The sequence below is a fragment of the Gossypium hirsutum genome, chromosome A07 (assembly GCF_007990345.1).
Source record: "Gossypium hirsutum isolate 1008001.06 chromosome A07, Gossypium_hirsutum_v2.1, whole genome shotgun sequence".
Taxonomy (NCBI): Eukaryota; Viridiplantae; Streptophyta; class Magnoliopsida; order Malvales; family Malvaceae; genus Gossypium; species Gossypium hirsutum.
This window is the reverse complement of record NC_053430.1, coordinates 22,053,841-22,125,929: the sequence shown is the minus strand read 5'-3', so window position 1 is coordinate 22,125,929 and position 72,089 is coordinate 22,053,841. Positions and strand designations below refer to the sequence as shown.

The 72,089-nt window shown below is 34.5% G+C and overlaps 1 protein-coding gene and 1 long non-coding RNA gene across 2 annotated transcripts; both read right to left on the bottom strand.

Annotated features, from left to right (window-relative positions):
- Positions 1-49,218: 49,218 nt before the first annotated feature.
- On the bottom strand, positions 49,219-50,923 carry LOC107956508 (uncharacterized). Its single transcript, XR_001700136.2, has 3 exons — positions 50,804-50,923; positions 50,226-50,312; positions 49,219-49,418 (listed from the first exon to the last, which is right to left on the bottom strand). It is a non-coding gene; the product is annotated as an uncharacterized lncRNA (long non-coding RNA).
- A 376-nt stretch (positions 50,924-51,299) lies between these two features.
- Positions 51,300-60,693, bottom strand: LOC107953134 (serine/threonine-protein kinase TOUSLED). Its single transcript, XM_016888365.2, has 16 exons — positions 60,123-60,693; positions 59,536-59,625; positions 59,117-59,323; positions 58,389-58,439; positions 58,051-58,158; positions 57,901-57,945; positions 56,930-57,042; positions 55,996-56,062; positions 55,754-55,820; positions 54,275-54,372; positions 53,978-54,157; positions 53,602-53,812; positions 53,202-53,466; positions 52,575-52,629; positions 52,148-52,309; positions 51,300-51,719 (listed from the first exon to the last, which is right to left on the bottom strand). Exons 1-16 carry the CDS (start codon positions 60,369-60,371, stop codon positions 51,624-51,626), a joined length of 2,064 nt encoding a protein of 687 aa, XP_016743854.1. The 5' UTR covers positions 60,372-60,693; the 3' UTR covers positions 51,300-51,623.
- Between the last annotated feature and the right edge of the window lie 11,396 nt (positions 60,694-72,089).

Below are 72,089 nucleotides of genomic sequence, written 5' to 3'. Positions count from 1 at the left end.
TAGCCTATACATGCCATTGTATCAAAATGAGTTTATCATTTATACTAATATTAAGGAGTTGATAATGTGATGATATTCCGACCTGATCCAACCTTCACGAGTTTCGAGCATTATAAAACAGGGAAAAATAAACCTAGTAAGCATTATATGCTTAGTAAGTTCATATAACCAAACTACACTTACCACTCATATATAACAAATAAATCACACATAAAACAATTTATCCATCAATTTAGCAAACTAGCAAATATGACCTATACATAATCATTCAACCAAAATTGGTTAGTACAAAAACAGTATTATGTATAGATGAGCTCATCATGTCATTTCTTCTTATTTCACTTGTTAATACATTTCTGTTGAATTTTTGAATTTCCGATGGACTTTTCCTTTTCTAGTTGTACACTCGAGGTGTACATTCCCTTTTCAAGTGGTACACACGAAGTGTACATACCCTTTTCAATTTGTACACTCAAAGTGCATATAACATTTTCAAGTGTACACATATAGTGTACCTTTCCTTTTCAAGTGGTATACACAAAGTATACCTTTCCTTTTCATATGGTATACACAAAGTATACCTTTCCTTTTCAAGTGTACACACAAAGTGTACATAACCTTTTCAAGTTGTACCATTTGGGTACATAAATCCTTTTCAAGTATCACCCTTTCGGGTTACATTCCTTTCATAATGAGATCAAAATATTATCTCTTTCGGAACAACCTTTACTATAACATATGCAGGATCTCATATACACGGTAATCACCTGTCCAGTCGGAAATTAATATTAAACGAATTCATGTAATATTTCATCATTTACATGTAAATCACAAATCAAGATTGATCTATTACATGTACATACTAATTAAAAATCATAATGCACAATATTCAACAATCAATTCAACACATTTACATGCTTAATTTAGTTGTACGAACTTACCTCGATAATTGATTGTATCTACTAATCCGAAACTTTTTCTTTCCCTCGATCTTTTTCTTTGTTTGACACTTCCAAATCTATAGAAATAAATTCAATCATCAATTCTATGATTTTTTTTTTACATTCAATCAAGCCCACTTCACATTTTAGGAAAAAGTACCATTTTGCCCTAAACTTTTGATTAATTCCAATTTCGTCTCTAGGCTCGGAAATTGAAATTCATGCAATTTAATCCTTATTCCAAGCTTATTCAAACTTTCAATATAACTTTTACAGCACATGTATTTCATAATTTTCAGAATTTTTCCAAGAATTTCACTACTTTACAATTTAGTCCCTACACTTGTTTTCACTAAAAATCACCTTGTAAAAGTGATTTATCTATCAACAATCTTTTATTTTCTATCAAAAACTTTCAATTTACAGCATATTCATCCATGGTAATTTTATAAACTTTGATTTTCTTTCAATTTAATCACCCAAATAAAGAAATTAAGCTTTCCCGATCTCAAAAATATAAAAATCTTTAAAAACGGGATATAGAACTTACCAAACCAAGCTTGAGAAATTTCGTTTCTCTTTCCTAGGGTTTCCATGTATTTTATGAAGAAGAAGGTGATATAAAATGGATTTAATTCTATTTAATCATTTATCATACTTTATTTAATTCAATTTCCAATTTAGTCCTTAACCTTTTTCAATTTTTCCATGGATGACTCATTAAAAATATCTACATGTTTTTCATCAATGGTCTAATTTCCATATAAGGACTTCTCATTTTTGATTTTATAGCTATTTAATCCTTATAACTACTAGAATTCAACTTTGACATTTTATTCAATTTAGTCCTTTTTGCAATTAGACACATAATTGATAAAATTTTTCGATAAAAATTTTCATGCAATATTCCTTTCATAATACCTATCATTTTATGAAATTTAAATAATTTCATTTTTCAGACTCGAATTTGTGGTCCCGAAACCACTATTTCGATTTCACTGAAATTGGGCTGTTACAACTCTCCCCCGTCAAGGATTTTCATCCTCGAAAATCTTACCAGCGAAGAGATTTGGGTACTGCCTTTTTATGATATCTTCAGGTTCCCAAGTAGCTTCTTCAATTCCATGTTTCTGCCAAAGAATATTTACCAGTGCTATCTTTTTATTTCTTAATTCTTTTGTTTCCCGTGACAAGATCTTAATTGGTTCCTCACTATACTTCATGTTGGGCTAAATTTCTACTTCTGTTAGAGAGATAACATGTGATGGATCCGATCGATACCGTCTTAACATTGCCATATGAAAAACATTGTGAATTCTTTCAAGTTCTGGCGGTAATGCTAATCGATAAGCTACCGGTCCAATTCTTTCAATGATCTCATATGGTCCAATAAACCAAGGACTTAATTTCCCTTTACGGCCAAAACAGAGAATTTCTTCCAGGGTGACACTTTCAAGAATACCTTATCATCAATCTTAAACTCAATTTCCTTTCTTTTAAGATCAGCATAAGACTTTTGTCTGTCTAAAGCTACTTTCAGGCTATCTTGTATCACCTTTACCTTTTCTTCAGTTTCTTGAATTAAATCAATGCCGTGAATTTCTTTTCACTGAGCTCTGCCCAGTACAATGGTTTTTTCATTTTCGACCATATAAAGCTTCATACGGTGCTATTTTAATACTAGATTGGTAGCTATTATTATAGGAAAATTCAATTAGAGGCAAATACCTTTCCCAGTTACCTTCAAATTCAAGCACACAACACCGTAACATGTCTTCTAAGATCTGGATCACCCGTTCTGATTAACCATCAGTTTGAAGATGGAATGCAGTACTAAAATGCAACTGTGTTCCCAGTACTTCTTACAATTTATACCAAAATCGAGATGCAAACCGAGGATCTCTATCAGATACAATAGAAATCGGTACACTATGCAATCTAACAATTTCAGAGACATGCAATTCGGCTAATTTATCCAATGAAAAGTCCATACGTACAGGTATAAAATGTGCCGGTTTTGTTAACCTGTCAATAACTACCCAAATGGCATCTTTCTTTCTTGGTGACATAGGCAATCCCGTTACAAAGTCCATGGTAATCATTTCCCATTTCCACTCCGGTATATTGATTGGCTGTAAGAAACCTGAAGGCACTTGATGCTCAGCTTTCATTTGTTGATATATTAAACATTTGGCTACGAATTTAGAAATATCTCTTTTCATTCCCGGCCACCAATACATCTTTTTCAAATCATTATACATTTTATTACTACCGGGATAAACTGACATTGTACCATTATGAGCTTCATACAAAATCTTTTGTACTAGTTCTGAGTTCTTCGGAACACATATTCTGTTTTTGAACAACAAGCAATCATCAGACCCAATTTGAAACTCTGAATCAGAATTCTTTTGACATTGTTCCCGTTTAACTTGCAACTCATTGTCACTCTTCTGTGCTTCATAAATTTGTTGTATAAATGTCGGTCTAGCTTTCAATTCTGCTACAACCGAACCATTATCTGACAAAGATAACCAGGTGTTCATTGTTCACAAAGTAAACAAATATTTCCTGCTCAGTGCATCCGCCACAACATTAGCCTTTCCCGAATGATAGTCAATAATCAAATCATAATCCTTTATTAACTCGAGCCAACCGCGTTGTCTCAAATTCAAGTCTTTCTGTGTCATTAAATACTTCAGACTTTTATAGTCAGTGTAAATATGACATTTTTCACCATATAAATAATGCAACCATATTTTCAATGCAAACACTATGGCTGCCAGCTCAAGATCATGTATCGGGTAATTTCTTTCTTGTGGTTTAAGTTGTCTTGAAGCATAGGCAACCACTTTACCTTCTTGCATCAAAATACAACCTAAACCATTTAAAGATGCATCATTATAAATTACAAATTCCTTTCCCGATTCAAGTTGTCCCAACACAGGTGCTTTAGTCAACAAAGTTTCAGTCTATCAAAACTCTGCTGACATTTATCATTCCACTCAAATTTTACATATTTCTGCAACAAACGAGTTATCAGAGAAGCAATCATTGAAAATCCTTTAACAAACCTTCGATAATATTCGGCTAGACCCAGAAAACTTCTAACCTCTGACACGTTTTTTGGTGGAATCCAATTAATAATTGCTGAAATTTTATTTGGATCAACCCTGATGCCTTCAACAAATACAATATGACCAAGAAAGCAAACTTCTCGTAGCCAAAATTCACATTTACTAAACTTTGCATACAATTGTTTTTCCCGTAAAGTTTTCAACACAATCCTCAAATGTTCAACATGTTCATCTTCACTTTGAGAATAAACTAAAATATCATCTATGAATACCATGACAAACCTGTCTAGGTACGATTTGAAAATCCTGTCCATTAAATCCATAAACACTACTAGTGCATTTGTTAATCCAAATGGCATCACTAAGAATTCGTAATGACCATATCTAGTTCTGAAACCTGTCTTTGGAACATTTGAATCCTTCACCCAGAGTTGGTAATAACCCGAACGAAAATCAATATTTAAAAATACAGTAGCTCCCTTCAACTGATCAAATAAGTCATCAATTCGAGGTAGTGGATATTTATTCTTTATAGTGACTTTGTTGAGTTGTTGGTAATCAATACACAACCTCAAAGATCCATCTTTCTTCTTTACAAATAACACCGGAGCACCCCATGGTGAGAAACTAGGTCAAGCAAAACCCCTGTCAATTAATTCTTGTGACTGCGCCTTCAACTCTTTTAATTCAGTAGGAGCCATTCGATAAGATGCTATCAATATTGGTGTTGTTCCCGGAATTAAATCTATAGAGAATTCCACTTCTCTAACAGGTGGTAAGCCAGACAATTCTTCCGGAAACACGCTTAGAAACTCACATACGACTGGCACAAATTGAATCTTTGACTCGGTTACCTTAGTATCCTACATATAAGAAAGATAAGCATCATACTCCTTCCTCATACATTTCTGTGCTGCTGTTGCTGAAATCATATTAAATAATCCATCTAGCTTATCAGATTCAACATGAAGTAACTCACCGTCTTGATTTTTCAACACAATATACTTCTGTGTACAATTAACCACTACATCATGTTGGGTTAACCAATCCATTCCCAATATCACATCGAATTCATCAAAGGGCAGTAGCATTAAATTAGCCAAGAAACATTTACCCTTTACCATAAGTGGACAGTTTTTTCAAACTTTATCCACCTTTACACATTGACCCAAATGATTTGAAACTTCCACAAAAAATTTAGCGAATTCAACAGGTAAATTTTTAACATCTATTAAATTTGTGCATATATACGAGTGTGTGGAACCAGGATCAATTAATGTAATAATATCAGTATCTAATAAAGAAAAAGTACCAGTAATGACATCTGGCGCTGAAGCATCTTCTCGGGCTCGTATGACATATGTTCTTACAGGAGCTCGGGCCTCAAATTTAGCATTTGAATCTTTTGTAGCGCTTCGGCTACCACTAACATTTTCGGGGTGTCTAAGTGGTCAACCCCTTGAAGCAGTGCTACCTAGTTTTGAAGTCTGTTCAGCATCTCTTTCTACTATTTCTGGACAATCTTTCAAGAAATGATCAAATGAACCAGATTTGTAACATGCACCGGTTTTCATTCGACATTCCCTATGATGAAATTTGTTACAATGTTTACATTTTAGCTTCACGTTTCCCACACTTCCAACACTAGTCACTGACGGTTATGAAGACTTGGGATTAAAGCGTTGAAAACCACGCTCTTTATCGGAATACCCAACTAAAGTAGTAGATCCTTCTTGATACCTCTTTGATTTCTTTGAAGTAAATGATTGAGATCTACTAATAGGTCTTTTCCCAGAGAATCGGGCTTCTCTGTTTGCCTTCTTCTTTTCTTTACTTAGCTCCTCAGCTTTCTTTACACGATCAACAAGTGCTGCAAACTCTCTTATTTCCAAAATACCAATCAATAATTTTATATTTTCATTTAATCCTTCCTCGAAACATTTACACATTTCTATCTCTATTTGGACCCATTCACTAGCATATTGGCTTAATTGAACAAACTCCTTTTCATATGTCGCAACGGACCTGTTCCCTTGCTTTAATTCTAGAAATTCTTTCCTTTTCTGATATAAGAATCTTTGACTAATATATTTCTTTTTAAACTCAGATTGAAAGAATTCCTAAGTAATATTTTCTTTTGGAACCACTGAACTTACTGTTTTCCACCAGTGATAAGCCGTGTCCTTTAATAAAGATACAGCATATTTCAAGTATTCAGCTAGAGTACATGATAATTCGTCTAACACTCGGGTAGTATTTTCCAGTTAGAATTCAGCTTTTTCGGATCATTTTTTATTGTAGCTCTAAATTCCTCAGCTCCATATTTTCTGAGTTTATCTACTGGAGCCTTACTAATTCTAACAGTTTCAGTACCCGGTGGTCTCTCAAGAACAGTCTGAGTAGTTGGTGGGGGAGGTTGTAATTGAAAAGTAGTTGAATTTCTTCTCAAATATTCAGGAAACCATTTATCTAATATTTCAAAGAAAGCCTCTTTAGCATATTCACTTAGGCCTTCTGATTCGGACCTTCTACTACTACTACCATTTATTGCTCGTCGTACGAAAGCTTGAGAAGCACTCTCAGCTTCCTCAGATTCTGCTCTTGCTAGGTTGGAAGACATTTACTATATGACAAACATATTTAAAATGGTCAGGAGATATCACACTATCATCAATTATATAATGACATGTATTGCGAAATTCACACTTGCTACGTTAGTCCAAGAATCGGCTAAATCGTAGCTCTGATACAAAAAAATATAACACTCCTAACCCGTATCCGTCACTGAAATAGGGTTACGAGGCATTATCAGATTTATACACTAACATTTATACAAAACCGAGTTATAAATATGCATTTCAAATCAATTCTTTTCAAATATTCAACTTAAAGACCATAATATGGGCCTATGGGGCCCAATACATGCTTTGGAAATTGTTCGGGACTAAACCAACAACTTTAAAAATTTTTCTTTGAAGATAGGGGCACAAGCCCGTGTTGCCTGGGACATGGCCGTGTGGCCAGCCCGTGTGGAATTCCGACTTGCAATTTCTTAAGTATCAAATGGGCACACGGCCTAGGTACACGCCCATGTGGCTAGGCCGTATGGTACACTGATTTTCACCAGTTTTAGGCCATTTTTACATGGTTTTGACACACGACCATGCTTGAAACTCGTGTCCTTCACACGACCAAGACACACGACCGTGTCTTCTGCCCGTGTACTATCCTGACTTCATATTTAAATATGCAGGGGACACACGGTCATTTCACATGCCCGTGGGCTGTCCGTGTGTCACGCACGGTCTAGACACACGCCCGGGTGTCTTACCCGTGTGGATGAAATAAGGCTATTTCCTAGCCCTATTTCTCACCCAAGCTTAACCATTTTCCTGCGTGAAAACTTATAAATATATACCACCCATTTCAACCAATTTCCATCATTCAATCTAACATTTCCAACTTTTAAACATACTTTAAAGCTTACCTTTACATTGGTTTGTAAATCAAGTTTTATGACAGGTGATTTGTATCTTGTTGAACATGAACATACCACAGTACCACAAAATACATATTACAGGCCATTCCAATGGCTAAGTTGTAAACAAACATATTACATCATCATTTGGCCTCATTAGCCTATACATGCCATTATATCAAAATGAGTTTATCATTTATACCAATGTTAAGGAGTTGATAGTGTGATGATACTCTGACCTGATCCAACCTTCACGAGCTTCAAGCACTATAAAATAGGGAAAAATAAACCTAGTAAGCATTATATGCTTAGTAATTTCATATAACCAAACTACACTTACCACTCATATATAACAAGTAAATCACACATAAAGCAATTTATCCATCAATTTAGCAAACTAGCAAATATGACCTATACATAATCATTCAACCAAAATTGGTTAGTACAAAAACATTATTATGCATAGATGAGCTGATCATGTCATTTCTTCTTATTTCACTTGTTAATACATTTCCGTTGAATTTTTTAATTTCCGATGGACTTTTCCTTTTCTAGTTGTACACTCGAGGTGCACATTCCCTTTTTCAAGTGGTACACACGAAGTGTACATACCCTTTTCAATTTGTACACTCAAAGTGCATATAACCTTTTCAAGTATAGTGTACCTTTCCTTTTCAAGTGGTATACACAAAGTATACCTTTCATTTTCATATGGTATACACAAAGTATACCTTTCCTTTTCAAGTGTACACACAAAGTGTACATAACCTTTTCAAGTTGTACCATTTGGGTACATAAATCCTTTTCATGTATCTCCCTTTCAGGTTACATTCCTTTTCATATTGAGATCAAAAGATTATCCCTGTCGGAACAACATTTACTGCAACATATGCAGGATCTCATATACACAGTAATCACCTGTCCAATCGGAAATCAATATTCACATGGATTCATGTAATATTTCATCATTTACATGTAAATCACAAATAAAGATTGATCTATTACATGTACATACCAATTACAAATCATAATTCACAATATTCAACAATCAATTCAATATATTTACATGCTTAATTTAGTTATGCGAACTTACCTCGACAATTGATCGTATCTACTAATCTGAAACTTTTTCTTTCCCTCGATCTTTTTCTTTGTTCGACACTTCCGGATCTATATAAATAAATTTAATCATCAATTCTACGATTTTTTTACATTCAATCAAGCCCACTTCACATTTTAGGTAAAAGTACCATTTTGCCCCTAAACTTTTGATTAATTCCAATTTCATCTCTAGGCTCAGAAATTGAAATTCATGCAATTTACTCCTTATTTCAATCTTATTCAAAATTTCAATATAACTTTTACAGCACATGTATTTCATAATTTTCAGAATTTTTCCAAGAATTTCACTACTTTGCAATCTAGTCCCTACACTTGTTTTCACCAAAAATCACCTTGTAAAAGTGATTTATCTATCAATAATCTTTCATTTTCTATCAAAAACTTTCAATTTACAGCATATCCATCCATGGGTAATTTTCTAAACTTTGATTTTCTTTCAATTTAATCACCCAAATAAAGAAATTAAGCTTTCCCGATCTCAAAAATATAAAAATCATTAAAAACGAGACATAGAACTTACCAAATCAAGCTTGAGAGTTTTATTCTCTCTCCTAGGGTTTCTATGTATTTTATGAAGAAGAAGATGATATAAAATGGATTTAATTCTATTTAATCATTTATCATACTTTATTTAATTCAATTTCTAATTTAGTCCTTAACCTTTTTCAATTTTTCCATGGATGACTCATTAAAAATATCTACATGTTTTTCATCAATGGTCTAATTTCCATATAAGGACTTCTCATTTTTAATTATATAGATATTTAATCCTTATAACTACTAGAATTCAACTTTGACATTTTATTCAATTTAGTCCTTTTTACAATTAGACACATAATTGATAAAATTTTTCGATAAAAATTTTCATGAAATATTCCGATCATAATACCTATCATTTTATGAAATTTAAATAATTTCATTTTTTAGACTCGAATTTGTGGTCCTGAAACTACTATTCTGATTTCACTGAAATTAGGCTGTTACAATATCGGCCACATAAGAAAGAAAGGATTTGATTTCATGATAATCTGTTATATTAAGGAAAATTTTGTGATAATTGATAAAGAGTAAGTATGGAATGAGTATTCGCCAAAAAGTATAGTACGTTTGGTTTGTTTAGAGTATTGTGCTATCCAAATTATAAGTAATCTGGTTAGAACACAATTGTTCAGTCTAATTTGATAATTGTGAATGCAATGAACTTGTTTATATTTTCTCAGAGACTATAGGCCATTAAGAAGGCAAATTATGAAACGTATGACACTTGTTAAACTGCACTAAGTAAATTGAGTCATATTTATATGTGTGAGATGAGTTTTGAAAGGGGTTCTTCTTTTCTTTTCTTCTTTAAATGGAATTCACTGATTTCTTCCTTAACTTTGATTGTATCTTTTCCAAAATAAACTAGAATCTGATATTATAAGGTCAATCAGTGGTTATTCCATCTCAGGGTAAGTGTTTCAGCTCTACATGTTAAGTTATGAATGAATAAGTCTGCATGTGGAATTTAAATCGTAAATTGTAAGTGCAAGGTTTTGCATGAAATTGTTAGCAATTCATATGACAAGTAAATTGGATGTATTGGAGATTTAATAGTGAAATTATGTTTCTAAGCAATGGTTGCTACTGGTTTGAAAAGAATGTTAAGTTTGGAGCTTAGAACTACAGTAGGTGAGAACTAAGTGAGTCTTTACACTGACTCTCTCTTGTGCAAACTTTTCAAGTAGAATTATTTATATATAAAAGATAATGAAATCTATAGAAAATAGTAAATGTATGATCATAATAAAGATGAGGTAGGTGTTAAGATGATCTATGTAAGATTCTATTGAGAAGAATACTGATTGGTAAGAATGTAGGTATAGTGGTGATATAAAAAGAATGCCAGTCATAAATATGTTCAAATCTGGGTAAGTAAGTAATGAGAAACATTCTATTGTGAAGCCTCTAGTAGGCCAATAATAATGCTAACCAGATTGGCTTATCACTGATTGAAAACGAGTGTAAGACCATGAGATAGAGGCCCATTGCAGATTGGTATGACTTGGAACCATTCATGGTGTAGGCTCTAGTAGGATGAGACTGGAAAGAAAAAACACGATACATGAATGTGTGTAGGACCATGTGGTTAAGGCCCATGGCATGATATGATATGTCTGTAAATGTGTTCATGGTGTAGCCTTTGATAATGTGTAAATCAGAATGGTAGATCATAATACATGAAACTCTGTATAAGTCCATAAGAGAGAGACACATGGCATTTTTCGTGAAGCCCGTAGGGACAGTACACATAATATTTTTGTATAAAACTTGCATGGCGTGATTTTTCAAGAAAGTTTGGTAAGATTTGAATGTTTGTATTTATGGTAAGATATGAATAAGTCTTTTAGTTCTATAATAAGTATGGTTAAGAGAAGGTTTTGATATGCTCAGAGTTAAGAGTTGAATAAGTATGCTTGTGATTGGGTAATTAATTGATTTTTATTACTTTTCATTGAGAAAACTATAAGAATGCCCTCGAGAATGAAAAAACAATTTCGTTCCCAAATTGCCTCGGTTCCAATGCCGGAATTCAATGGCGTCAAATTTGCCTAAAATGAGCCTGTAGAATTCTATCAAACCATTCAGGGATGTACGTTCATCCTTGAACATGGTTTAGGTTCGGCTTTATCTTTTAGCGATGAAATCTGAGATGATGTTCGTTTTCACCGATAGGATAACTTTTGCTTGCTTCCAAAGCAACCTGCTGTTATACCCGTAGTATTGAAATTATAATCCAATTTAAAAATTATTACACATAATAGGGTATATGTCAGATGTTAACATATTAATATTTCCCCTACCGCCATCTGCGAATACTATAGCGTGCCATTTTACGAGAAGGATGATTTTTCGTCCCTCGATTTGAACCATTTTACTAATTTAGACACGGACGCCATTCTAAACTACATTATGGAAGCTAGAGGCAAATGGAAGTGCAAAGCTTCCTCGAGGCAACCTCTCTCATTTAATCAATCAATCATGTTCCCCATTGCGAAAATATGGATGTAATTCATATGCATGTGTCTTTGCCTTGCATTAGATACTAACAATGTAAATGTGCTTAGAGCAGCTCTGTTATATTTCATTTTGCAGCGAAAAGGAATTTGTGTAGGTACTTTGGTGAATCGACAAATAAAACGTTGCATCATAGGTGGTAAGGTCAGTATTTATTTCCCACATTTAGTCACTAACCTTTGTCGTAGGATTGGTGTTGACATAGCATCCACCGAGCAAACTCAGTGTCCAACACATAGTATCATCAGAGATTTCTTGCTCCAACAATTTCAAGAGCTTCATAGGAAGAAAATTTAGGAGTGGAATCAACTAGGTAGTGAAAGAAGGGAAGTACCTCGATCTACAAAAAGGATGAGTGTCGAGAAGGAAACTAAGGGTGAGCCTACATGGTGGCAATCTAGGTTAAGATGTGATATACGTTGCAGCAGTTGGATGCTTGAGGCAATGAAGTCATTTATGATTGCATTCATGGTAAGGCAAGAGGTAGGATCCATACAATGGCCCACCAAATCGAGTGACTCATCCGAGGGTGAAGATAACGAAAGGGAAGTAGAGCCTACAAAAGGAAACAAGAAAGTTGAGGCAGCGGAAGACGAGGCATTAGAGGGTCGTGAAACAATGCCTCGAGATGAGACTATGGAGGATGATGCTATATCTACAGGTCCTATGTCCAAGGGTGTAGATCCAAGAGAACAGAGCATGCCTCTCTAACGAATGAAAGTGAAGAAGACCACTCCGAAAGGAAAAAACATATCTAGAGTCGACGTGACTGATTTAGGGGACGACACGTCCAATGCTTAGTTACATGCTTTTGTGTTTTAATTTTATTTAATTTTATGCGGCATGTAAACTATTAAACACTTCTGACTATTTTTTTTTATTTTTTATTTTGTGTTCGGTATGTTTTTTGTTTTTCTTTCTTTATTTTTCTTATGTGCAGCGAATTACCTTGAAAGACTACACAACAGATAGAGTTTCAACGAGGAAGTGGACGTCCGAGATAGTCTAATGCTCAATTCTAGGGAATTTCGGTAACATCATATCCTTTCTTTTAAACACATTGGGGATGATGTGTATTCTGAGTGTGGGGGTGCACATAAGTTTTTATGTGCATTTATTTTTGTTTTTATGTTTATTTTTATGTTTATTTTAATTTCTATGCATTTTTCAAAAAAAATTCAAAAACTCCAAAAAAAAATTTAGTTCTTGTTTTAAATTTTTCAAAAAATCTAAAAAAATTTCTTACTTTCATTTTTATTTTTTGTTATTGCATGGTGCTTGGACTGTAATTAAGTAATAAGTTAGTAGTCGTACATATCAAATGGGTATATAGAGTTGCCAAACTTGTAACTTTTTAATGATACTAGATAATTTCTTGCTCTTAATTGTAGATTAATTAGTTTACTTAGTTAATAGGTATAATGTATTAGAGGCAATAACTGAAATGAAAATGTATAAAATGTACCGTAAGATAAATAGAATATATGGATCCTTGTAGATAAATAATTCAAATTGCTAATTGTTTGTTTAAATAGATGCATGCTTAATAGATTGTTGCTAGGTGATAATTTGGGAAAGACCTTAACCATTGTTTTTATAGCCTTAACCCTAAAGGACCAACCTTAAACATTACATTATCCCTAGTTCTCGAATTTGAGCCTTACATTGCCCTTCTTAATGAGCCTCTGTGTTTGACACCTTGAGCCGAAATTGAGTTCGAAACTCAACCCTTCACAGTCCTTAAACTTTGTAACGCACTATTGAATGGACGTCAGGCCATGGACATCGTGGGTTTGGTAGGAACGTTATGGAGGTTTCTCAAAAAAGTGTACTCAAGTTATTAGCGGAAAGAGTTAGCTCGTAAGTTATTCCTCCTAGAAATAATGCTTAAAAAGAAAAGGAAAATTTGAAAGAGATAAAAGTGATAATCAAAAGCATTATGAAAGAAAAGAATAAACAAAATATATATATGCTCAAAACAAAAAATTAAAAATAAAGGAGCATAAAATATTCTTGAAATCATAGTGCACAAAAACGAGCTAATATCAATCATCCTTTTCCACATTGTTGGAGAAATAAGGAAGATGAGAGAAGGATAAATAAGGCAGTGAGATGTAATGATCATATCTGAGAGGAACTAGGAACAATTTTGTGTGCTATATTATTCATAGTGCTTGAACTGTTCTGAGATGAACTTTCTTTAATTCCGTACCAACTTCAACCTCAAAACGTTACAAGCCTAAAAGGATTTTTTGACACGAATAAGTCATCGACGCATTAATTTGTACATAGCTTGTGTTTGTTGTAACGAACATGAACAATTCTTTTTAAATATATATGAGTGATTCGTATAATTTATTTTGATGGATAACATTTGTACATATGTTCATTTACATTGCCTCTACCTCTACTGGCACTTTAACTTCATTAACTAATAACTTTTACATTAGGAGTAGGTAAATTTGTAACACCCCTTACCCGAGACCGTCGCTGGAGTCGAGCACGAGGTGTTATCGGACTTAGCTTACTAATTCAGGGCATAAAAATTGCTTTTAAAATTAATTTAGCTTCATTCATTCAATATTTCCCTAAAAGGGTCCTCGAGACCCTATAACATGAAATTGAAACGGTTCGAGAACAAACCAGAATCAATAAAAATTTTCCGATCACTTAAACAAATCAAAACAATTTATTTCATCTTTCATAAATAAACTGTCCATCTGCGCCATAGACACTAAATAAATCATAACTCGAGTTACGAAACACAAAATTTAAATCCATAAATTTTCTCTGTAACTAGACTCATATGTCTTCTTACTAATTTTTTTTCAGAATTTTTGGTATAGCCAATTAGTACAGGTTATTAGTTAAACTTTCCCCTGTTTTAGTGTTTGGCTGCTCTGACCTCTGTGCACTACGAATTAATTTTATCCCTGTACAGAATTTAAATAACCATGAAGCATATTCTTCTTAAAACTAGACTCAATAAAGAATCTATAAATATAAAGTATAACTCCTAAATATTTTTTTACAATTTTTAGTGAATTTCTAAAGTCAGAACAGGGGATTCAGAAATCACTCTGACCCTGTCTTACCAAAATTTAAATATCTCATAAAATACAAATCCTTTATTTACTCTGTTTCTTTCATATGAAAATAGATTCAATAAGATTTAATTATATATCTCATTCACTATCTAAATCCATTTCTAATATTTTTAGTGATTTTTCAAATTCACATCATTACTGCTATCCGATACTGTTTTAAAGCTAATTTCACCTTTTTCATGATGTCCATGGAATAACTAACATTTAGGCATACATAACACCAAACATGTCCTTGATTAGCCATTCCAATAGCTAATCATTATCAAGCATTTACATACCATTCATTAGCCATATCATGAGATCATACACACAAAATGGCTACGATGCTATACATGCCATACTCAAAATGAAACGCCAAGCTATACCAAAATAATCCTTGTGACAGTGTGCCCAGACCTCCGACGTACTTTACGATCCCTGAGTTAGCTTGAAAAAACTATAAAAAGAAGGAAAATAAAGCGGATAAGCATTAAACTTAGTAAGTTTGCATGCAAATAAATAACAACATTCATAAGAATTATCTTACTACTTGGCATGATACTACTTAATGCAACTTCATTAATTGTCATAGACATATTTTAAACTTCTTCACTTGCTCACTTACTTAAATACTTACTTACTTAATCAAATTTATTAATACATTTTACTTACCTTTTTCCTTATCAAGCATACATGAACATTATATACTTACCTTTGCTATTCTAGCATGAACTTCTCTTACCTTTTTAGTATAACTCGTCTTACCTTACCTTACCTTGATATTCTCTTTAAATTTTCCCGTTGAACCACTTGGAATACTAAGGATACACGGGTACCTTACCATTGCCATGACTTGTCATGGTCTTACGTGGTATCCTTTAGAAACTTACCATTGCCATGTCTCGACATGGTCTTACATGGTATCCTTGCCTTATGAACTCACCAATGCCATGCCTTGGCATGGTCTTACATGGGACCTTTGCCTTATAGTAACTTATCAATGCCATGTCTTGACATGGTCTTACATGGTATCCTTGCCTTAGAAACCTTACCAATTGCCATGCCTTGGCATGGCCTTACATGGTATCCTTAAACCCTAATGTCATGACATTTGTATCCTACACATTCCTAAGGTTCAACTGGGACTTTCTAAAATTACTTCTCCGTCAATTCATGCTTGAGTCTTCTTTGAATAATTTCATAAAATAAATATACACATTCTGGAAATTAACAACATTAACATAAAATAATAGAATATTGCATTTATTTACCGCAAACTTACGTCGAAACAAAATACGATCAACTATATCGATTTAGTCCACTATATTTTTCTTTCCCCGGTCTAACTCTGAATTTCATTCTTCTTGATATATAATAAAAAATTTAGCTTATTTAATACTCACATTTATTAAAACATTCCTCAAACTTTGGCAAAATTACACTTTTGCCTTTAAACTTTTACATATTTACACTTTTTCCCCAAGGCTCGGAAATGAAATTCCATCCTATTTTCTTACGTTTTATGACATGCTGATCATTTTTCCCTTCTATGGAAACATCAAATTCTCACTCTAACATGTACTTATGAACATTAGGTATTTTTACCGATTATGTCGTTTTATTCGTTTTCACTTAAAATCGCTTAGCAAAAGTTGTTTAACACAATTTTAAGCTTCATATTCTACCATAAAACATCAAAATAAACACATTTCACCTATGGGTATTTTTCCAAATATAAACCCTAGGTTAAATTATTGCTAGAATAAGCTTAATCAAGTTACTAGGACTCCAAAAACGTAAATAACATTAAAAACGGGGCTTGGAATCACTTACTATGGAGCTTGGAAGCTTGAAACAAACCCTAGCTATAGAGAACCCTTGACATTCGACCTAAGGAAGAAGATGAGCACATTTTTTCCATCTTTTTCCCTTTTTGATTCTTTTATTTGACACTTCACTAAAATGCCTTTTGTTAAAATTTTTAGTTATTTCTACCTATGTTATCCATTTTTGTCCATGAAAATGTAATGGTCTAATTACCATTTAAGCACCTCTACTTCAATTATGCACTTCAATTTAGTCCCTTAGCATTTAGAACTCATATTTATTCACTTTTGCAATTAAGCCCTAATATGCAAATTAGACATACAATCACTGAAATTTCTTATCAGTATTCTAACACATGCATCTAATTACTCGGTAAATCATAAAATTAATCGCAATAAACTTTTCTATCTTGAATTCGTGGTTTCGCAACCACTGCTCCATTTAAGCCCTATTTCAGGATGTTACAAAATTTGCTAGATATCATTCTTAAATTACATGTGAAGAAATTCTTGTACAAATTTGATGTTGTCCAACTATATAACTTAATTATCTGATTTAGTCTAAGGGTTGTCTTTTTTCAAGTTTTGTGTGTTGCTTGAGGGCAAGCAAAGACTTGAGTGTGGGGGAGTTGATCTGCCACAAATTGATGTGGCAAATTAGGCTTTTTCGACACATTTAAAAATATTTTTCTTGAACAAAATAGAATTTTTAGCATAGTTTTTTGTTATTTTCATATTTTCGGGTAATAAGTGAAATGTCTTATTTTTGTCTATTTTTTTACTGAAATTGGCCACTAGTTGAAATTTGAAAACGATCGAGAACAGTACCTAGGGCAAAGAGTATCACGATATCCAACCCTTGAAATCACGATACCTCTGACAGTGTAAAGGATCAATGATTCCCTTCAGTGGTACTGCAATATCCCCTTGGGTATAGCGGTATCCACCTCCCAAGGAAAACCCCAAGTTTCAACACTGCTTGAGATATCGTGATACCCTATTCTAGGTATCGCGATATCCCCTTTTATAGGAATACAAACTTGTACAAAAAAGGGCAACCTTTGCCTACTTGGCCCACCAATCACACAAGGCTCGTGTAAGGGCATTTTTGGTATCAAAAAGTCATCAAAATACACTTCAAAATAGCCAAAAATTGCTGAGGAAGAGACAAACACACATTAGCTTAATTTTAGGTTTAATTTTTTCTAAGTTCTTTTTAGTTTTTCTCTACACTTTTCCAGGTTTTTATTTTTCTCTTCTTCTATCTTAGATTAGAGTTTATTTTTTTGCATTTACTTCTTATTCTTGTTGTTCTTAGTTTTCTTTAAGTTAGTTAATATTGTAGCTAAGGTTTATTTACATTTACAATCCTTATACCTTACTTTCAAAACTATTGAAGCTTTAGTTTAATGTATTTCTATTTATTTTACTTTTAATCTGTTAAAGCTTATTCCTTTTATGTTTTTTTGCCTTTAGATTTCTTTATTAGATGCTTTTGGTTTCATGCTATTTAAGTTTTCTTGCATAAAAATCTTAACTTTTACATTTTTCTCAAGCTTTACTTTCATGGCTGCCTTTTTTTTTCGATGTTTATGTGTATTTTCTTTGTTTTGAGCATGTGTAACTATACCTTTAAAGAGGTTGGTTAATGGAGATGTGCGTAAACTAAAACTCTTGAACAAATGTATAAATCGTAATAATTTGAATAGAACTAAGAACTTAGGTAGTGACGCCCCTAAGGGAATATTAAGATAAAGTGAGACCGAAAGGTAATCTTGTCATGCTCTTGTTCGTTAGTCCCAGATTAACTGACGAGATCGGAAGATAGACCAGACTTAATTTGTCTAAGTCAGTAAAATTGAGATCGGAAGGAAAATTGACGCCACTTGGTAATTTATTTATGTTTCTAGTGTGAGATTTGGTGAACCATATCGAAGTCAAACAACCCTCACTAGTTATTTGCTGGATAATCCCTCTAGTTTTACATTTCTTACAATTTGGTCCTTAGAGTAGAATATTTAATTTTCTTGCAAACTCATCTATTTATGAATTGTCGTACTATAAATTCGTATCAGTAGTCGTTTAGACTCTATTGTGTATGTTAGTTACCAATCAATTGCCTCTTCCTTTGGGTTCGACCTATTGGAATACTTTGTGTTCCATCGGAACTATAAATTTTACAACACTGTACGCTTGTAGCAAAATCAAGCTTTCAAAATTTTTATATAAATTTGTTGTTTTAACGCACACACGCTCAACCGATCAAGTGTCCTTACCACCTATGCCACTGCATTATTTCTCGATTGGTAACGTTATTACCTAAAAAAAAAGCTTGAACAGAACCACTACTAGCCTCCAACATATATAAGCCATCATGCAATCTACCACTGCCAATCTTCCTCCTTGTTTGAATGTTCTGGAATACACAATAATCATGGAAAAACTTGATTTTGCAGTTTAAGGTATTTGTAATAACACTAATAGATAAAAGGTTAATAAAAAAATGAGGAACATGTAGTATAGAGGATAGTTTAATATTGGGCGTACAGTTGATAGAACCTGATCCGCTTACAAAAGTAAAAGACTCATTGGCTATCCTGACACTATATTTTTGTTTGACTTGGGGAGTAGTTTAAAAAAATTTTAGAGGAACTTGTCAAGTTGGGACAAGAGACGTTTGAGATGTCAAATTTCATCCGAAGAAAATGGTCCAGTGGATGTAATTTCTGTAGATGACTCTGTAGCCTCATACAAGTTTGCTCGACCCTGATTTGACTTATTTTGTTTTCCTTTATGGCCTATGGTGGATCGACCACGTAATTTCGAACAGTTTTCCCTAGTATGCTGTGGCTTCCCACAATAATCACACTTCTTATTATCTTTATCAATGTTACCATCTTTCTTGTGCTCTTAAGAGCCACTAGCAATCAACCCAGCCTTCTCAGTTGGTGTTGTATAAAGCACAACACCTCTTCTTTTTTCTTCATACTGGACATTGGAGTATGTTTCTTTAAGAGAAGGGAAATGAATTTTTTTTTAGAACTTGAACCTAAATTTGATCATACTCAGTGTTTAAATCGGCCAAAGAGTTGTAAACCCTCTGTTTTTTCACAAGCTTCTGAAACTTTACTGCATCTTTAGTACAGTTGGCTTGGAAGTCTTGGTAATAATCTAGCTTCTGCCATAAATCACTCAATTTAGAAAAATGATGAAAAATTGACACATCACCTTGCTTAGTGTTGTGAACCTTATTATGGATTTAAAAAATCTTAGCATCATTCCCTACTTGTGAGTAGATGAGACCAATTGAATGCCATATTATTTTCTACAAGGTCAAGTAAGAGGTATGTTCTAAAAATCTGAGGCTACATAGAATTTATAAGCTAGGACATAACAAGAGAGTTATTAGAGTCCCACTGGTAGTAAGTGGAACCATTGACATCAGGTTTTTAAGAATCACCCGTAATATACCCCTATAGTCCTCTAGCTTTAATAAACAATAAATACGATCATGACCATGCGAGGTAATTGTGCCTATCAAGTTTTACTGAACTGATTTGTAACGAGGTTATCATAAATATATTTTTTTGCCATTTTTTTTCTCTTAAAAAAACACCACTAGAGCCAATAACATCAAGGGATATCGAAGAAACACCAACAAATCCAACAGTGGTGGCCAGAGAATCAAAGTCGACAGAGGTGGGCTGCACGTGCTGGTACGTGGGCATAGATGCCAAAGGTATGGAGTCTGAGCACCGTATTTTGAAGTTTCATTGGAGATTAGACTACAACTTTGTTAAAGAGGGCGATGAAAAAAAATTGGTCGGAAGAAGAAAAGTATAAAATTTTGTTTTCTAGGGTTTGGAAATTCCAAAAAAAAAGGCTCCTAAATCTAGGTTCTCAAGCTCTTGATACCATGTTGAAAATAGGAATCATTTTTCCTTGATAATTAACTTATGTATTTACCTGGATATATGTACACAACTATGTTGAACTACTTAAGGAAATACAATCTTCATAATAAATAGAATAAATAAAATCCCAATACTTTCGCCTTAAGAAATCAGATAAGTCTTAAGTAACAAGTCTGTCAATGGTCAACAAAAAGTATATATGCCATCAAAGTACAAGTGAATATTAAAATTTTAATTATATTTCTTGATACCAAGTACCAATAGGAAGAGAATGATAAAGAAGGAGAGCATTGGTTCACCTATGTTAAAGAGAGAGTCGGCAATGGGTATGATGAGCTAAAGGGAGAAGAAGGAGGAAATATGACGTTCTTCAGAAAAGAAAGAGAAGAAAAAAGATCCCCTATTCCCTTGTGCACCCAGGTTTATGTAGTGGGTTGTTGTAACACCCCTCACCTATCTTGATTTATGATATGAATGGAAGGTGCTACCAGAGCACTTTCAAACTTAAACCAATTTTTTTTTTATAAAAGTATTCATTTCGCAACATTTTAATCTTCTATGAACCCAATTTACCAAGTTTAGAAAGATTAAATATGATTAAAAAAATTATGGGTCATTAAGTAATAATAGGGACCTGTCCAAATCATAACACAAGTATTTGAAGTTATTTAGCTTAAATCAAGGTCATTCGGGTTGGGAAAAGTAGTAATTTTACTATAATTTAAAACTTTAAATAAAATCATAGAAATAATTTGAAAACATTTTTTAAGGCTTTAAAATTAATTTAAAATCATTTAGAAACTTTTTGTTAGTGATCAAAGATGTCTAAGGTCAAATACGAGCTTTAGGGAGCTCAAAACAACCAAACAGTATAGGGGGCTTATCTAGGCAACAACATATCAGTACCTTGGGCATAAGTATCGATACCTAATCTTGAAACTGTAGCATTTTGTCTACAAACTTGCTCTGACCCGATACCTATGGTAAGGGTATTGAACCCTAGACCTCTAAAGTTAAAAATTAGGCCAAAAACACTTAAAATCATGCCCAAACTCATCCATGACATATCCACAAGTAACAAATCATTATAATACAATTTCTAAATTTATTAAGACCCAAATACAAGCCATAAGTGTGTTCAAAGTGAGCAAAGGAACAAAAGCTTATAAAAGAGTTGTCAAAATAGTTAAAATTTAAAAATATCCTTACAAATGCAATTACAATAAATGCATTTGTATACATGCCAAGATTCAAAATTAATTGCAACTAAATTAAGGAACTACAACATTAAGCTCAAATGTTGAGGCGTCGCTCCCAAGTCAAAACACCATCCTTTCGAAAAATGCAAAATCTACACATTTTAAAACAACTAATGTGTGAGTTCAATAAGCTCAGCCAGCACACAAGAATATTCTATTCTGTTATTAGTGTTGACCCTCTTTAGTCATGTCTATTACAAAATATACTCATATCACATTTTAAGGTTGCAAATGAATTCATTCTTTATTACCAAAACTTAAGCACTCAACTTACCCTTTAATAATCCAATAGCCATTAACATTGGGATTTATATTTAGGACTCTCATTGGGGGTAACAATATTGCTTAATCCAAAGTTTATTGCCTTTTTGGCTTTATCCTTTTAAATTATTCTCATATGAGTTCCAATTCATGTATTCCCTTGTTCATTTCTCTATTATGGGCATATAGAATCATATGTTTTAATCTCATTTTTATGTCCTATGGCTCATAGTCTAACTTTGTTGTTCAAAACATGCTTATTTAACCTGTTGGCTTATCTCAAATCTCATTTGTGTCACAAATGGTCAAAGCTTAATATCATGACATTTAATTTTCAGCTCAAATACATAGCATTTTTATATCTATCTAATGATTTATATTCTTAAGTAAATCTTATCGTTAAGATTTTGAATTTGTTTCGCCCTTAGTAAACTCTAGTAAAATGAGACTCGGATGCATGAGAACCCTCTAAAATGCACTAAGAGCATGAAAGTGATTCACTCTAAGGCATCACAACTCATCCTTCTTGAACACACCGAAGTTCTAGGCCGAAGGGCCACAAATTACATCCCTCTAAACACACTAGAGAGCACTAAAATGCTAAACTTGAAAATAATAGATCAAATCCCTCCAAAATACACCGAAGAGCACTAAAGTGCTAAACTTGAAGACAATAGATCACATCCCTCTAAAACACACCAAAAAGCACTAAGATGCTAAGCCCAAAGACAACAAATCACATCTCACATCATTATTGACATGACAATCCTATCCCAACTTTTCCAATAAGTTTACTGGGGTTCATTCAGTTTAGAAGTAACTTATTTCAGTTAAAGTTATTTCTGTATTTATAAGTATTTTATTCAGACAGAGGTACAATCAATGTTACAGAGTTTAGAAGTTGTTTAGACCAATCTTGTCTAAACTCACACATTGACACAATAAGTGCCTAACACATATACATGTTTTAGCATAGGAAAAGTAAGAGTATCCAAAGGTTGTAATACCCCCAAACTCGGCCTAGACGCTATGGTCGAATCTGGCGGCGTCACATGTGAGTGCTTTTTAGAAAAACCTTAGAAAGTTAAAAGTCGTCCAATTTGTTATCTTTACTTATTTCGTGAAATGTCTATTCCAAATATTAAGTGAAAACATTTCATTAACGCGAAAGCTAAAACATCATTAATTCATAAATCAATAATTTAACAATTTAAAATCCCCAAAATAAGCCCAAAATAAATATTTAAATAAAGCAGACAAAATAAAGTGTTACTCAAAAATCCGTAAATGTCTACCAGTGGTCACCATCGAGTCTTCCGTCACACCGATCCATCTACTACGGGGATTACCTGAACAGATAAATAAATAAAGGGGTGAGTTTTCTCAACTCAGTGTGTACATCCCCACAAACATCATGCATACAAACAGATAACAGAATATAATTATTCAGTTTCAGCCATACAGATATCGCATGTATAATAGATCAGATATTAGAAATATCATGCCCACCAACCTTGTACACCATCGCCGTCTAACCCAACAACCATGTGGGGATAAAATCGACCCATCCATCCCTGCACACCATATATGGGGATAAAATCAACCCATCCAACCCTACACACCATAAAGTACCGCATCACAGCACATATCATAAGTATCCAGCTTAGCTGCCAGATAATGGGCTTATGAAGCCCTTCAGGTACTCCCTTCACTTTGTCAAACCCACCATGATGCAATGCAACATACAAGCATAGCATGCTATAATGCAGACAAATAGATCATACCTTTATTTACAAAGCAGAACAGATCAGATAATCGTGCTAAGTATGTCATGCATACCCGTACATCACAGAATTAAGAGTCTAGATAAGGCTTACCGACCCTACTACAGGTCACAGTCGACTTGGGCGACCCGTGCAACCTTACAGAACATTTTAGATTAAAGGGGCTCACATGCCCGTATGCCTTGCCCGTGTGGGTCACATGGCCCAAATTGGCCTTACCCGTGTGGATCAAACGGCCTGGCCCAGATTTCTACACGGCCCATTTGCCCGAGCCCGTGCCTTGCACACGGCATACAAGCCATCACACGCTCGTATCTGTCGCGTCCGTGTGGCGCGCGCACAGCCTGGCTCGTCAGTGACACGCCTATGTCTCGCGACACAGGCTACCACACAGCAGACCACACGCCCGTGTGGCGTCGACAGGCCACTTTTCAGCTTTCATCGAAACTCATTTTCTGCGTAATCGGAGTACACACCTGGTTCATTTTGGCTGCTAATCCAACCACGAGCACTCCAAAGCTTAAAATCGACAATACCGAGCCGAAAATCAGTCTCTTAAGTTAGATTATTAAGAATAGGCAAATCTCAAAACGAGAGATCTACTTACCTTCAACGAATAACGGTGATTCCTCGTTATTAAGAGCTCGATTAATGATCCAAAGACCCTAGAATATTCCCTAAACAACAACAAAAATCCTTCTTAAACAATCTCGAAGGAAATCCCTTAACTTTTATTAAAAACCAAACTTACCGAACCGACTAAATCACTAGCAACACGCCACAACTAATCGAAAAAGAAGAAAACAAAGGAGAAGAGAAACGGAGAAGAAGGGAAAAAGAAGAAGAGAAGTTCGGCAACTAGGGTTTGGAAGAGGAAGAACGACAGAGAAAATATTTTACCAAAAAGAAAGAAATAAGAAAACCCCTAATTTTTCCTAAAACCCTCAACTCAGAATTTTAATAAACCCAACACTTTACTGAAACTTGCAGCAAAAATAATCCTATCGCTACTGCAGGGAATCGAACTCCAGACCTCCAACACACCAATACACTTCTTAACCACTAGACCAGCAGGCCAATTTTGTTAGGTTTTTACCATCAACTCTTTATAAGCCCATTGACCTAAAGCCAGGCTTTACTCAAATAAAACCAAAATTTAGCCCAAGTTAAAACTTGAACTTGAGGCCTCTCAAACACACCCAAAGCACATAGCCTTTTAAACCACATATATATATACCAAAAAGAATCAAAACAAAAGTTTTGATATTTCCATGCTCAACAATCAAAAAAGCTGAAATTATAGAAATTTAGGGCGTTACAACTCTACCCCCTAAAAGAAAATTCGTCCTCGAAATTTTAGCTGATCAGAAAAGGTGAGGATACTGCGTCGCATCGAATCCTTTGGCTACCAAGTAGCCTCCTCAGTGTTATGATTCCACCACAGCACCTTCACCAAAGGAATAGACTTCCTACGTAAGACCTTAACATCGCGATCTAGAATCTGAACAGGCTCCTCCTTGAACGTCAGATCCGGTCTAATCTTAATCTCCTCTACGGGCACAACGTGCGTAGGATCAGAACGGTAGCATCTCAAAATCGAGACATCGAACACATCATGTATGCGGTCTAACTCTGGAGGTAGCTCTAATTGATATGCGACTGGCCCTACTTGCTTCAGAATCTGGTACGGCCCAATAAACCAAGGGCTTAGCTTACCATTGCGACCGAACCTCAGAACCTTTTTCCATGGCGAGACCTTAAGAAAAACCATGTCCCCCATCGAATACTTGATGTCCTTCCTCTTTAGATCTGCATAGGACTTCTGTCTATCAAAAGCCGCTTTCAGATGTTCTTGAATCAAACGGACTTTATCCTCAGTTTCTGATGCCAATTCCAGACCCAGAACACTTCGCTCACCCAACTCAGTCTAGCACAAAGGTGTGAGACACTTACAACCATAAATTTCCTCATACGGTGCCATCTGTATACTAGACTGATAACTGTTGTTGTAAGCAAACTCTGCTCGAGGCAAGTACTCCTCCCAACTGTCTCAAATATCGATAATGCAGCCCCTCAACATGTCCTCTAGTATCTGGATCACCCTCTTTGACTGACCGTCTGTCTGAGGATAGAAAGCAGTACTGAAGCTTAGCCTCGAACCTAAAATCTCATGAAATTTTCTCCAGAACTGAGACATAAAATGTGGATCCCTATTAGAAATGATCGAGACAGGTACCCCATGCAGCCTCACTATCTCAGAAATGTACAGCTTGGCCAACTTCTATAGAGAGAAGTCTGTCCTAACAGGAATGAAATGTGCGGTCTTGGTTAATCGGTCCACAATGACCCAAACAGAGTCCTTCTTAGTGGGTGTTAGGGGCAACCCACTAACGAAGTCCATCATTACTCGCTCTTATTTTCACATCGATATTTTAATTGGCTGTAGCAAACCCTATGGTAACTGATGCTCAGCCTTAACCTGCTGACACGTCAAACAACAAGCAACAAAGTTGGTAACCTCACGTTTCAACCTTAGCCACCAATAAAACTCTCGAAGATCTTTATACATCTTGTTTCCACTAGGATGCATAGCGTAAGGACTACTATGTGCTTCCTTCAAGATCGACAGCCTCAAATCATCATTATTAGGTACACAAATCCAACCTCAGAAGCACAATACCCCATCATTATTCAGCCCAAAATCTGTAGTAATCCCAGTCTCAACTTGACGAAATCGTATCTCAAGAGTCTTATCCTCTAACAGCTTAGCTCTAATATGTTCAATCCATGTCGGCTTCATTTGTAGCTCTGCCAGAAGACTTCTGTCATCATAAAGACTCAATCGAGCGAACATTGCTCTCAGATCGGTCACAGCCCTATGGCTTAGTGCATCGGCCACCACATTGGCCTTTCCAGGGTGATACTCAATACTGTAGTCGTAGTCCTTGAGCAGCTCAACCCATAGACGCTGCCTAAGATTTAATTCCTTCTGAGTGAGGAGATACTTGAGGCTCTTGTAATCAGTGTAGATGTTACACTTCTTTCCATACAGATAATGCCTCCAAATATTCAACGCAAAGACCACTGCAGCCAACTCCAAATCATGCGTCGAATAATTAGCCTCGTGAGTCTTAAGCTATTAAGATGTATAGGCAACTACCTTACCATCTTGCATCAAGACGCAACCCAAACCCACATATGATGCATCACTGTAAACCACGAAGTCCCTACCAGGCTCAGGCTGTATCAGAACTAGAGCCTGAGTCAAATTTGTCTTTAGCTTCACGAAGCTCTCCTGCAACGTGTCAGTCCAAACAAAAGGTACTTCTTTATGCAACAACTTAGTCAACGGTGCTACGATCAACAAGAACCCCTCTATAAAACGTCGGTAATACCCTGCTAGTCCCAAAAAACTGTGAATTTTTGACACACTCTTCGGCTATTTCCAATCAAACACCGCCTCAATCTTACGAGGATCCACTCACATCTCTTCCGCAGAAACTACATGACCGAGAAATGTCACTTCCCAAAGCCAGAACTCACACTTGCTAAACTTCACATACAAATGTTTCTCACGAAGGATCTGTAGAACCACTCTTAAATGCCCGTCATGCTCGTGCTTAGACTTAGACTACGCCAAAATGTCGTCGATGAACACCACACAAATCGATCCAAGTAGGGCTGAAACACACGGTTCATCAAGTCCATGAATGCCGCTGGTGCATTAGTCAACCCAAAATGCATGACTAAAAACTCGTAATGCCCATAACGAGTCCTAAATACCATCTTATGCACATCGGCCTCCTTTACCCTCAACTGATGATAACCTGACCGCAGATTGATTTTAGAAAACACTGAAGCCCTTCTGAACTAATCGAATAGGTCGTCAATCCTCGGAAGTGGGTACTTATTCTTAATCGTCAACTTGTTCAATTGACAGTAGTCGATACACATCCTCATTGTACCATCCTTCTTCTTTACGAACAGAACAGGTGCTCCCCACGGAGACACACTGGGACGAATAACCCACGATCCAACAACTCTTGATTTTGAGCCTTCAGTTCCGCCAGCTCCTTCGGTGCCATTCTGTAAGGGGCGATAGACACCGGAGCTGTACCAGGAATCAACTCAATCCCAAATTCTACCTCACGGCTCAGAGGTAATCCTGGTAATTCCTTTGGAAAAATATCTAGGAAGTCCTTCATAGCACGGATGCCCTTAACTGATAAGTCCACAGAATTTGATGCTATGATGTAAGCCAAAAACGCCTCACATCCTTTCCTCACCAGCTTCTCTGCCACTAATGCAAATATCACATTACTCAAATAATTTTATCGTTCTCCAACTACAAATATCTTATTATCCTCCTCAATCCTCAGAACCACCCTCTTTCCAGCATAATCCAGACTTACAAGGTGCTTCACCAACTAGTCTATACCTAGAATTAAGTCGAACTCCCCAAACAGAAGTTCCATCAGATCAGCCAAAAATATCATTCCTTGGACTTCCAATGGAATGTCTCTGAACAGTTTACTAATCCTAATAGACTGCCCCAAATGACTCACCACTGAAATCTCACTAGAAGTGCTCTCATATATTATTCCCAAAGTCTCAAACATAGAACATGCAACGTAGGAATGTGTAAAACCTATGTCTATTAGTGCAACATAAGGTATGTTAAGGATTACAAACGTACCCGTGATGACATCCGGAGCATCTCTATCCTCACAACGACGTGCAGCATAGACAAGTACAGGTTGCCTCGCCTCTGTCGGCCCAGCACCTCTGTCCGGTGCTCTCTATCCTTGGCCCATACCGTTACCACCCCTAGCTTGACCTTGGCCCTTAGGTGGCTGCTGAACTCCCCTCAGCGGCTGTGCAGTCTTAGTAGCCGGAGCTTGGATCTGATTAGTCCTCAATGGACAGTACTTAACACGATGCTCAGATGATCCACATCTAAGACAAGCTCCAGTAGACCTCCAACACTCGCCCAGATGGCGTCTATTAAAAAGCTGACAAATCGTCACCCCAGCAGGTGCAACAGTAGGCCTAACTCTCAGGGGCCCATTAGATCTGGCCTTTTTCTTAGGCCTCAACCCACCATTCGAATACTCTAAATCCCTCTTAGCCTTCCCTATGTCATAGTTCTGGCGTACAGCGCGCTTAACCTCCTCTACAATCTTGGCCTTCTCAACCAACACTGCAAACTCACGCTCCCTTTACAGAGCTATCAGGACCCTCAAGTTATACCTAAGGCCGTCCTCAAAATGAACACAGCGCTCATACTCAATCGCCACCATGCCTCGTGCATAATGGCTCAGCCTCAGAAAGTCGGCCTCATACTCGGCCATCGAACGATCTCCCTGAGTAAGATTCAAGAGCTCACGCATCCTAGCGTTGATATAACTGGCCTCCACATACTTGCTCTGGAAAGCCGTCTTAAACAAATCCCACGTCAGATTGTCAGGCTGAGTGTCATCCCTGACTGTCAGCCACCACTGATATGCTTCATCGCGAGGCAACGAAACAACCCCCTTGAGCTTCTGCTCGGCAGTAAAATCCAGATTATCCATAATACGCTCCATGGCCTCCATCCAGTACTCAGCCACATTAGGAGCAACTCCAGCAATGCCCCTGAATACCTCAGCTCTATTGGACCGGAGTCATTCCGTAATCAACCCACGACCTCCAAATACAGTATTAGCCCCAGTGACCCTCTCCAGAATTCACAGCATGGCCTGGGACAATGCGTCATCCCCAGCTGCACGGTCTTGGGACTCAGCACTAGTCTCAATAACAGGTGACACCGACGTCCCGCTAGTGTCCAAATTAGATATCGTATCAGATGCAAATGACTCTGCTTGAATCTCTTTATGGTCTCTACCTCGGTCTCTAGTACCTTATCTACGAGTACCACGTGTGCTATCGTAATTTCAAATTAATCTATATCAAAAAATTTATGCAAGTCAGTTTATAGTTTTGATAGTTGTTATCGGGTATTTTATGCAGAAGAGTTATTAGAGTACTCAGAGTCTGTTATCGCAAATCGTAGTTTACTACGGTTTTCAATTTACACTACCTAGAGTGTTTCAATAAGCATACAACCTACAGTAATTTCACAGCAAACATTAGTATTTTCAAACAGAAATTCAGTAAATTCTAAGCATGCTTTCAAACAATTTCATACAAAGTTTCAGAAAACTTATAGGATCAGCGCCGGAAACTCTGTGAACCACATACTTAATTAGAGTATTTGAAAACATTCGAAAGTGTTTTTCTAAAACCAATTTTAGAACCCAAAATTCACATTCGAGTTTTAAACTTGGTTCTGATACCACTAAATGTAATATCCCCAAACCTGGCTTAGACGCTATGGCCGAATTTGGCGGCGTCACATGTGAGTGCTTTTTAGATAAACCTTAGCAAGTTAAAAGTTGTCCAATTTGTTATCTTTACTTAAGTCGTGAAATATCTATTCCAAATATTAAGTGAAAACATTTCATTTACGCGGAAGCAAAAACATCATTAATTCATAAATCAATAATTTAACAATTTAAAATCCCCAAAATAAATATTTAAATAAAGAAGATAAAATAAAGTATCACCTAAAAATCTGTAAATATCTACCAATGGTCACCATCGAGCCCTCCGTCATACCAATCTATCGACTGCAGGAGATTACCTGAACAGATAAATAAATAAAAGCGTGAGTTTTCACAACTCAGTATGTACATCCCTACAAACATCATGCATACAAACAGATAACAGAATAGAGTTATTTGGCCTTAGCATACAGATATCGCATGCATAACAGATCAGATATCAAAAATAGCATGCCCACCAACCCTGCACACCATCTCCATCCAACCCAACACACCATGTAGGGATAAAATCGACCCATCCACCCCTGCCTGCCGTATATGGGGATAAAATTGACCCATCCAACCCTACACACCATAAAGTACCGCATCGCAGCACATATCATAAGTATGCAGCTTAGCTGCCAGATAACGGGCTTATGAAACCCTTCAGGTACTCCATTCACTTTGTCAAACCGACCCCGATGCAATGCATCATACAAGCATGGCATGCTATAATACAAACAAACAGATCATACCTTTATTTATAGAGCAGAACAGATCAGATAATCATGCTAAGTATGTCATGCATACCCACACATCACAGAATTAAGAGTCTAGATAAGGCTTACTGACCCTACTACAGAATTTACAAAGGCTAACATTGTTTAAGTATCTTGCGTAGAGTTAAGGAGTTGAACAGTTTTCTTTTCGCACGTGATGAAGATGTCCAAAGGGAAGGGGTTATGCGTCAAACATGCTAGATACACACATTAATGGTAAAACATTACAGTTCATCGTTGGGAAATGATGTCAATAATGAGATGAGTGTTATGTCCTTTCATGCGACATGTGTTTAGTTGGGAGTGGCTCTTGAATCGCTATCCATACAGATGTTAGGAGATGATGTCTTGGGGGAAAACCTTTAAACACCCCCTAAATTGAAAGTCCCAACTTCATATTTTCTTTCCTTAAAATTTTCTAAGTTATTTCTTTGTTTTTGAATTTTTCTATTTTTTTCCACTGTCCTTTTTTTTTGTTCATCGATTTTTTATCAGTCGAAGTCATAGGTTTTAATCAAGGAAATTAAAGGCTTTTTTTCCTTTGATTTTATTAGTGGATTACTCCTTATATCGTAGTGCCACTGGTGATCCAAACGATGGCTTGCATGATTGTGTAGGCTAGCCAGGTGTCTGTGGTCAAATGCCTGATAAATGTTGTCATTACAAGTTAGTTGTCACCATGGTATGTGTTGCATGATCCCACTTGTGTCATAGGTTATCTTGCTCTGACACCTAGTTTAAAGATTGTAGAAATGGTACGAGGGTGCATCAAAAGAAGTGAGTTATGGATCGTCCACAAGCTAATCTAACAAGGGATCTAAAAAGGGTTAACCACATGCCACTCAACAGCCTGCCATGTATCTTGCTCTACTAGGGTATAATACTATTTTTTTAAGGTATAATAGTACTTTACATAGTTTTGAAATTCAATGGCAACAATCCAAGTATAGCATAAAAAACATTTTGTAATTGAAATTGACCTCAAATTACTATCTAAAATTATTAATCTTAGTTATTTAAATTTAATTATATATTAATAAAAATAATTTTAATTTTAAATTTTTAATATCATAATAAATCAAACTTTTAAATCAAACAAAAAAAAAGTGTAGTGCCCCAAACTTGACCAGGACAGACAAACTCGGATCCAGAATACCACATCAATCACTTATGTGACCTCCTTATTGATCACCAATCATACCAAAAACCACCGATCACACCACACAAATGCATGCATAATCATCAATTATCAAGTAACATAACCATAAAAAGAAAACCTAAAATAAGCTTTTCTAATAAAAATCATCAAATAACACCCTAGGGCAAAATTTTCATTTAACACATGTCGTACGAAACAATTATAGAACATCAATTAAGCATACATACAGTTATAATGTTTTATTCAAGTCAATTTTTTAAAGAATTGGCTAAAACTGACAAGTAAAACTCATTTAAAGTTAAAAACAAAGTTTAAGGACCAAATCATAATTTTAGCAAAATATTCGAAAAACTTTTTTACAAATTTAAGAATAAAATTTGAAATTAAACATATGAGACTTAATCATACAAATTTTTAAGACATTTCATAATATTTAAGGACTCCAATTTGATTGTATAAAAATTAGGACTAAATTGCAAAGATAACAAAACATGCCCAAGACCACAGCCTGCCACATTGTGACGACGTGATTACTCATGTCACAACATCGCTTGGAAGTAGGTTGTCGTCTCAATGAAGTAATAAATGGCGTCCAACGATAATCCCTTGTCGCAACATCAATTATGGATTGTCGCAACAATCTCTACAGAAAAATCATAGTAACATGCATATGACTCTTTGACACCATTCTAGATACACCAATTTAAGATTCTATACCCAATTACCTATTCTAATGTAACAACCTAATTTTAGCTAAATCGAAATAGTGGTTTTAAGACCACAAATCCGAGGTCGTAAAATTATTTTAATACTATTTTTTATGTTTATAGCATGAGAACATATATGTGTAAAAATTTCGTGAGCTAATTTTATCGTATAATAGCTTAATTTGAGAAAAGGACTTCATCGCGTAAAATGCAAAAGTAGCATGCTATAAGTTAAAAGTGCTTAATTGCTATGGCTTATTAAATGAAAGGTCCTTATGTTATAATTAGACCATTGATAGTGGAGATGGACATTAATAGCCTTATATTTGATGATTAAATTGTTTAATAACAAAGGGTAAAATGGTAAAATATGCACTAAGTTATAATAAATAAAAGAAAAACAATTTTAAAGCCTAAATTATCATCATCTTAGACAGAAAATCAAAAGAAAATAAAAGATGGAAGCTCATCTAGGGTTCGGCACTTGTGTGGCTTAATTGAGGTATGTTTTGAGCTCGATTTTTAATGATTTCTACGTTTTTGTAGTCGTAGCTTCGTGTTCTACCTAGCCCACGTCTCAATTTTTGAAAGTGTTCATGATTTTGAAAGTTACCATTGATGAATTCATGTATTTTTCGATGTTTGATGATGAATTATGAAAGCTTAGTGACAGATATCTAAGTTTTGTAAAGTGATTTTTGATGAAAATGTCAACTAGGGATTAAATTGAGAAAATATGAAATGTTGTGGTTAAAAGTGTAAAATAAATGAAAATATGGGATATTAAGAAGCTATAGAGAATTTGGCTAAGCATGAGTCTTATTGAATTTGGTGAATTTGGTGTATTTAAGAAATAAGGAATAAATTGTAAGAAATGTGAAAGTTTGGGGCCAAAGTGTAAATTGGCTTAAATATGTGTTTATGGATGAAATTGAAAGATTATGTGATTAAATGAGTTGAATTTTTTATAATATAGATCAAGAAAAGAGGAACCCAAACTTAGATCGAGGCAAGAACAAAGTTTCATCGTTTTTACGGCCGAGGTAAGTTCGTACGTGATAAGCATTGTTACAATTATGTTTTTAATGCTTTAATACTGCATAATTATATATATGAGACGATGGTTGTGTACGACGATGAATTGATTATGTTTAGCATTTAGTGTGCGTATTGAGATAGCTTCGGCTATATAAAGCACTTAGTGTGCAAATCGGAATAGCTTCGACTATATAAAGCACTTACTGTGTGAATCAGAATAGCTTCAGTTATATATAAAACTTAGTGTGCGAATCGGAATAGCTTCGGCTATATATGGCACTTAGTGTGCGAGACTGAGATAGCTTCGGCTATGAAAGGCACTTAGTGTGCGAGATTATAATAGCTTCAACTATGCTTTAGCACTTAGTGTGCGAGATATCGAGTATTCGACATTATCACGAAAATGTATGAGTTCGATATGAATTTGTACAGGTATGTACATATAAAGCATGAAGTTCAAATAGAAGAAGTTATGAACTTGTTCATAAACACTTGAGTGAGTATGAGGAAAGTTTTTTAGTCACCATGATGTAGATATTAATTAGTACAAATTGATGATTTGTATATTATGAACTGTTGAGTATATTTAGTACAAACTTACTAAGCTATGAAGCTTACTGTGTGTTATTTGTTTATGTTTTATAGAGAATCAAAGCTAACTTGGACTCGGGGATCGTCGGGAAGCTTCATCACACTATCGATCATTTTTTTGGTACTTTTGAAGCTTTGTATATATGTTATATGGCATGTATAGGCTAGTGTCATCTTAGTTTTAAGTTATGATTTTAACCATGAGATTTGGCTTGTAAATGTTGGTGTGTATGGCCATTTAAGTTGGCTCGAATTATGTGTTTGATAAATGTTATATGTGATGTATATAATGCTTTATGTGTTGGCTTCTTTGGAATGATTATATGGTTGCTTTTTTGGATAATTATAAGTTATGTAAGTTGTGATAGCCCTAATTTGACCCTAGTCGGAAAGTGGTTTCGGGACCACTAAACCGAGTCGTGAAAATAATTGAATGTTAAATTTCGTGCTTAATTTGTGTGAAAATGCATATGTGAATTTGTGGTGCTTTGATTGAAATTTATTGAAAGGGACTTGTGTTAGAATTTTGAAAATGTGCTAGGTATTTATGTGATGGCTTAGTACTATATGGTTTAAAAATCATAAGGATGTGCATGTCAAATTGCCATTTTTTTTATAGTGGCCGGCCATGTGGTTTAGTAGTTGAAAAATAATATAAATTTTATATGTATTTATATATATAAATGTATTATAATATGTAATAAAAATTTTATATTATAATAAAATAAGTAAATGGGTGAAAAGAACAAGGTTAATTACTTTTGTTCTTCATTGCCGATTTCTTAAAAGAAAAAAAGAGGGGATAGGAGAGATCAAACTTTCGGCTATTTTAGCATCCAAATTAAGGTATGTTTCATGTGCTATCTTCAAATTCTTGTGAAAATTTAGTTAATTACATAGTTTCCTACGTAGCCAATGTTAAAACTTTAGTCTTGGTTGAGGATATAGCATTCGGCCATTTACATGAGTTTTGCTAAATTATTGATAGTTGAATGTTGGTTTTAAGGAATGAATAATTGTGATTGTAATGGAGTTTCATGTTGCTTAGGTGATGAATTAAGCAATTTTTGCAATTGGACATATTGACGAGATGCAAGGATTTTGTTTTTTTTTTATAAATGCAAATTCGGTCATGGAATTTGATGTATTTCTTATTAAATTTTGATGAATTTTGTTATAGGAGAAATTAAGGATGAATTTGAGTTGGCTATTAGTGATTTGTGTGAATCATTTAGCTAAGTGAGGTATTTGGCTAGGTCCATTTGAACAAATGTTTTGGTGTTGGCTATTTAAATGATATTATTTTTGTATTAAGTTGAATTGGAAGATTGATAAATGTGTTAAAGATGACTCAAGACTTATATAAGCATACGGCAATAGCTAAGGAGTGGGAATTTTTGATAGTTGATGTATATGTGTAATGAGTAGTGTTATATATATTTGATTTATTTGGTAATAGAAAATTTGTTAAAATGCTTAGTAAATGGATATTTGGTTAATGTTGTGTATATAAATTACTTAAAATATTAACTTTAAATGAGTACTAAAGGTTGTATATGAATTCGGCCATGGGAGATATGTTAGTATAAAAATGCTTGAAAGTTAAATAGGTGATTGCTTTAATGACCAAATGTGCCAAAGAATAATGCATGATCTAGTTGACCAATATGTGTTAAGGGAACATGAATAAATATATTTTGATGAGCTATACATTCGGTTATAGTATGAAATGCAATGTTAATACTTAGTTGCTAGTATGTATATGTGTGCTAGCCGAATTTGAACTTGAATAATGATTTGAACACGATGTATTGTATTGAGATTATGCTTAAGTGAAATTATAGAATTGTGATGAAATTGATTGGTGATATACATGTTTAAATAATATGAATGCAAAGAGTTGTGAAAGAGTAAATTGTAGTAAATCTACTTGAGACAGCAGCTGTAACGTGAATTTGAAAAATCACCATAAATTGTGGGAGTGGAGTTAGAAGCTGAATAAATTATGTAATTAAAGCTTAATGAGTCTAGTTTCTAATGAAATCAACGAAAACATATTTTGACTTCTGTACAATTAGAAATTTGATTCGTATTAAAGGGTGGTCAGACTAGTCAAACAGTGAAACAGAGGAAACTTTAAGAAAAAATCTGGTATTGATTGGCCAAACTAAAAATTCTGAAAATTTTATGGATAAAATATATATGAGTCTATTTTCAACTAAATTTTACGGCAATTGATTTGGAGTTTCGTAACTCCAATTATAAATAATTTAGTGACTGTTGCTCAGGATGACAGCTTATTGTGAATTTGTGATTATGTGGTAATCATTGATAAAAATTTGTTAAGGAGTTGCTTAATGTTTTCTTATAAACTTACTATGATCTATGTGTGTGAAAGTCGAATATATATATTATATTTCTGAAGAAATGCTTGAATAGTCGAATAATGACTAGTTTAAAATTTTTGAATTTAAGCTCAAGAGCAAAGAGGGTCGAAATTGGATAGGGGAAAAGAGAAAGTAATTGAGTAGCCTTTCCGCAACCGTTCAAGTATATCCGAGGTAAGTTTTGAGTAGTCACATTTAGTACGTAACTGATAATGTCTTGATATGTGTATGATAATTGTACTGCAATCTATTGATTCTATTTGAATATAGTTGAGTGACAAATAATTTATGTTTAAGGCTTAAAGCCGAATAGACATTAGAAGTTAAGCTTGGAAAGTAAAATGGACATATAGTCTTATGTATGTTATTGAGCCAAAAGTTATATGAATGGTGCCCATGTTATGCTATTATTCGAATGGAATAAATGAACTATGATTGTGAGATGTTATGTGAATTGAATTTTCTTGCGAATAAGTATGCATGACATTCAGTGGTGTATCCGCAGGCTATGTGCTGGAATTATATCCGGACTTAGGGTCCGCAGGCTATGTGCAGGAATTATATCCGGACTTAAGGTCCGCAGGCTACGTGCTAGAAATATGTTCGGGCTAAAGTCCCGCAGGCTTCGAGCTGGTATTATACCGGGTTTAAATTCCCGCAGGCTTGTGCTGGTAATTGGTTTCAAGTCCTAAGACCTGACAGGCTTAATGCCAATAAGTTAAGTAAGATTACGATATTGAATGGTCGTAGTAAACCATCGTTGAGTAAGTACTATACATTTAAAATGTTCAGGTACGTATTACTTACTCATCGGTGAATTGATTTCGAAGTGAATCATTAGCATCAAAGAAGAATATATATAAATATGATTGATGGTTATATTTGCAAATATGAGAATATATTTGTATATGAATTATATGTTAAAATTTCTTTATGTACTCATGTACATTCAGTCAATGATTTTGTGAATTATTAGTATTAAAGAATGATACTTAAGTGTGAATGATTGTTATATCTACGAGTAAAACAATGACCTATTCGGTCAAATGTTGTTAATATATGAGATTATTTGATTTAAATGCATCTTATGAATTTTAAGTAGAAGAAAAATATGTGTTGAGAAATCTATGTATATGTTTATGTGTATTCGGCTATGAAGCAATTTGAATTGAGAATAAGTCTATTTAAATGAATGTTTCGATTATTGTTTGTGATGCTTAAAACTTACTAAGCTTTGAAAGCTTACTCTGTTCTTTATTTCTCTGTTTTATAGATTGTTGATTTTGGCCACCGACTCGGGGATCGTCAATAGTTCATCACACTATCGATCTTTTTGGTACAATTATATTTTGGACTCGATATGGCATGTATAGGTTAGGCTGATGATAACTATGTTTTGAAATTGTAAATATTTTGGCCATACGAAAATGGCGTATAACTTAAATATCAGTATGTATTTCAGCTCGATCTCTGTTTATGTTTATTGACACTGTGAATGAGATAATTAAATGTTTAGTTTGGTATTACCTCTTAGCCTTAATCCGGCGATCGAATTTGGGTTAAGGGTGTTACATAAGTTTTCGATGATTTTGGTATATTGAATTGGTATGTTTTTTATTATGGAATTGAGTAGTTGAAAAGGTTGATGATAGATGGCATGATATGTGTGTGAATTGGCATGTTTTGGTTGCCTATATATGTATTGAAATGATACCATTTTGATGGCTACGTGTGCATGAGATAAGGGTGGCAAATTGGCTTTGCAAATGGCCTATTTTTTTCCACACGGGCAAATACACGGGCGTGTGTCTCAGCCGTGTGCAACACACGGTCATATTACACGACCATGTGTCCCCTAGGGTACCATTTCGAATTAAGGCAGTATACCCTACAGTTTTGACAGGCTTAGACACACGGGCGTGTCTACTGGGCATGTGGCCAGCCGTGTGACCCAAATCAATAACCCCTCCAGTTTTCCCACGGCAATGGCACACGGGCGTGTCCTCGGCCTTGTGGTGCAAGTCAGTATGTATGCCCTGTTGTCACACAGCCTATGACATGGGTGTGTCTACTGGCCTACAGGCACACGGCCAGTTCACACGGGCCTGTCACCCTTAAATTAAAGAAAATTTTCTAAGTTTCCCAAAGTTTACAAATTTTATCGATTTAGTCCCGAATCACTTCTAAGCATGTTTTAAGGTCTCATAGAACCTTATAAGGGACAATATGATTGAGATGAATGGATTTTGATTATGATTGCATAAATGTATATGAATGATGTATATTATTCGATAATGCTTCGTAACCCTATTCCGGCGACGAATACGGGTTAGGGGTGTTACATTTATTAGTATCAGAACTACGGTTTAGTTGATTCTAAGACTAACGTAGCGTGTGAGAGTCTAGCAATACATGAAATTTATATAAATTGCGATAGTGTGATGATTCCTAACAGTTAAAATGTGTTTTTATTTAGCAAATGGATTCCGATCGAGCCGTAGCTGACGATGTTGAAAGTAATGCACCCGCTCCCGCTCAAGAGGTAGTACAGTCTGATTCTAGACTTGTAACTAGTAGCCAAAGGGGAGAGGCATAGCAAGCCTTCTTCCAGATAACTAGTAGCCAAACTCGAACGAATCCGACTGCTCAATAACCTCCACCCTCACATGTTCTTCAACAAGTCCCAGTTGTGCCACAAGTGATCGAACCGGTTTGATTGAGTAAGCCATATGTTGATAAGATTCAAAAACACGGGGCTGAGGAGTTTCGGGCTACGGTAGTTGATGATGCTGAGAGAGCTGAGTTTTGGCTCGAAAAGACAATCCAGGTATTCGAGGAATTGTCCTGTACTCTAGAAAAATGTATCAAATGTGTGGTATCTTTGCTTAGAGATAATGCATATCATTGGTGGAAAACTTTGACATCGGTGGTTCCTAGAGATCGAGTTACTTGGGAGTTCTTCCAATCTGAGTTTTGAAAGAAGTACATAAGTCAACAATTTCTCGATTAGAAACATAAAGAGTTTTTAGAATTGAAACAATGCCGCATGACTGTAACAGAGTATGAGAGGGAATTTGTACGGTTGAGAAAGTACACTTGGGAATATGTTTCAACTGAAGAAATAATGTCTAAGCGGTTTATTAATGGGCTGAATGAAGATATTAAACTTCTAGTCAGGATATTAGATTTAAAGAATTTGTTGTGCTAGTTGAATGGGCATGCAAAGCTGAAGATTTTAGCCGAGAAAAGAGAAAGGTTGATTCAGACGTAAGAGATTCAAGGAAAAGATAAATGAGTAAATCTTATCATTCATCATCGAAGAAATCTAGAGACTATTTTAACCGATCGACAGCTTCAGTGGGATATCAGAATAGAGATCGCAGAAAGCCATACACTGACCCTAAAGCTCAAGCCACATAAGTATCGAGTGTTGGTAACGTAAAAGATGTTAAACCCGAGTGTCAACAATATGGTAGACGACATTTTGGAGATTGCTAGGTGAAAAATATAATAGAACTTGTTACAGTTGTGGTTCACGAGATAATTTTATTAGAGATTTTCCTAAGCTAATTGAAAAAGATAAATCACAGAATGTAAAATTGAACAACACAGCTACTTGAGGGAGGCTGCCAAGAAATACGGTAAATACAAGCGGTAACCGTGATACAACGAGAGATTCTATAGTGAGATTTGAGGCCAAAGCACCAGCTAGAGCCTACGCTATTCGCGCTCGTGAAGAAGCGTCATCTCCGGACGTCACTGGTACTTTCACTATCTATGATACTAATGTGATTGCATTGATAGATCCAGGATCTACTCACTCATATATATGTATGAATTTAGTATCCAGTAAGACTTTGCCTCTAAAGTCTACTGAATTTGTAACTAGAGTATCGAACCCCTTAGGAAAATGTGTGTTGGTTGATAAAGTGTGCAAGAACTGTCCATCGATGATTTGGGATAATTATTTTCCAGCTGATCTGATGTTGTTGCCATTTGACGAATTTGATATAATTTTGGGTATGGATTGGCTAACATTGCATGATGCTGCTGTGAATTACAAACAAAAGCAGATAGATTTGAGATGTCAAAATAATGAGATTATCCAAATTGAGTCAGATGATCTGAATGGCTTGCCAGTAGTAATTTCATCGATATTGTCTCAGAAATATGTGAGAAAGGGTTGTGAAGCTTATTTTGCTTATGTGCTTGATACGAAAGTGACTGAAAAGAATATTGAATTAGTGTCACTTGTGTGTGAATATCCGGATATGTCTCCCGAAGAGTTACCGGGTTTACCACCGATAAGAAAGGTTGAGTTTGGCATTGAGTTAATGTCGGGAACAACGCCGATATCGATAGCTTCGTACAGAATGGCACCAACAGAGTTAAAAGAATTAAAAGCTTAGTTGCAAGAATTAACTGATAGAGGATTTGCAAGACTGAGTTTCCCGCGGGGTGCTCCCGTGCTGTTTGTGAAAAAGAAAGTTGGCATGATGAGAATGTGTATAGATTACTGACAGTTGAATAAAGTGACGATAGAAAACAAATACCCTCTACAGCGAATTGATGATTTGTATGACGAATTGAAATGGGCTACAATATTTTCAAAGATAGATTTGAGATCGGACTATTACCAGTTGCAAGTTAGAGACTCTGATGTGCCAAATACTGCATTTAGAATGAGGCATGGTCACTATGAATTTTTGGTTATGCCTTTTAGACTAACGAATGCACCTGCTATCTTTATGGATTTAATGAACTGGATTTTCAGACTGTACCTAGATCGATTTTTTGTTGTATTCATAGATGATATTTTGATATATTCACGAGATGAAATTGAGCATGCCGAGCATCTGAGAATTATATTGCAGACTCTGCCTGATAAGCAGTTATATGTAAAGTTTAGTAAATGTAAATTTTGGTTGCGAGAGGTTGGTTTTCTAGGGCATATTGTTTCAGCATCGGGTATTTGGTTGATTCGAGCAAGATTTCTGCAATAATAGATTGGAAGCCTTCAAGAAATGTTTCTAAGGTCCGCAGTTTTCTGGGACTAGTGGGATATTATAGACGGTTTGTAAAAGGCTTTTCGATGATTACGACTCTATTGACGAGATTGCTTCAGAAAGATGTAAAGTTTGAATGGTCTGAGAAATGTCAAAAAAGTTTTGATCAACTGAAAGCTCTTTTAACTGAAGCTCTAGTGTTAATGCAACCAGAATTGGGTAAAGAATTTATGATTTATAGTGATGCATTGTTGAATGGCCTGGGCTGTGTTTTGATGCAAGAAGGCAAAGTCATAGCTTATGCCTCGAGACAGTTGAAGCCGCATGAAAAGAATTACCCAACGTACGATTTAGAGCTAGTAGCCATTATGTTTGCATTGAAGATTTGGTGTCATTATCTGTTCGGTCAAAAATGCCACGTTTATTCAGATCATAAGAGTTTGAAATATCTAATGACTCAAAAAGATTTAAACTTGAGATAACAGATATGGTTAGAATTACTAAAAGATTATGAGCTAGTAATTGACTACCATCCGGGGAAAGCAAATGTTGTTGCTGATGCATTAAGCCGAAAATCTTTGTTTGCTCTACGTGCAATGAATACTCAGTTGGCTTTATCTGATGATGGCTCGATTGTAGCTGAGTTGAAAGCGAGACCATTGTTTTTACAACAAATTTGTGAATTTCAGAAAGTTAATAATGAAATGTTAGCAAAACGAGTTCAATGTGTTTCTAACCCTGATTCAAAATTTCAAGTTGATTCCGATGATTGTTTAAGATTCAGAGGCCGAATATGTGTTCCAAAAAATTCAGAGTTAATTCAGATGATTTTGAATAAAGCACATAGTAGTCGTTTATCTGTTCATCCAGGAAGCATGAAAATGTATAATGACTTGAAACAACATTATTAGTGGCATGGCATGAAACGAGATACTTTAGAGTTTGTTTATAAATGTTTGATTTTCCATCAAGTTAAAGTTGAGCATCAGGTACCATCTAGTTTATTACAGTCGATTATGATTCCCGAGTGGAAATGGGATAGAGTGACTATGGATTTTGTATCAAGATTGCCCCTATCTTCGAGAAAAAAAGACGCGATCTAGGTTATAGTTGGCAAATTAATAAAATTGGCTCATTTCATTTCGGTGCGAACATACTATTCACTTGAAAAGTTAGCTGAGTTGTATATCTCCGAGATTGTGAGATTACACGGAATACCTATTTCTATTGCTTTGGATAGAGGTCCGAGGTTCACATCGAGGTTTTGAAAGAAACTGCAAGAGGCATTAGGTACAAAGCTACATTTCAGCACCTCTTTTCACCTGCAAATGAATGGTCAATCCGAGCGAGTTATTCAGATACTCGAGGATATGTTGAGGTGTTTCATTCTTGAGTTTGAAAGTACGTGGGAAAAGTATTTGCTGTTGATTGAATTTGCGTATAACAACAATTTTAAATCGAGTATTAAAATAGCACTGTACGAAGCTCTATATAGACGTAAGTGTAGAACACCATTGTATTGGACTAAGATAAGTGAGAATAAGATTCACGAGATTGATTTGATTTGAGAGGCTGAAGAAAAAGTGAAAGCAATTCGTAATAGTCTGAAAGCAGCGTCAAATCTATAGAAATCTTATGCAGACCTTAAACGAAAAGATATTGAGTTTCAGATCGGGGATAGAGTGTTTTTGAAAGTATCTCCGTGGAAGAAAATACTTTAATTTGGTCGTAAAGGCAAATTGAGTCCGAGACTCATCGGGCCATATGAGATTATCGAGCAAGTTGGATCGGTTGCTTATCAGCTAGCACTGCCTTCTGAGTTAGAAAAGATTCATAATGTATTTCATGTATCGATGCTCCAACAATACCGATCCGATCCATCGCATATCATTTCTCCGACAGAAGTTGAAATTCAGTCGGATTTGTCGTATAGTGGAGAACTGATCCGAATTCTAGCTCGTGAGATCAAAGAGCTGAAAAATAAGAAAATTGCATTAGTGAAAGTATTGTGGCATCGATACAGGGTTAAAGAAGCTAAATGGGAACCCGACGATGCTATGAGAAACAATATCCAAATCTATTCACTAGTAAGATTTTCGGGGACGAAAATCCTTTAGGGGGGAGAGTTGTAATAGTCCGGTTTTAGCTAAATCAGAATAGTGGTTTTGAGACCACAAATCGAGGTTGTAAAATTATTTTAATATTATTTTTGGTGTTTATAGCATGAGAACATATATGTGTAAGAATTTCGTGAGCTAATTTTATCGTTTAATAGCTTAATTTGAGAAAAGGACTTCATCGCGTAAAATACAAAAGTAGCATGCTATAAGTTAAAAGTGCTTAATTGTTATGGCTTATTAAATGAAAGGTCCTTATGTTATAATTAGACCATTGATAGTGGATATAGACATTAATAGCCTTATATTTGATGATTAAATGTTTTAATAACCAAGGGTAAAATGGTAACATATGTATTAAGTTACAATAAATAAAAGAAAAACAATTTTAAAGCCTAAATTATCATCCTCTTCCACCGAAAATCAAAAGAAAATAAAATATGGAAGCTCATCTAGGGTTCAACATTTGTGTGGCTTAATTGAGGTATGTTTTAAGCTCAATTTTTGATGATTTCTACGTTTTTATAATTGTTGCTTCGTGTTCTAGCTAGCCCATATCTCAATTTTTGAAAGTGTTGATGATTTTGAAAGTTACCATTGATGAATTCATGTGTTTTTGGATGTTTGATGATGAATTATGAAAGCTTAGTGATAGATATCTAAGTTTTGTAAAGTAATTTTTGATGAAAATGTCAATTAGGGATTAAATTAAGAAAATGGGAAACGTTTTGGTTAAAAGTGTGAAATAAATGAAAATATGGGCTGTTATGAAGCTATAGAGAATTTGGCTAAGCATAAGTCTTATTGAATTTTGTGAATTTGGTGTATTTATGAAATAAGAACTAAATTGTATCGCCCCAAAAATTTGATAAATTGTTTCTATAAATAATACACAACTGTGTATCTGCTTCAGTGGTTAAATGTTCTGGGTGTGTGTGAGAGGTCCCAAGTTCAAGCCTTAGCTTTGGGTAAATTTTTGGTATTTTTTTGAATAAAGCTTTAATAGGTGCAGTAGGCTCTTAAGTAAAAGTTGGTTAAATGTGTCAGAATGGGCCTGCTGATCTAGTGGTTAAGTGGAGTGTTGGTTGCTAAAGGTCTTGTGTTCGAGTCTAGACAGAAGTTTTATTTTTATTATTCTTGCCATGTACGAGTTTGAAGTATAGTCAAATGCTGAGTATTTGAGTTGTGTGGGGAGAGTAGTGGACGGTTTTTAATAGGAAAATAAGGGATTGGGGAGGTGGTTACAGAATTTCTGATTATCCTGCGCTTTTTGGCAATTTTCAGCTAATCATCTTATCTTTTCCTCTCTTTTTTACCGACTTTCCTTGAGATTTTTCTCTCTTTCTTGTGTGCCAAAATTCATCTTCTTTCTACTCTTTGGTTCCTCGTCCAATCGTTTTTCTATCGTGCAGCAATTGTTTCCCTTGAGCCGGTAAGTGGTTCTTCTTGAGTTCTAGTGTTATTTTTTATTAAGCGATTAACGGAGGAATCGTTTCACTCACGTTTAGGTACTGCTCAAAAGCCTTAATTGGGTTCTCGTGTTACAGAAACGTTGCTTCTTACTCTAGGGTAAGTTTGGTCGCTCATTGAATGAGCATTCCATTTTAGGTTTGATTTGATTCGATTGTTTAAGAGATAAAATGAGGAAAACGTTGTTTAATTATAGGTTTTGGTGAACTCGGGATTGTGTAAACAGCAGATACGAACCAGGTGTGTACCTGAAAACACAGAAAACAAGAATCAGCGAAAGTTAAAAAATGATTCTGTCGATGCCACACGGGCGTGTGGTCGCCCGTGTGGTAGGTCGTGTAGTAGTATACAAGCGTGTGATCGACGAGCCAGGCCGTACGCACAAGACATAGGTGCTTGACACGGCCGTGTGATGGCCGATGAGGCCGTGTGCGAGACACAGGCTCAACCAAATAGGTCATGTGGGCCACACGGGCGTGTGGGATTTTTGGGTCAGGCCGTGTGATCCACAAGGCCAAGGCTAATTTTGGCCATGTGGGCCACACGGGCAGACTACATGGGCGTGTGAGCCCATTTTTCTGGAAAACTCTGTAAGGTTGCACAGGTCGCCCAAGTCGACTGTGACCTGTCATAGGGTTGGTAAGCATTACTTAGACCCCTGATTTCATTATCTGATTATATGATGTAAGATTTAAGCATGTAATACTTAGCATGTAAATCTAACCTATTTGAGTAATCTGATAGACTGTATTTTAGCATGCCATTTATGCATGTTGCATTGCATCGGGGTTGGGTTGATGTTATATTGGAGGAAGTATTCTGAAAGGCTTTTAAGCTTGATATCTGGCAGCTCAGCTGCGATTAACTGATTATGTGTCGTACTTTGGTACAACTTGGTGTGTAAGGATGGGTAGGTTGATTTTATCCCCACATAGTGTGTAGGGTTGGATGGAGATGGTGTGTAGAGGCTCGTGGGTAGGACTTTGATGATCTGTTCTGCATCTGTATCTGAATGGGCTAAGGCCCAGATTGGTTCTATAATGGGCTCCGGCCCCAGACTGTATTCTGATGTATGTTTGAATGTATGTTTTATCTTTGGGGATTACACACTGAATTTGCGAAAACTCACCCTTTTCTGTTTTATATGTTCAGGTAATCCCCAGTGTAGACAGATCAGAGCAGCGGAGGACTCAGCGGTGGCCACACGGTTTTCCGCTTGGACTATTTTCTATTTACTTATGATTTAATTTATATTTGGGGAAAATTTGATGTAATTAAGGCCTTTACGGATTTTTGCTTCATTTGGGATTTTGCAATGTTTTTACGGTTTTTACTGCTACTAGTAGGAAAACTCGGGATTTCAAAAGAATCGAATGTTTTACGAAACCACCACGTATACGAAATGATTTTAAAAACTTCTGCAAAGTTTAACGTTTTGAAAATGGTTAATGATTGAAAAAAATGACACGTTTTAAAAGATAGCATAAGATAATGAAAAGAGGTACCTACGTAGATATGGTCTTAACGTCAATGTGATTTCTAAAGCACTATCATGTGACATCGCTAGATTCGGCAATAACGTCTAGGCTGGGTTTAGCGTGTGACATAAATTGTAAAAAATGTGAAAGTTTAGGGCCAAAGTGTAAATTGGCTTAAATATGTGTTTATAGATGAAATTGAAAGATTATGTGATTAAATGAGTTGAATTTGTTATAATATAGATCAAGAAAAGAGGAACCCGGACTTAGATCGAGGCAAGAACAAAGTACTCGATTAATCGACTAGTTTCGTCGTTTTTATGTCCAAGGTAAGTTCGTACATGATAAACATTGTTACAATTATGTTTTTAATACTTTAATATTGCATAAATTATATATATGAGACAATGATTGTGTACGACGATGAATCGATTATGTTTGGCATTTAGTGTGCATATCGATATAACTTCGGCTATATAAAGCACTTAGTGTCTGAATCGGAATAGCTTCGGCTATATATGGAACTTAGTGCGTGAATCGGAATAGCTTCGGCTATATATGGCACTTAGTGTGCGAGACTGAGATAGCTTCGGCTATGAAAGGCATTTAGTGTGCGAGATTATAATAGCTTCAGCTATGCTTTGGCACTTAGTGTATGAGATATCGAGTATTCGAAATTATCACGAATAGGTATGAGTTTGATATGAATTTGTACATGTATGTACATATAAAGCATGAAGTTCAAATAGAAGAAGTTATGAACTTGTTCATAAACATTTGAGTGAGTATGAGGAAAGTCTGTTGGTCACCATGATGTAGATATTAATTAGTACGAATTGATGATTTGTATATTATGAACTGTTAAGTATATTTAGTACAAACTTACTAAGCTATGAAGCTTATTGTGTGTTATTTGTTTATGTTTTATAGAGAATCAAAGCTAACTTGGACTCGGGGATCGTCGAGAAGCGTCATCACATTATCGATCATTTTGTTGGTACTTTTAAAGCTTTGTATATATGGTATATGGCATGTATAGGCTAGTTTCATCTTAGTATGTTTGATTTATGATTTTAGCCATGAGATTTAGCTTGTAAACGTTGGTGTGTATGGCCATTTAAGTTGGCTTCAATTATGTGTTTGATAAATGTTATATGTGATGTATATAATGCTTTATGTGTTGGCTTGTTTGAAATGGTTATATGGTTGTTCTTTTGGATAGTTATAATTTAAGTTTTTGATGATTTTGGTATATTAAATTGGTATGCTTTTTATTATGGAATTGAGTAGTTGAAATGGTTGATGATAGATGGCATGATATGTGTGTGAATTGGCATGTTTTGGTTGCCTATATATGTATTGAAATGATACCATTTTGATGGCTACGTGTGCATGAGATAAGGGTGGCAAATTGGCTTTGCAAATGGCCTATTTTTGTCCACACAAGCAGAGACACAGGCGTGTGTCTCAGCCATGTGCGACACACGGTCATGTTACACAATCGTGTGTCCCCTGGGGTGCCCTTTCTAATTAAGGCAGTATACCCTACAGTTTTGACACGGCCTAGACACACGGGCGTGTCTACTGGCCGTGTAACCCAAGTCAGTAACCCCTTTAGTTTTCCCACGGCCATTACACACGTACGTGTCCTCGGTCTTGTGGTGCAAGTCAGTATGTATGCCCTATTTTCACACGGCCTGTGACATGGGCGTGTCTGATCTCACACGGCCTGTTCGCACAAGTGTGTGACCCTTAAATCAAAGAAAATTTTCTAAGTTTCCCAAAGTTTGCAAATGTTATCGGTTTAGTCCCGAACCACTTCTAAGCATGTTTTAAGGTCTCGTAAAACCTTATAAGGGACAATGTGATTGAGATGAATGGATTTTGATTATGATTGCATAAATGTATATGAATGATGTGTATTTTCGAGAATACTCCGTAACCCTATTCCGGCGACGGATATGGGTTAGGGGTGTTAGATCTAACCTATCTTATAGCATACATAGATTGTACAAAACATGCTTAATTACATTATATCATTTAGAAACATAACTTATCAACCTAGATAAATAGCTATGCTAGCATAAAATCTTTACGTTAAAAATAAATTACTTAGCATACCAAATTCTGTATTTCATGCATTCCAAGAGCAATAATGGTTTATTACATACCAATTGATCTTTTTAAACTTTTCTAATCCTACAGTACACCATTCTAACCTTCATATCAAATATTCAACCATTCTCATGCATTTTAACCACATAAGCATAAACATCACATAGCATGCATTCCAAACATCATTTTCAATAATCCAAATAATAACAAACTAGTTATAAATTCCTTAAACAGTCCATTAAAGTCCTTTTACAACCATCAACAAATATAAAGTTTAAACCCGTTACAAAATAGTCTGACATTGCCATTTTTATGCTAGTTGAAAAATCAATTCACATACTCGAATGGAATGCCTTAGATGGATCACTTGCTTGCACACTTCCCATCCTTAAGAAGCTACCTCTCTACAAAAAATGTTCATAAAAGGATTATGAGCTTAACTAAGCTCAGCGAGTGTTCAAAGATGCCAAAAACTAGCCAGAATATCAAGGTTAATTGTAAGCATACTATCACATTATTACATGGCATAGCACAAGCATCATCCCTAGCATCTTTTATTGGTATATTGGCATTTAGCGTCCACGAAACATGTATAAAACATAAAGCATCAAATACACAGATCCCCAAACACAACCAAAGACTCAAAGAGTCTCATAGTGAACACACTCCAAATACACCAAACATATCTTGGTGAATGGAGCTATGCTCAACATTCCTTTATCCCTCCAACATATCTTGGGGCCTCATCATCCAAAAATAAACAAATAATGGTGAGTACTCACAACCCTATGGCATGCCAACTATATCCAATGGTTTCAAGAGATTACAATGCCAGCAAATCCATTTTAAACACATACACTTACAGTTTTATGCACACTTTCACATATCATTTAACTCATGTTCATATCATATAATGAAATCTCAGATAATGCACTTACAAGTGTTTGCTTATTGCTCAAAGAGCCATAGTATAAAAATATCATATAATGTGCATACATACCAGCAAGTTCATAACATATTTATTCATAAGGCACATAGCATTTTCAAGTCAACTCACATAGCATATTGTATCACTTAAGCATGATTTGTATATCAATAATAGATAGAATAGAGATACTTACGCTAGAAATTTAGGATAGGTGTTTAGGCTAACCTAAGCCCCTTAATAATGCATCGAATTGTGCCTAGAAGTAGCAATTTTGATCACTCACCAGATTACTTTCGGTCGAACATTGAAGGCTAGGTAAGCTTCTCTTTGCCCTTTGCCTTGCTCGTAGAAGCTCCTGATTGATCCGGTGCTTCGCATACAAATTAAACACATTACACACTCATTAATTACTACCTTAATCCAATTCAAACCAAAGCAAAATCACCTATCTACAATCTCTTTTTTTCAATACCAAAGTCTAACTAGTTTTGCCAAAATAAGAATTTACTTGTCAAATCCTCGTTTCTAAACCTCAAATATGTTTATCAACATCCTAATTATCATATAATTACAGATCTAAACCATTAATTTCATCTAATTAATCGAATTTTACTTTTTAAAAAATTCAAGCTCTCATGAATATTTAAAATACCCATTAAATTGAGTTGAAATACCTTCTAATTAGTTCAAAATAAGTTAGAAATCAATAAAAACAACAGGTTAACTCATTAATTAAAGATTCACCATTTTTAATGAAGATTCAGTTTAAAAACTCATCTTAAGAAATCTCAACATATTCTATTAAATTTTAAATGAAAGAAACAACAACCTTAATTTGATCATAATAAGTCAAAATGTTACCTCAATTTGAAGAATTTTGTGATTTTGGGTGAGTTGATTTCGAGAGAAAATCTCATATTTAGATAAGGGGAAAGTTTTGAAGGAGGGATCAAATGAGAGGGAAGGGGAAGTTGGGTGTTTAAATAGGCAAGTGGCTTTTAAAAATTTGAGCTATTACCCTTTTTGCCCCTCCTAGTTCCTTTCCTTTTCCAAATAGGTCTTTATTTAAAATTAAAGCTTATGTCCTTAATTATTTTCAAATACAGTTTCGCTTTTAAAATCTACTTTAATTTAACTAATTACCAAGCTCCTAATGTTAATTTCCTCACCTAAATTTTTAATTCCATTTATTATTTTAATATTTTATTTAATTATTACTAGCTACGATCCTAATTCCAGTATCCAACTCAAACCCTCAACTACTAACCCGATTCTACTAATCTAATTTTTGGATGTTACAAAAAAAAGTGTAGACGAGAAAAAATCAAGCCATGACCCAACTCGACTCCGAGACAAGTTTAATTGAACCTTTTTTTTGTATAAAAGTCTCCCAACCAAACCTTACAAGAGGAAGGAAAGATTTGCAAATGCTGTTATCTATTACACATTCTTTTAGCAAGAGAAATGAAATGGTCATATGCACAACATACATAAAACAGAGATTGAATTGAACTTAAACCAAAAAGGACAAACAAAAACACTAATTTTGCCAGCTCAAAACAAGCAGGGTAACCTTTACAACCTATACAAAATTCCTTGTGGATGTTTCAAAAGAAATTCACACATTCTCTATCTCCCCCTGCTATTTTTGGGCCCGTTAGCTGCGACTGTGCTACATTTTTTACTTCTTTGAATATGTAAGATATGGATCCTGTGCTATTGTCAAAACATCCGGCCTTTCAGCTTGGTTATATGTTAAACATCGGCGAATCAAATCCTGCACATTTGAAAATAAGATTATGTCATCATTAATCAACCAAAAGTTCTCCCCATATGATGGCATTTCATGATGGCCAAAGTTAGAAACTGCAGAAGTACAATACCGAACCCAGAAAATCTGCAGCATATAGATATAAACAGATAGCAAATGCCTTTACTGTGCATGCATCAATAAAACTTCTGTGCTTCTTAAGACGGGAAATGAGAATAACTAAACTTTGCAGCTATTAAATCAACATTAAGAGGCGGTATTTCTACAATAAACAAATGAGCATCGAGTCAAAGTCGAACTGCCATATGAAAATAATAATGTGTAATTTCAAAATAATAATAAGTGATTCTGCTTTTGTTTCTTAGGTCCATAAGTTGATTCATTGATCAAGACAAAATATGTAGCAGCAACTACCTAAGATGGGCAGAACTAACCTTTGCCTCATTGGAGACAGAGGGTCTTGAAGGGAATTCAACCTTGCGTGCATTGATAATTGTGTCCTCACGCAATATTCGTTCTTGAGTTTGGTCATGCCCAAAGGGTCGCCTACCAAAAAGCATTTGGTAAAATAGAACACCAGCAGACCAAACATCCACCTGTCCGAAAAGGAATATAACATAAAAGAAGCTGAAGACTCGTACAAAATCATATGCAATCATGGTGCACAGGGTCACGTACTTGGAAACTAGAATAAAGATTTGTAAGGGCACAAAAAATTAAAGTCCATATGGTAATGAAACCATTGACTTATTAATTATCCAAAAAGAAACCGCCAACTTATCATGTTCCGTATGCATGCCCTCACCCTCACTTGGCAACAAAAACAGAGAGAAGGAAAATATTGGAGGCAGAGTCACTGACCTTCGATGAAATCAGAGGTATCTTGCTGAGCTCAAAGCATTCTGGGGGCAAGTACCTGAAATTAGAAAACAAAAATCAACACACAGTAACTTGTGAAAAGAAATAGAGAAGATGACCGTGCAATATAAAACAAGCATAAATCAAGCAGAAGAGATCATGTCCAAATATAGGAAGTTAGATTTCACCAAATAATTCAAAAGCAATAAAGAAAAGCGGGCAAATGGATAAAAAAGCCTTCCTACGATTCCACCTTTATGGAAAGAGAGCCTTTATGACAGCCATTGAACATAAATGAAATGCAAATAGCACTAAGGATCAGAACCACAGAAAAGGAGATTTTTTTTTCCAATAATTTACCCTCATAAATAAATTTACAAAATTTGTTCTCATGACATCAGCCCTCTTGTTTCTGAGAATATTTCAAAATCATCTAATCATTTCTACATCATCAAATTCAATAACATACAGCACAAAGAACCTAAGAGTTTTCTTTACTCAAGTCCTCTTAAGGCCAGAAAATTATTATAAGATATGAGGAAATTGCAGAAAAAATGAGGAGAGAAAGCAGAAGGCTTAGACATTTCAAATTCAAGGTTCCAAGGAAGAGCATCAAACTGCATTACTCACCAGTATGTTCCAGCTCCCTGGGATGTAAGTTCCATACCCTGGGATCCAACATCATCCTCTACTATTTTGCTAAGACCAAAATCAGTCACTTTTGCTACACCTAACTCGTCAAAGAGAACATTCCCAGGCTTCAGGTCATAATGGATAATCTTCTGTGCTCTTTTATTCAAGTATACAAGGCCTTGAAATATTTGAACTATGATAATCCTAGCTTCTTTCTCAAGTAATACCAGTGTTGCCTTCAAAACAGCATCGAGATCTTTGCCTGAAACAAATAAAAGAAACAAAATACAAAAGGAAATTAAAGGTAACCATTGCAAGGCAGATTTATAAACCACCATTCTCTACTGAATAAAAAATATAATACTGCCAAACAAACCAAGTGGTTGGGAGAGTTTACCGCTGCAGTACTCCAAGACAGTGCAGAAAGTATTATGGTCAATCTCAAAAATGTCCCAAAGCCGAACTATGTGACGGTGAACCAATGTCTTGTGAATGTTGTACTCTCGAATTGCATGCCGTATGTAACTTTGCTTCTTATCCTCACTCCACTGAGCATTCAGACCATGCAGCTTACATGCAACATATCTATGCTCTACCAAGTCATAAGCCTGCCGGAAATTTCTTACTTCAAATCACTGCAAAATGATATATTTTCACAATTGCCAACTCTGGCAAAGGAATTCTAGACTTTTGACATAGCAAATAGGCCTTGGCCAAACATGCTTAGAAAAACATTTGAATCCCAAAAGATAAAAGCTTGCTAAAGTTCTGACCTTATAAACCTCACTGAATCCTCCTTTGCCAAGAAGGTTTAAAAGGGCATATCGATTATTTAGTATTTGAAAATTGTTAAAACGGGAACCATCCTCATCTCTAATGCGCTTCATTTCACGTATAAGCCTTCCCTTATCTAGTTCATAGCGATCTCTTTCACGGAGAATAATTTCCTCCTCCTATATAACATTCGTAACTCAATAATAAATGTGCAAGGGAAAAAATCAACAAAACCGCTGTGCCCTTTAATAATATCAAATAGAATAAGAAACAATTATGTGCGAAGCTAAACTTACACGTTTAATACTTGCTAGCCGTGATTTGTGTATCTCATCCTGGAAGAGGATATCTTCTTCTTGTACAACTGATTCCGCATCGGTTGCATCACCCTTGTCTTAAAGTAAGAGAAAGTTGATCTTTCAGTTATCAACTCTTTCATATTTGTTTGTCTGTTGAGTCATGTTGGATGTGTGTGTGCACCCATTCATGTTCCATATGAATGACTTTTTATTTGTGAGTGTATGCAGCAATATATCAGGTGCACATAAACTAAGTAAAACTTCCAAGTTAGGTACATGTACAAGTCGGTTGTAGCCAATGGCTGTTTAATGAGTCAAATGTGTGGTCAAAATCTCTTTTATGCGCACCTGTGCAAGGCATAGCTAAAACTAGACCACAGGTTAGCACATGCTTCTTTAATTTGGTATCTTGAAATAGCACATTCACACATATTGAACCTTCGGCCTTAACATGCAGTAAAGAGTCTTTATAGTGCATGGCATCTGTTTTGTAATATGACAGCTCACCAAAAGCTTATTCCCCTTCTTTGGCACTGACTCGTGAGAAATTAGTAAAACAGCAGGTTGCTGCAAAGAGCACAACTTTAACATATTTTCCTTTCCTTATCTTTTATAATAGCTATTTAATCATTTATACAAGACATTGAAACTATTTTAGGTGCACGTAATTCAAACTTATTTTTAAAGACAATTTATAACTATATCTATTGTCAATACTAACTTCATATTTTATGAGTGACTCTCAAAATTTTTAAGCCTATTAGCTTGAGGCTTGTTTCTCGCCTCACGGGCAACGAATAAAAACATTTCTATTTATTAATTATATTTCATAGTTTACCATCATGAAATTAACAGTTGATTTTATGCTCTTTATTTTAGAACCCATACAGTTTTATCAAGCATATTAATAATTAAGTATTTTAAACCTATCATTTATATATTTTATGTCAAATTTTCATATTATCTTTATTTAAAAAGAATATGTCATGTTATATTATTTTATTTTCTCATTTTTATTTTTCTCTTTCTTTGCTTTTTTTTTCTTCCCTTAGCTCTTGATGGCAGAATTACTTGACTTTTTTAAGACAGGTCACACAAAAAATTACAGTTTAACGAGAACAAGGACCAAAAGGCAAGTTGATGCCACATTAATTGCTTGGTTAGAAAATGAAATCCAGTTCGAAAGCCAAAGGCCTAAGGTCATGGATCCTCCGGCAACAAAGAGGCCTTTATGGTCCTAAAAAAGAGGCACAGGATGCTGCCAACATGCAACGAAAAAACCAGCTTCAGCCTAGTAGTTGGTTTTGTGACTGGAAAACACGTCAACTAACCTCCTTAAATTTTCCTGTCTATAATCCCATAACATTTGGAACATATCAACTGATGCCTATATCTATTTCTGTATAGTATCAGCACTTCAATTAATACAGACGCTAAGAATTCTTAAACTCTGTAATTGCAGAAATTAAGCCTTACCAGATTGTCGCTTCTTCAATTGTTTCCTCTGCCACTCAACAGCCTCCTTAGCTTCCAACAATTGTCTCTAAAGAAAAGAAAATGAAATCAAAATATTAAAAAAAAAAAAGAATCACGCCAGCATATTAAAAAACAGAGAATCCTCAGGCCTAAATAATTATATCAATTAACTTTTCCTTTCAAGGCTAATTATCTACATATATATACATATAGAGAGAGAGAGAGAGAGAAAAAGAACATACAAGATGAGCATTTAGATCTTTCAGTGCTTGCCCATCCTCCCACGTCTCAGATATTAGTGTTCCAGCTCTAAAGGCAAAAGAACACAAGGGCAACTCATAAATAAAGCGATAATGAGTAGTAATACTAACATCGTAGTTCACAATGAGGCCCATGATACAACAAGACAGAAAAATATTAAGCACTTGGATACTTAAACCATATAACTTCAGCAGTGTGTAGAGGGAATTAAACAATTACGATGCTACATTTGTATAATTCATTAATGCACATTCCTGCTCCCACTTTTAAGTATAATGTCAGGATCGCATGCTTTGCAATCCCTTAGAATCGTGGACAACATGGTGGCCTGTTATTATTAATAGTAAAGACTGCCTTCAATTTATAATGTGCAGCAGCCTGTTCATACTAGTAAAACTCCCTGTGAGGAATCAAACCATCCACGAATTATTTTAGCACCATAGGATGTGATATTCATAATAAGTTGCATGGTAACATTCTTAAATAACATGTATCGACTTTGTGAGTCCATCACTATCTACATTCCTACACCAAACATACTTGACATGGTTCCCATTCGTTTGCATCTGATAATGCAATCAAAGATATCATCAATTTTTTTTCGTTTTGCTTTTCTCTTGCTTTGACCAAAAACTATACCAAGCATGAAGAGTCCTTAGCAAGCACATTATCAAAGATAATTCTTTTAAAAACTCAATTACACCCACATTGCCAAATCTCAAGGATTTTGTGGCATACAACCATTGTCATGCTTTGGCTTTTATGAAACACATTTAGATACTTAAAGTAGTGTGATCAACATTCTTCATAAATTTTTTCTTCAATTCACTTTCTCCCACTTGGACTGAGCACCATTTCAAGTATGTTGAATCTGTTCCAAGCACATTAACCAAATCTGAAAAGCTCTTTGTATACCTGATTACACCGACATTCCCAAGTCTCAAGGAATCCTGCCGCACCTTCATCCTAGCTTCCCGTCGCTCGGCTTTTGAAACAGCTATCAACAGATCAGCGATCATTTTTTGCCTCTGAATCACAGTCAGATAAGAGGCCCAGAATTAAAATTGATACCATATATATCAACCATACTTAACAAATACTTCTCTTTTCTAGTTATTTTCCTTTTACATGTTAGGTATTAGAGAATATATTAATAGTTTGATTTTCTGTCTTGTGAAACAAACAACATTTTAGAAGTTCAGTTATGCGCATAAATTAGTACTTCACAAGAGTATTACAGAAACAGGCTTGTGAAGAGGCATAGGTGTTCGGGAATATTAAGCAAACTTCATATATCAGAGTGAAGTAAAGAGCAAGCCCCTAATTATAGCTAATAAGAATCCAGGTGCCTCAGATTCCAATACTGCAAGCTCCCATCAGAATCATAGGTAGGAAAGTGATTACTTTTTTCCGACATCGCCCTAAAAAATAAATTCCACGCATCAAAGATGTTTCTAACCCAGGACATCTGCTGCTAGAACTTCAGTTCACAATGCTGTTCAAGAACTTGCAGCAGCAATATTCCAATCAAAGACAAAAAATTGAAGACAGGTAAAAACCTTGCACAATCTAATATTCGAGCAAAGATATCTTAAATTTTATTTTTTTTACAACAGATGAACATAAGAAATCCATTTGCTTCTGAGCATAAAGAAAATAGTTTCTGGATCCCGTCCCAGATTTAGTTAATGACAGGAACAGAGAATATATGGTATTTCACATTTTAATCATTTTAATCCACCCACTAGGGAAGGAAAAACACACCAAGAAAAGAATGTTTATTTAAGATGCAGACAGTACATAAGGCCATGTATTTGTTTATCGAATGAAGTTAAAACTTAGAACTTGCAGCATACTGAGAATAATCAATAAAGCATAATAAACACCTTTGGCTTCATTTTCTGGTCATAATCTTTAATATCTTTCAATTCCTGCCAAAGCACAACAAGAACTAAAAGGTCAGTAGTAAATACATAAAGAACCATACCCTGCAGATCAGGGGAGGGGACCCTCATATAGAAGAAATACTAGATAACCTTTTCTAGTAGCCGACAATGATTTTGATAATCAGAAGCTTCTTGACGACATTTCTGAAGGTCCTCCTCCAGTGCTGCAACTTTGGAATGTAGAGATGCCACCTCTTCCTAAGTTAAGTTACCAAACAAAAGGATTAGAAAGTGAGTTAAAAATCTGCTGCACACTAAGGAAAATCACTAAAATATATTTTAGAAAGGAAAAAAAATAGTTGCAAAAGCAAACCTTAGTTCTTTCTACTCCACATTTTCTGGACTAAAAAGAAGTAAAATGTATTGCCAAAAAGTGAAGAAGATAATCAAATTGTTAAATTGAAGATAAACTTTACCAAAACACATACCTCAAGTGAAGTGCGGTCATAAGTCTGGAACTGCTCTTTAAGCCTATTATCCTGCAGGATGATATAAATATCAAAAGGCCTGTTATTTATATTATTCAACTTATAAAGTTAGTCGGGTATCTAATTACGTAATTTTGCAAAATAACCCTACATGCCATAAAGGAGGAGAATAAATTTTTTCTTGAATAAATTTTTTCTTTATTTTTCCAAGCTAACAGTTATTGTTTCAAAATTTAAGAAAGGTTTTCATTCTGAATAAACCAGTTAAATGTGGAAAGACAGATGACAGACACTTGGGCACCAGCATCCCATAAGTTTAAGCTCCATTTTAAGGTATATACATTTTCTCCTATTAAAAAGAAACTCTTTTTTTTTTACTTTCCTTTCCCTTAATCAGCATACGATGAGAATATAAAGGGCCCGTGGAAAATAATCTTAAATACTGAAACAGAAGAAAATTTGAGTCATGTCCTTGAGATCTAAATTTCATCTTTAACATTTTTTAACTTTAATTTTGACATCTAAATGGTCCAAGCTTAGCCCAATCTTTGCTGCCACTTGAGAAAAGGAAGTACAATAGCACTCTTCGTTATTTTCTTCTTTTTTTTTTTTGGGGGGGGGGGGCACAAAAGGCCACTAGAGAAATCAAAAAGAGCATTTTTGTCATTTCTGAATTTCAATTATAATTAAGAAGCCAACAAAAACTCAATATCCTTTGGCGAAAGCACCTTATGATATGAGTTATCAAGTTGACTATTTGAGGCCGTTACTATTGACGTAGAGGTTTGTTGTCGTGTCTGATCAGTAGCCCTAGACCCACGGCCTCTGTTTGAAACAGAATGGCCCCTTCCACGGCCTTGTTTTCTCCTATTCCCGTCAGAACTTGCTTTGACATCCACAGCTTCCACAATCTTTTGCCTCCCTTCAGAAATTGCCTGATTCATTTATCATACAAAGGTAAATTTATGCAACCCATTTTTCTAGAGGCAAAAAAGGAAAACTTAACAGTGCTCAGAGTCATAGAGACGGTGAAGTTATCCAACAAATTGCTTCACCAAAACAGTCATTGAATTACCTTAAGGAGCTCAAGAGCAAAGCAATTATTTCCTAACCTCCAAAAAGATTAGATCATGAACCAGATACCTACCTCAGCATGTTTAAGAACTAGCAAATTATCATCTCCTTGCACCTTCTGCCGCTTTTGAGTATTGGCCAGTATTAAAAACTCTCCTCCATTCTATCATCGCAAGAAATGTAAAAAGAATTAATTAATCCAGTTTTAAAGCTTGGAAGACATCAATGAAATCTACAACACTTGAGACAGTGGAATAGAGATCTTATTATTCAAATAATATGCATAGATAGTGAAACCGGACAACTATATTAGGGCTATGGTTATTCTTTTGATCAAATGGTTTAAAATTTTGGCCACAGGTAACAGCTTCAAGTGCGAATGGAATAATGGCTTGAACATTTATCCATTTCAATTATCCACCAATCCTTTAGCATATAAAAATTCGCAATGAAAGTAAGCTAATGCCAAAATGCCATGCTGAACCACTACTTCTCATATCAATAAAGAACAACATGAAAAAATGCAACGCAATTGTTCCACCTAAATGAAGTGTTGCTGGGAAGTAATAGCCAAAACTTGCAGTCATTTTTTACCATTCCGCATTTGCAAAACAAAAGGAAGCAATGGTGATTGCTGAAAGCATCGTAAGGGCTTGTTACCTCATCATCAGAATCACTAGAACTAGAAGCCTCAGGCAAGTCCTCAGCGGAAACAAATTTCGAAGCCGATGATAGCGAAGACCAAGGCGGCTGTTGCTGTTGCTGTTGTTGTTGCGGTTGCTGAGCAGCAGATGCAGAAGAGGCCTTGCCTACCAAGCGAGCTTCGAGCTTTGCAATCTTGGTGGGCAAAGAATGGTCTGATTGGTTTGACGAATTCGAAGAGAAATGTAGCAACATATCGTCCGACATTGGGGACCAAACCCGATCAGAGAAACTAAAACGACTGGTCAGACCATGAAGGAACCCAAAAACAAAAGGACAAAAGTGGACAATTCTTCTTCCTCTTGAAGAATTCCAGGGGTTTTAATTTTTTAGTAAAGACACGGAAGAATCAAGGGAGAGGGGAGAAGGAAGCTTTGACAGATTTTTCTTGTCTCTGGTCTTTGAAGTTTTGAATTTTGACGAGGCTTTCTTCAACGGTGGGGCTTGATGCTTTGATTTCATTTGGGTTAGGGTCGAGATTTGGCTGAAAATGTGAGGAAATAATTTGTATACAATCTATTATTTAGTTATTTTGAAGTTAAAGTTTTTTGGGAATAAATTAGTATGTCTTGAAAATTATTTTTATCAATTATTGTTTCAATTTTAATGAAAATATTTTATTTATGTAATTATAAAAACCTTAAAAATATTAATTTTATTAAACAGTAAATGATATTATTTATATTGTAAATGTTAACTCTATTTTAATTTGGTATTATTTAATTTTTTATAGCATAAAAAATAAATTAATTCATTTAATAATAAAGATACTAATTTATCAAATTCTTATAATAGAGTGATTTCTAAAATACTTATACTCTTATTTCTTAATATTTTATATATAAAGAGTGAAAATAAATTAAGCCTTCAATTTTTATATATTTATTCAATTTAACTTTTTTTTTTTCAACAAATTGGTTTTCATCCTTTCATTGTTAATGTAGCCTATATATATATATATATACACCAATCACTAAGTAATTAAAAATAAAAATCAATAAATTAAAATAGTTAAAAATCATAAATAAAATTTATATCTAAAATTTATGAAAAAAAAATCTTCAAAAATAAAAATATTTATAAAAAGCTATCAAATTTTTAAAAAAAATAATAATGAAAATTATATTTATTTTTTCCTAAAAATTCAAAAAATATTTATTTTGAAACCGAAATAAAAAAATAAAAATGAAAATCTTAAAAACTAATAAGTTTTATAGAAATGGCTCATCTCTAATATATAGATTAGAAAAACTTTTAAATCAATGAGAATATTTTTTTCTATCATATTATTATATTGACATCAAAATATAATTATAATATAATTTTTAAATATAATAATATAATGTATTTATAATTTTTTAAGTTGTCGATAAAAGCATGAGTAGATTATATATTTTACATGGAGTTCAGAGTTATTTTATATAGTATATTTTCTTACATCAAGTTGAGAGTTTGCGTCTTCCATATACACAATTCTATTAATAATATATCAAATTCTTATAAAGGAGGACAAGTTCAAATTCAGTGTCCTAATAACATAATGTATTTATAAATATTTCAAGTTGGGAGTAAATATAATATACATTAAAAATTTATTTTTTATTTCAAACAAAACTTGAATATATTTGAAGTTGTTAGAGGTTTTGATTATTTCAAATTCAAAATTAATCCCTTTAACGTAATTGATACAGGTAATTCATAATTTTTATTAATAATATAATATATTTATAATATTTCAAAGTTGTAATTTATATCTAAATATTAATGTTATTTCAATTGAATTTTAATCATAATATAGAAAAAAATATTAGAGTTATATATCAATTAAAATTTAAGTTTAATTCTATAAATAGCATTTAGTAATTAGTCATATTCAATTAAATTGCATTAAAAATTTATTAGTAAAAATAATAGAGGTTGTTAGTATTAATAAATTAGAATTATCTCAAAAAGAAAGGAGCATTAAAGCAATAATTCTTTAAATAGACAATATCGAATTATATTCAAATTACAATGGCAGTGAAGAGAAATGAAAAATTATTTTAATTGATGAGGAGGTAATATAATAGTATTTCTATTTTATTATATTTAACTTTTTATTGATTTAAATTATTTTAAGGAACTAAAATTCAAGCATCGATATTTAATAAAGCTATGACAAAATTTAAAAGATATTTTTCGTCAAGAAAAAACTGATACCATTACAAATGGTGTAGTAAAAAAATCCTTATGATAAGAATAATAATGTTCATAATAAATATGAATTGTTGTTGACTTTTTATACTATTGTTAAAGAAGCAATTTCTCCCATTCACAAAAGTTTTTTATTTTATGATTTTGTTTGTTTTTTATGATCTAAAAGAGGACATGAACAAGCAAATCAGTAAAATTTTATTTTCACTTAGTATTAAATATATATTATTTATTTTGTATAATCTATAATATTTTATTATTTACTTTGTGTTATTTTTTGCTAGATATTATTGGTGTGGTTATTATTATCAATTTTTTTTAATTTTTTTTTAAAATTGTTAATATTATGTGAAGCAAACACTCTTTTATCTTATTATTATTTGTTTAGTTTAGTTGAAAAATGTTTTCAACAATAATTTTTAATCATTCTTATTAAATTTGTTTAATGCATTTATTACTTTAGTGTAAATATTTTTCGTATTCATCATGAATTATTAAATCGAAGTGCTCTTTCGATCATTTGTATCTCCTGCAAAATCACTATCAGTAATCCAATGGGATTAGACTTTACTTCTTTCTTGTATAAGATCCCATAATCCGATGTCCCTTATAAGTAGCGAAGAATTCTTTTAGCAGCAAGAAAATGCATCTCCTTTGGGTGTTCCATGAACCTGCTAATAAGACTAACGAAATGCATAATATCAAGTCGTGTGGCTGTCAAGTACATCAAACTTCCCACGAGTTGTTTGTATAAAGTGCTGTCAATCTTCTTACTAGAAGGATTTTTCTCCAATTTCAGCCCAGCTCAGTAGGAGTGGCCACAGAATTGCAATTCTTCATCCCAAATCTGTCTAAAATTTCCCCAACACACTTCTTTTGTGAAATAAAAATTCCACAATATGATTAATATACTCCAATACTAAGAAAATAATTCATTAACCCAAGGTTAGACATATCAAATTCTTTCATCATTGATTGCTTAAATTTATAAAGCATCATTGAATCATTCCCAGTATAAATTAAATCATCCACATACAAGCACATAATAACAATATTCTCATTCTCAACTTTGCAGTAAAGAGTATGCTCATATGGATATTTCTTAAAACTACTAAAATGAAATAAGCATTTATACAACTATACAAAGCTCTAGGAGCTTGTTTCAGCTCGTATAGTGCCTTTTTTAATCTTTATACCTTCTGTTCACTACCATATTTCACATAACCAGGAGGTTGATCGATAAATACCTGCTCTTCCAACTCCCAATGTAGGAAAACTGACTTTACATCAAGTTGTAGAATTAGCCACGAGTTTTGTACTGCTACTGCCACCACCGATTTGACTGTGTCAAGCCGAGCCACAAAAGCATATACTTCTTTGTAATCAACACCGAATTTTTACTTGTGGCCTTTAGCTACTAAACGAGCTTTACACTTGTCAATCTCACCATTTTCTTTAAATTTGGTCTTGTAAACTCATTTAACTCTAATTGGCTTTTGTCATCTTGGAAGATCAATTAACTTCCAAGTGTCGTTCTTTCCAATTGCAACAATCTCATCATTCGTAGCTTCCTGCCATTTCAACTCTTTACAAGCATCGTCGAAATCCATAGGATCACAATCTACAAATAAAGCAAAAAGTGTCTAAAGATCTTTATCATCTTCAGATTGATTCTCACTAACCACATAATCTTTCATCCACATCAGCTTTCTTCTGTTTCTTTTACCATGCCCGTTCTGTTGATCTGCTTCAACTGTAGGTTGTTCTATTGCTGGTTCTATGATCTCATCATTAAAATCAGCTGGAATTTGCCTCAACTGCTGGTTGTCATTATTTTCTTCCCACGGCGAACACTTGCTCATCAAAAACTACATCACGACTGATAATAATTTTTTTGATGGTGGGGTTATATAATTTGTAGGCTTTAGACGTATTGCTAATGCCAAGAAAAATACACTTCTCAGCCTTGTCATCAAGCTTTGTCCTCTTTTGATCCGGCACATGAGAATAAGCAACACATCCGAACAACCTGAAATGATGCTGTATGTAACACCCCTTTTACTCGTATCTGACACCAGGACAGGGTCCGAGGCGTTACCGGACTCAAACATAAACATTCATACAAAATCGGGCCATAAAATTTGGCCCAAATTAAAACCATTCATTAACATATGTATCGTCCCTTATATGGGCCCACGAGGCCCAAAACATACATTGGGTGTGGTTTGGAACTAAACCGAGAACTTTCGAAACTTATACAACACTTAAAAAATTTTCTTACTTTAGAGGGAATACACGCCCGTGTGTGTAGGTCGTGTGGTCACACACGCCTATATAGCTTGGGACACACCCGTGTCCTTAGCCCGTGTAACTCTCTGTTTATGACGTTATCAACAAAATAGGGTCACACGGCCAAGTCACACACCCGTGTGCTTAGGCTGTGTGGCGAATTAAATTAAAAAAAATCAGGTGCAGACTTCACACGGCCTGGGCACACACCCATATCCTGAGGCCGTGCCCTTCACACGGTTGAGACACGGTCGTGTTTCTGCTCGTGTGTTTACTACTGGGCATTCTATTTTACCTAATTAGGGAGCAGGGGACACACGGCTGAATCACACGCCCATGGGGCAGACCGTATGTCACACGTGACCTAAACACATGCCCGTGTGTCTACCCGTGTGGACAACTTTGAAGCTATTTTCTAAGCCAATTGCCACCCTTATTTGCAGAAACACATACATGACTTCAAGGGCACTTGACATGGCATAATTAAGCACTTAATCGTACACAAACAAAACATGATTATGGTATTATCATGTTAGCTTATGCATGCCCAAGACTCCATACTTTATTAAGCCCATCTTACCAATTCTCACTTAAGTCATGGTTATCATCATATTAAACGAATCCCAATTAAATTTTCAAGCATTCATAGCCACAACACATCTCATCACATACACACAACCATTAACCACATCCCAATTGCATGGGCACATGTATGATTGAATAAATAGGCTTACAACCCAATAATCATTATAAGCCATATCTCATGGCCTTATGCAAAATGAATCAAATATTATCATAGGCCAACACATTTGGCTAAACCAATATGACATATAACAAAAAGACCAAGCCCCTATACATGCCATACTCAAAATGTTAAGACTAACTATACCCAAATGTCTAATTGATAGTGTGATTGAGTCTCCGACGTCCTTCGATCCCCAAGCTAGCTTGGCGATACTATAAGAAATAGAATAGAGAGGGGAGTAAGCATAAAGCTTAGTAAGTTCACATGTAAATAAATAGCAACATAATCATGAATATTATACAATTAACATAACATAATTTACATATATGTCATCATAGTTTCATAGGCATAACTTACTCATTTTCAATCTTACCAAAAGTTCATCACATACCGAGCTTATTCATATAAGTTTTTTATACATACCTATACCAACTCGTAACACATTCTCATAATTCCTCATCATTAACTTACTTTTCGAATAACCCACTGATTTACCGTTGAACACTTGGAATACTATCGGATACATGGAAAGCTTGCACATAGTGCTTTATACGTAGCCACATGCTACCTCATATCACATATCACACATTGCTCGCTCTCGAGCTAATCAAGGGTCTGCTCACACAAGCTGACAATCAGGACATAACTACACGGGCTGCTCACACAAGCTAACAGGTACCTGCAACACATGTCGGGCTACCCAGCCACCGGTAGATGTACAAGACCAGCACCGGGATCACATTACATACATCACATAATCTCATGAGCTCATAATCACATAGTTCCTAGTGACATGTCACCTATCTTAATCTATTCCTAAGGTTCAAACGGGATTTTCTCGATGTCATATCTTTATAGAACTTGTTCGTAATGTTATTCTCATTGACTATAATATCGTTCATACGTTCATTATAACAATTAAACGTATAAATCCATACATTAATAAAGTATTAAAACATGATACAACATTTCATTATTTACACATAAACTTACCTCGGTACAAAAATAGTAAAAACGGATCTAATTGTCGTACACTTTGTTTTTCCCCCGATCAAGATCCGTTCCTCGTTTTTCTTGCTCTATAATACCAAATTTAGCTTATTTAATACATACATTATTCAATTCAATCCAAAACTCATACCTTGACAAATTTACCTTTTTACCCATAAACTTTCACATATTTACAAATTAGTCCTTAGGCCCATAAAATGAAATGTACTCATTTTCTTTATTATTAAAGTATAGCCGACCCACACACATGCTCATATCAGCCCACATTTTTCATCAAAATCATATTTTTAATACACATTTTACATCTTTTACAAATAAGTCTTTTTTATGCATTTCCATAAAAAATCACTTAGTAAAAGATGTTAAACACACATTAAACTTTCATAATCTACCATGAAACATCAAGATACATGCATGTCACACATGGGTAGATTTTTGAACATGAACCATAGCTCAAATAAATGGTAGAAATAGCTAGATCGGTTGATGACAACTTCAAAAATACAAAGAACATTAAAAACGAGGCTAGGATGCACTTACTATTGAACTTGAAAGGATGAACAAAATCCTAACTATGGCTCCTTAGAAATTTCAGCAATAGGGGAGGAATTTGGACACAATTTTTGACTTATTTTCCCTTTTTATTCTTTTATTAACCAAATGACAAAAATGCCCTTAAGGCCTTTCTTTGAAATTTTACCTACTCATGCTCATTTTTGTCCATAAAAATAGAAATTGGGAAAATTGCTATTTAAGGACCTCTAATTAATAATCCATAGCAATTTCATGCTTAAAACTTCTAGAACTCACATTTTGCAACTTTTTCAATTTAGTCTTAGAAGTTAAATTGGACACATATACCACAAAATTTCTTCATGAAACTTTCACACAATCATGCAAACATGACATAGACTTTAAAATATTTATAAAATAATTATTTCTACTTCGGATTTGTGGTCTCAAAACCACTGTTTTACTAGACCCTAATTCGACAAGTAAGTTTGTAAATATTATAATTAATATTTACGAGTTAGTTGTGTTTTTAAAAATGTTTTTGATATAGTGATTTTTGTTGTATAAATAATTTATTAAGTTCAAGTGGTTTTAGAAAATGAGGTATTGGGCCTCGTTTCTATAAACTGAGCTATAAATATTTTTATAAATATTTACGGAGTGTCATTAAGGTGGTATTAAATTTTCGTTAAGAAATTTTAACGTTTACATGCTTAATTTGATAATAATAAAAAAGACTAAATTACGTAAAGTGCAAAATTTGAGTTCTAATAGCTAAAGGTATTAAATAGCTATAGAACTTTAAAGTGGAAGTCCTTATATGGAAATTAGACCATTAGAGTTGGTAGTGGATGGTAATGGTTTTGCATTATTGAAATTTTGGTTAGTTTTCAAGGTTAAATAAGTAAATAATTAATAAAGGTTAATAATTAAAGAAACAAAATAACACATGCATCTTTATTTTTGTTTTTTCAACCGAATAGCAAAGTAAAAAAGAAGCCATGGATGAAGCTTCATTCGGCCATCCCTGTTTTTGCTTGCATATGAGTATTTTTTGTCTCATTTTTAATAATTTTTATGTTTTTGAGATCGTTGCAACTAGATCCAGCTAGTCTGTACCTTCGATTTTGAAACTATTAAAGATTTTGAATGTTTCCATTGATGGATCTTGTGATTTTTGATGTTATATGATGAATTTGGAATGTTGATTTGTATTTAATAGTATTTTGTTAAGTGATTTTGATGATTTTTTTCGATTAGGGACTAAATTGTTAAATTAATAAAAGTACAAGAATTTAATGTGAAATTGTTGCATAAATGGACTTTTTTGGATACCATGAACATTTGGCTAAGCTCAATTCTGGGTTAAAATGGTTAATTTGCATATTTTGGGCCCATGGACTAAATTGAATAAAAGTAAAACTTTAGCAGCAATTTTGTAAAAATATCAAAATGATCAAATTGTATTAAATGAATTATTTTATTGTCTAAATTAATATATTGAATGAAATTATTAATTTAGATCAAGATCGGGTGGAAAATCGAGAAAAATGAAAAATTACCAAAATACCCCTGAACTTTGGTATTTCTGCAATTTAGCCAGGTAAGTTCGTATGAACTTACTATGTATATTTTTTATTAAATTGAATATTATTATATGAACTTTTATTAAAAATGAATCGATATATATATGTTATTAACAATTTAGCTTTTAATGAAATGAGGAAAATTCAACGACGCACATCGACAATCGTGTCTCGTTTGAACCTTAGAAATTCGTAGAATACAAATGACATGTCATTAGGGTTACCGATTCTAGCTCCTATGAGCATAAATGTATAGGAATTGACGGATTATAGTTCAGTACACCTCGTGTGTACTACCTGCGTATCAAACGATATTCTAAGTGCTTCAACGACCACAGTTCTGCTACGAGGATATATGGGTTCGATATGAACTAGAACTGGTATTTACGTGAATTACATGGAAATGGTTTATATATATTGAAAAGAATTATATATGTATACGATGAAACGGTAAGACAATGATATGTATCGTGACATGTACACATATGAATATATTTGATATGTTGATACATGGTAATTATGTAAGTTGAGATGAGTAATAAACTCAAGTGTGACATGTTGAGAAAATAAGGTTATCAAAGTTGAATTTATATGAAATATGTTCAAGCATGCTAACATGTGTTATTATTTGATGCTTAGACAAGTGCCAAGCTGTTGGTTGAATGGTATTATGTTTACTTATAAGTCATATTGAAATGGTAAGTACTCAAATGAAAATATGCTTGTACTCATGAAAAAGTGATAAGGTTTAAATTATGCAATTTCTTACGAAATGGCTTATCATGTGATTAATTTAAAAAGTGCTATGTTCACTTGCACTAGCTTGTGGCTATGGTTGATAATATGCTTGTGTCTTGTGTATTATGCATATGAAATGAGTGATGAAAAAAAGAATGATGAGTTGAATTAACGATGTTATTTAAGCTAAAGAAAGTAAATGTAATGGAAAGTAATGACATGCAAATGAAAGGAAGAAAATTGAAAGAGATTTAAAGTCTTTATAAAATCTTACTTCGTTAGGGATGATAGGTATAAGTGATGTTGTGGAATTATTCAATTTGTGAGTTGTTGAATTTAGTTTCATGAATCGTGTGGTAGCGATATATGATTATTCTTGTTATGTATAAATTTCATATTGGAAATGGATCGATCTGATTAAAGTTTATACGAGCTTACTAAGCATTCATTGCTTACGTAGTTATTTTTTTTTTACTTTCAGACTATCAGAAGCTCAATTGGGTTGGAAGCTAGTCAGAGATTTATCACACTATCCAACGATTATATTGGTAGATTTTGATATCTTGGTTAAGGTTATAATGGCATGTATAGGTATTTTGGCTAATGTTAACCTATATGTTTTGGTTGTGGAAATGACTATTCGGTTAGTTTGCAATTTGGCCTTGTGTTGGTAAAATGATATATATTATAAGGTGTATATAAGTAGCCTTGTAATGGTTGATATATGACTTGTTATGGTTGAATGATGGTAGATAGAAAAGTAGTTGAATGTGCATATTAGATATGACATATAACTTGTTATGAATTGGTGTTTTTCCATAATAAGCATATATGTATTTTGATACTAATGATTATATGGTACAGTTGGTACTAAATGGTATGTTTTGGTAAGTGATTTACATGTTGTGTAATGTTGCAAACTTAGTTAGAAGTTAATCAATTATTTTGGCTAAATTGAGTACATGGTTATACATGTTTTAATGTTGTCATTTGAGGTGTCTTTGGACATATTGGTTGGATTTTATTATATCATATGTGTTTGGCTTGATTATGCATGATTTTGATGCATTTTGAGGGCTTAAGTATATGTGCAAAAGGAATTATAGGTACATGTTGAAAAGGGTGAGAAAAATGGCTTGTAAAATAGCCTATTTTCGTCCACACGGGCGTGTGTCTCATCCATGTGTGACACACGGCCAGGTGCCATGGCCGTGTGTCCCCTGTAATTTCTAAAGGAAACAAGTCAGTATACCCTCTAGTTTTCACACGGCCTAGCACACGAACGTGTGATGTTATTTCGAAGGGAACACGACCTGGCACACGGGCGTGTGGTTTGGCTGTGTGACCTAAGTCAATGAGTTACACAGTTACAGACACGGGCTGGAACACAGCCGTGTGTCCTTATTTCGAATACCTACACGGCCTAAGACATAGGCGTATCTCTTGGCCGTGTGAGTCACACGACCTGGCCACACAACCGTGTAACCCCTACAGTTTGTAAATTTTCATAATTTCCCTAAAATTTCTATATGTTTCAATTTATTCCCGATTTGTTTCTAATGTCTTTTTAGGGCCTCGAGGGATCGTATAAGGGACAATATGTATGTTATTGATTGGTTTTGCTGTGATTGATGATATGAATTAGATGTTTTAAAATTTTTGATAGTTTTGAAATGTAAACTCCAGTAATGCTCTGTAACCCTACTCCGACGACAGATACGGGTTAGAGGTGTTACAAACGCATATCCGATTTTTGACTAGACCAAGCTTCTTCTGGTGTCATGTTTCAAACAGCATGTGTAGGGCTTCTGTTTAAAACATGAATACTCCAACTCACCGCCTCCGGCCAAAAGGCTTTTAGAACATTACTTCTTCGTAAGAACCTTCAAACAATATTTAAGATTGTTCGATTTTTCCTTTCACTCACTCCATTTTGTTGAGGAGTATTGTAACAACCCATTTTTGGGTCAAATTAGAATAGTGATTTCAGGACCACAAATCCGAAGTAGAAATATTTATTTTATTATTTCTTTAAGGTGTAGCAGCATGGTAGAATAATTGTGTGGGAAATTTTATCGATTGAGTGCTCAAATTAACTAGAATGACTAAATTGCAATAGGTGCAAAACTTGAGTTCTATAAGTTAAAGGTGTCTAATTGCTATGAAATTTTAAATTGGAGGTCCTTAAATGGTAATTAGACCATTATATTTTTGGGTGGATAAGAATAGACATGGTGAGGTGAAATTTTAAAGTTATGCATTAAGGGAATTTTAGTAAATTGGTAAATAAAGACAAATTAACTAAATAAAAGTGTCCTCTTCTTCAATTTAGTTCCCTATAGCTGAAATTCTCAAGAAGCCATAACTAGGGTTTTGGCCAAGCTTTCAAGCTCGATTGTAAGTCTGTTCTGTCCCGATTTTAATGATTTTTATATTTTTGATATCGTTGTAGCTTGATCTAGCTATTTCAAGGACTAATTTGAAAGAAAGTTGAAGTCTAAAATTTTACCCGTGTTGAATATGCTTGTATTTTGATGTTTGATGGTAGAAAATGAATGTTTGTTGTTTGTTAAACAACATTTGTAAAGTGATTTTTGGTAAAAACGTCAAATAGGGACTTTTTTGTAAAAAAAATTATAAAATGTGTAGAAAAGTGTTAATAAATGAAAATTTTGAGTTGTTATGAGTGCAAGTGATATTTGGCTAGGCTTGATTTATGATGAAATTGAATGAAATCCATTTTATGAGCCTAGGGATTAAATTGTAAAATGTTGAAATGTTAGGGGTAAAAATGTAATTTTTTCCATAATGTGATTTTGGACTGAATTGAATAGCTTGATGATTAAATAA

Coding starts and splice junctions, on each gene's coding strand:
- LOC107953134 (XM_016888365.2), bottom strand. CDS start 60,371: ATGTCGGACGATATGTTGCTACATTTCTCTTCGAATTCGTCAAACCAA. Junction 56,063..56,929: donor GGGAATGTCGGTGTAATCAG/GTATACAAAGAG, acceptor TTTTGCCTTTAG/AGCTGGAACACTAATATCTG. Junction 55,821..55,995: donor AAGATCTAAATGCTCATCTT/GTATGTTCTTTT, acceptor TCTTTTCTTTAG/AGACAATTGTTGGAAGCTAA.